General features: G+C 35.8%; 4 protein-coding genes across 4 annotated transcripts; 1 reads left to right on the plus strand and 3 right to left on the minus strand.

The window, feature by feature from the left end:
• Positions 1–2,469: 2,469 nt before the first annotated feature.
• LOC110699924 (phosphomannomutase/phosphoglucomutase-like) lies at positions 2,470–7,642 on the minus strand. The gene is made up of 7 exons (XM_021877421.1): positions 6,944–7,642; positions 5,865–6,128; positions 4,322–4,838; positions 4,031–4,230; positions 3,814–3,926; positions 2,815–2,955; positions 2,470–2,723 (listed from the first exon to the last, which is right to left on the minus strand). Exons 1-7 carry the CDS (start codon positions 7,505–7,507, stop codon positions 2,654–2,656), a joined length of 1,869 nt encoding a protein of 622 aa, XP_021733113.1. The 5' UTR covers positions 7,508–7,642; the 3' UTR covers positions 2,470–2,653.
• A 4,443-nt stretch (positions 7,643–12,085) lies between these two features.
• On the minus strand, positions 12,086–20,493 carry LOC110699925 (protein C2-DOMAIN ABA-RELATED 7-like). The gene is made up of 3 exons (XM_021877422.1): positions 20,389–20,493; positions 13,726–13,821; positions 12,086–12,753 (listed from the first exon to the last, which is right to left on the minus strand). Exons 1-3 carry the CDS (start codon positions 20,491–20,493, stop codon positions 12,463–12,465), a joined length of 492 nt encoding a protein of 163 aa, XP_021733114.1. The 3' UTR covers positions 12,086–12,462.
• A 3,295-nt stretch (positions 20,494–23,788) lies between these two features.
• LOC110699926 (protein C2-DOMAIN ABA-RELATED 7-like) lies at positions 23,789–38,708 on the minus strand. Its single transcript, XM_021877424.1, has 3 exons — positions 38,414–38,708; positions 24,817–24,912; positions 23,789–24,471 (listed from the first exon to the last, which is right to left on the minus strand). Exons 1-3 carry the CDS (start codon positions 38,522–38,524, stop codon positions 24,190–24,192), a joined length of 489 nt encoding a protein of 162 aa, XP_021733116.1. The 5' UTR covers positions 38,525–38,708; the 3' UTR covers positions 23,789–24,189.
• Positions 38,709–41,394: 2,686 nt separating this feature from the next.
• Positions 41,395–43,981, plus strand: LOC110699927 (uncharacterized protein At4g22758-like). Its single transcript, XM_021877425.1, has 2 exons — positions 41,395–42,303; positions 43,524–43,981. The coding sequence occupies exons 1-2, from the start codon at positions 42,081–42,083 to the stop codon at positions 43,712–43,714; spliced, it is 414 nt and encodes a 137-aa protein (XP_021733117.1). The 5' UTR covers positions 41,395–42,080; the 3' UTR covers positions 43,715–43,981.
• The last annotated feature ends 28,108 nt before the right edge of the window (positions 43,982–72,089 follow it).

Genomic DNA, 72,089 nt, shown 5'->3' on the forward strand with positions numbered 1-72,089 from the left:
TAATCTTGTTAATTAATTCAAGTGATCACAAATATTTTAGAATTATCTGTTGCATTAATATTCAACCGATTTAGCTTAATAATAGTTTGGAGCAAATTGAAACTTTGTTTGTATGCCTTTGAGATCGCAGGAATCACTTTTCATTATAAGAATCGAGTAGAGGCCAATACGGGCGAATGTGACTCCATATCATGACTCACTTCGTACCATCATCCCCGATCCTCCTTTCGTGGTTACGAACCATATGGAGTTAGTAATCTCATGGATTATGAATGGGGTGTAACCTTCAAGGGTCAATCGTTGTTACCTTTGTTGTCCCTTATTCGTGGTTGCCTTTTTATGACCCGTGAACGGTTTACAAGTTCCTTAAAAACTTGTTGGCGGCTCCCTACTTTATTTGTCCCTAATCATATGATGTCAATTCCCACTTCCTAAGAGTGTCAATCATATTCACCACATGTTTAACGTAGGCGCACTTCGAACGACGCCTACAGTCATGCTTCTTTTTCAGTCAGTAAAACCTTCTCCATTGAACTTATTAGTAACAAATTGCATAGAATTCATATCAGAAGGATGAATGTAGAAAGGAGAAGAAGGATCTTGTCCAATTGGAAGTGGAATTTGATTATGAGCGGCCATTGTTATACTTATCAAAAACAACTATGAGCTCAAGAAACTCATAAATCCTTAATACAAACAGTTGAGATGCACAAGAAAATTTGCACGAATTATCAAACACGTGAAGAAGAAATGTTGTAATCAAACTCAGATCTTCGATTGAACAAGAACAATCAGCAATTTGTAGAACAATTTCAGCAAAACAAAATCTGGAAAAATACATCACAAATCAATTTGATCAGGAATTTGATTGAAAGTCAACCAAAGAAGATTGCAGAAGCTTGAATGTAATCAAGATCGAGCTAATAGTGCTCTGATACCATGTTGAATTCTGCAATTTTAGCAAAATTTCTTCAACTGATTAACTTTCTAACAGAATTCTAGAGAGAAGTTTTAGAGGAATTGTGGAGAGACAAGTTTGGGAAAGAATCTTTTTTATTATTGAAATTGTAATGAAGAATTACAGCTCTAAGACTATTTACAGCTAAGTATACAAAATTAATACAAAGAATAAAATTAGCTATAATACAACAGAATTATGTTGTAACTGACTTGGCATTCTGTTGTAACAGAATGCTGAGCTGGATAGTAGATTCTGTTGTAACACAATGATGCTGAGCTGGATAGTAGCTCGTAACAACCTATAGAAGGTTCTGGAACTATCTAGGTGGATCCAGAACACTTGAGAGAAAGAGAGCAAACAAATCCTTAGCTAGTTGTTCCTTGAGTTGATGATCATTTGAGCTGAGAGCAGCAGCAGTGTGAGCATGAGTATCATAAATAAAGAACAATGGGACCGACCCACACTCTATCGAAATTCTCAATGAGGCATTCCCAGGTAGCATCAGCAGTGTAGTAGGCATAGATTGAAGAAGCAAATGGGAGGAAGAGGTCCACATGAACAAGGATATGATTGTGCAAAGGATCAGACACAAGCGGAGAAGAAACTTTAAAATTTCTCCCAGAAAAAGGAATTGGCTTTGGCAAGGGATCCCATGTGTTATTCGTGAGATCAAAAACCTTGCCGAAGCAAGCCCATTTTGCACTTCTAAAGACATACAGCTTGCTGCAAAGAGCAGCACAATTTCGGAAATTCTTATCCTCTACGAAAAGAGGACCTTTTTTCCAATCCATTTAAGGGTTGGATAAATCGAAATAAGACATGCCCTCGTGAAATTCAACTATATCATTTACTCCTTTACAATTGAAAAATAAAAAGAGTAATCTGGGTTTAGACTTCCAATTTGGGGCTTGCCGAGGTTGTAGATTACTAAACCTGTCGATAAAATTGTGCTGATTCCAGCATCCCCTACGAGAGTAAAAGGAGTTTAGACAATTTACCACTATCTACATCCAATATCTGGAATTCACTATAGGAGGAAACACAAATTAAGACTGATTTGTTTTTCTTCGCACTGTGCACCACTTGTAATAATACCTTCTTCTTTACCGAACACTTACGAACACTTTTTCACATGCTCATCACCCATTATTTCTCTTAGTAGTCTATGAGAGAGAAGGAGGAGAGAGAAACAACACAAGTGTTTTAAAAATTGAGATTAGGGCTTTTACAAAGAACGGTTCCTTAGGAATTGTATTTTTTAACCCCTTATTATAAATATATATATACGGGAGTTTATATTAGGGTAGCTAACATTGCGATGCACCATATACAACTAGTCATGTCTGGAAAACTCTTTTGATTTAGCCTTATAGGCTTATATTATAACTTTAGTTGTGGTAGGATTAATGAAAAAAAATTATATAAACAAATATTTTTAGAGGTATATAATATAAGTACACTATTTTTAATAAGGGTATATAAATAAATAAACATTTTAGAGGACATGATTGTCCAAACACTATTCATAATCATGTTAATTCAAACTTTTTTAAAGGTAACGTTTACGTTATTCCTTGTGTCAATACTACATCTTAATTAGGTTTTTATATACAATTACAATGACATAGGGTGAATGCTATATACACCAGCCATAGCTTAGGCTTCTAACTAATGTTTCTTTTGCATAAGGTTTTATCTGCTTATATAAGACTCAATTTGAGATAAATCGACATTTTTATCTAATCCGCTGTCAACAAGAAACCTGAAAGAAATAAATAAGCGAAATTAGTAAATAGCTTACAATGAGGCAAGGAGAAGTGAAAATGTTGGTCAAGCTAAGTAAGGTTTCATACTTATCCATAAAGATCTTAGTCATGGATCGGCAACCTCCAGGAATAGACGATTGCATGTTCACTGCAATGTTTGGATTATGAACACTCTGCCTCAAGTGCACCCAACCTTGTTCATTTTCCTCCTTATCCAATACCTTCACCCTGCAATGTTTATTTTGTCACTTGTTTTACAAAAGTTCACAACATAAAGGTTTGTAATAAATTATTCGCAACTGCCAAATAAGGCACTCTTCGTAATAGCAATGTATCTACTACCGCAACTTTAGAATATTTTATATCTCACAAATAATACCCCAAAGTAGCAAAAAATTTAGACCGAAGGTAGTATATAATTTTCGCTTCTATACTCAAATAGTCAAAAGAGGAACTCACTTTCCACTAACTCTTACTTTTTCATGTTTTCAAATTACTACTATGATTGGGAAGATGGAAAAAAATAAAAAAGGATTTTATGTTGCGATCCTAAGAGAAATGAAGAAGTAGGAAAGAAAGCCCCTACTCCTAAGGGAAACGACTTTATACAAATTGAGAATCATACGCACTTCACAGTAACTAAAAGTCTAAAAGAGATGAAAATGTAGAGATAATGTGACCCTTTTAACAAAATAATTCTAAGATATGAACAACCCCAATTGATTGCACCCCGACTATTTTGATATTTTTTTTTCTAATAAAAGAAAAATAATAGTTAAATAGTGGAACAATATCAGATTCTTGTAATGTCTACTCCAGCAAAAACTCAAGTTATTCTTGTAATATTGTTTCAAAAAAAAAGTTATTCTTGTAATTTCACAAGTTTGTTTATAGTTTAAATTGTAATTGTAAAATTTTTCATAACCACGACATTCTTTTCATAGTTTAGATTATAGCCTTATAAGATGCAATATGCAATAATATCCAATAAACAACATTCAATTGCAATATGTAATATCCAATTTCTCATCATACTCTTGTCACAAATTCCAAATTTAGTCTTATATGAGTACATGCTAGATATACCTGTACATATGAGCATCAATAGCTGTTGGATTTTCGTTCAAGTCTACAAGGCAACCTTCGCCTACCCAACAATCTCCACATGAATCAAGCACCCAACCCTCTATTTTATCATCCTGATTGCATATTCATATATTAAACAACAATTAGTATTGATTAAAATCATCACTAACAACAGCTTAACAAGTTAAGCATGATTTTTTAATTTGTTACTTCATACCTCCACATATTTTCGAAAAGTTTCAATGACTTCGACTGCCTTTGCCTTAGCATATCTTGGCTCTGAAAGAACATCCATCCTTAGCTCCACAGAATCTACAGGATCTTCAAGGTCTTTGATGAGGCTTCCTATTCCTTCACTTGATCCCGAAAGCCTCATACGAACCATTTCAATAATGATCTTGACAACCATATAAGCACCTAGCATACAATAACAATGTTAGTTATCATGCAAAACAATGACTAACAAATAATGCTCAAGTCATTAAGCAGTACATCAGTCAATAATTACCATCGTCGAGAAAGTAGTTCTCCTTAAGAGCACCATGCCCGGAAGTCTCCATCATTAGATGAGTCTCAATGCCGTCTTTATTCAACTGAACACCCTTATCAATAACATTCCTATACCCAACTCTATATAAACAATGCTTTCCTCCACAATTAGTGATGAACCTCGACAGCCCAATGCTTGTCCGAGCATCAGTCACAATGGTTGTTTCAGGATGCTCTTTAAGCACAATAGCAGACATTAGTGCTATCAACTTGTCACCGTTGATGGGGTTCCCTTTGTTGTCAACTAAACCACTACGATCAACATCAGTGTCGAAGACAATTCCGATGTCAGCCGAGTTTTCCAGGACTGCAGCTCTTGTGAAGGCCATGGCTATTTTGTCCTCAGGGTTAGGAATGTGGTTAGGGAACATACCATCAGGGTTAAGATGTAGTGATCCAAATGTATCTGCTCCAAGTTTGTCTAGCACATCATATGTGAAAAATCCTCCTGAACCATTTCCAGCATTTACAATGATCTGCAATATATTCAAGTGTTTTCATGTCAGTATAAATACTTATGGTTATTGATTTTGGATATTTATCCTCTTAATTCATAATTTTCGTTTATGAAAATACAAGTATGCTGTAATGTACTGTAGTATGTTTATATACTGTTCAAAATTTGATTATTTTACTTCTATACAACTATGGATTAGTGAAAATAAAATCGAAAAATTTTATGGGACTCTATTCTAGGTCGTTTCATGTGAAAAAGAATAAGTCTTTAGTCTTTTTTTTATTTCATATAGTAAAAAATTTGACTCAAATTAAGATATAAAAGTGAAATAGTCATGGAAGTAGACTTTTTTTTTTTTATTTTTTTTGTTTTTTGTTTTAATTCAAAATAGTATATAAATGTCTATTATAAATTCACTGGTTTTGCATGCAACTGGCCACACCATGTGATTGCTTGTAAGAAAATAAAGTAACCCTTAAACACTAACCGAGTAAGTTTCTATAATACAAACAAGGTAACCCCTATAATATTGACGAAATAAACTCTATAATATTGAGTGAGTAACCTTTATAATAGTGATGAAGTAACCTCCATAATAATTGGCCACACTGTTTGACCGCCGCATCTAAGACTTTGTGTTATAAATTTTTTTTCTCTTGTAGTTAGCTAGAGGAGCAAATAATTGGCTCAACATATCATACAAATTGTGTGGTCCGTATTCCTAAGCTAGTGTAGCATGTGTAGAACTTGCATTATCTACAATCGACAGTACCATGCAAATGTGCGAACCATATACATTGTCATATCCACAAACACCAAATAAATTGTCATATCCACAAACACTTGAAATAGCAAGGTGATGTATCATATTTAACTCATTTTAAAACTAGCTTAAAGGTAAGTTTTTGGTAAGGAGAAGGGCCCATCCGAGATAATAAGGGAAAATCTCCCAAGTGAATTTGACGATATTTTTAACTCTAGCTTATTAAATATTTGGAAGTTGGAGAGCTAGCTAACGAAAAATGAAAAGGTTAAAAGTACGTACCTGAAAGCCTTGAAGGGGTGTGTCGTAATGAGTAGGATGGTTGATTCTCTCCTTGATAATGTCTCGGAGATGGCTAGCATAAGCACTCATGAGATTTACTTTGATTGGAGGATTGTTTAAAGTCAAGGAAACCTTGGCTTGCCTATTAGCATACTTGCGGGCAGCTCTGTCACATAGCTCTTCCACCTCTAGAGAAGTAAGCCCTCCTCTTTTTGTGAAGAATTTTAAACCATTTCTAGTGTATGGTAAATGTGATGCTGTCATCTGCAACATAAATAGCATAATGATCACGTAATTAAAATTTATGCATGAGTCGCTTGGACATTCTAGATTATAAATGGTACCAAAAGGTAAGTCAATCTATCCCAAGTTAGCAGATAAGGCTCCTAAAAGGGAAGAGAGAAGGATAAAAGAATACACACTTTTAAATTAAAAGTGTCACTAGTGGGACTAGGAGATACATTCTTTACCTCTAAACCGGTTCATTTTTTTCAACTATGTTTAAATGTGAAATATAGTAGTTAAACCATATGAAAGATAAATGATATCACCCCAAAATATAGACAATATTATCATACTCTCAAGTTATTTTAAAATTATTTCAAATAAGATTGTCACCCCTTTCAAAATTATATATCTCTATGATGAAACTAGCTAGAACTAAGTATGAGGTTTAATTTTTAGTAGAAAAAATGAACAACAAAATTGATAAATATCACTTCAAAAAAAGAATATTGAAGCTAGCTTGTTATATTTTAAAGATTTTTTACTAAATGTATGTTTTAGAAATCAAAACCCAATTAGCTTTCTAAGGCTATATCACCAAAAGCAATTTGTATATTTTTGTCAATTAATAAAAATTGTCCATAGATAAATTTGCATATTATTATCCATAGACAATAAATTATAGATAACATGACTTAAAACTTTCTGTATATTATTATTAATTAATATTTATTAAATTAGTTATGAAGTTTTTTTTTTTTTTTTTTTTTTTACAAAAGCGTTATAAAGTATTTGAGAGTATTAATTAATGTGACAATAAATTCCGAATTGAAGATGTACGTAATTGTATTTACCATGATAGAGCCATGATAAGAAAAATCAGGCAAAACAGTGCTCATAAAACAAGCTGGTGTAGTAGCAAGACCCATATCAAAACTCAGACAACCAGCTCTAGCAAGACCAGCAAACACAGCCACACTCAACACCGCACCCGTAACTCGAGGATCTCTTCCTAGTGACACCTTAACAACATCCACACCTTCATTCTCCTCCTCACCATCTCTTAACTTTGATATCAACCACTCTCCAAAACTCTCCGCAATGGCCTCCACAGCAGGCGGCGTAAGGTCAACTGTTCGACCCTTCTCACCCTCCAATGCTACCCCTCGAATGTCCGACCCATTCTGAAGCCTCTTTATTCTTTCTATATCCTCATCATTGGTCAACACATCCGACGACAAAGAAGGAGGTGCACTTGACGAAGATCTAACAAAAATGGCATTGCTTCGAGGAGGGAAGGATGGTAAGTTAAGGTTTATTATGGTTTGCAATGGTTTGTTCCTCTCTGGTAGCCATGGAAAATGAAGTTTATTCGCGTTGCGATTTAGTGTGAAAGTTGGAGAAGATGTACAAGCCATGACTTTTGAAATAAGAAGAGATGTTGTATATTATTAAACAAGCTAAGACACCTGGAATGAAGGTAGAAGTTATGATACTAATATCTTTGAAGAAATCAAGTGAGATACTGACCAATTAAACCAGAACCTTACAATATTTGAGTTACTATCCATTAAATGTGCAAATATCTTGAAGTAAACTGACAAAAATATTCAGATTTTTTGCTCTCTTTTATATCCACGGATTTGTAATAATTTGCAAGCTTATGGCTTTGCTCTTGTTTTCCTTTTTGTTTTCTTTTGAGCAATATGACAAGCATAATTTTGACATATTATTTGAACGCATATACACAAAAGAAAGACTCGGAGAGAAAAAACGAGCATGTGCTATGTACTTGGGTAGTGTAAATAATATATATAAAAATAAAAAATAAATAAAAAATAAAAAAAAAAACACAATAATAATAATAATAACGGTCCTGCTATATGCATTAATAGTCAGAGTAAGTTCCTCTACGGAAAACATTTCTTCTTGTACAACTTGAGTACTAGTATTAGCTTGTAATGCATCTTCTTGAGTACTAGTAGTATCTTGCAATGCATCACAACACCATCGTAGAGGTAGATAGGATAAAGGGATCTTGAAACAATCTTTGTGGAACAACACCCGTAATATATGGCGATAAAGTATACCCCAAAACTCAAAATTTTTACAACTACACATGGCTGTATTTTTTCCATCCCAAAAGACTCTATGAGAGATTTTATCGTCACCTTCATAATATCTCACCGTGAACTCATGACCTTCCTACATGAATTATAGAATATAGAGTTGCCCTTGTAAGTTGATCTTGAAACTTTTTGAAAGCAAATGGCTTAAACACTCCAAAAACTTGTTCTTCCAAAGGTGACTTTGTTTTCAAAGAAGTTGGTTTAATTAAGGCATTCAAGCTCAAATGTGCATGTCCTTGAATAATTTCATCAACACCAATATCCACCTATATTATTTAGCCATAAAAAAACAAAAAAACATCATCCATAAATTGTTATAAGTAATTTTTTAAGTCCGAAATATACAATAGATACTAGGGAAAAAAAAAATTGTACAAAATGTATTTAGCAACTAGATACGAGTATAGAATATATTTGAAGAAAATGGATAGAAAATTTTCATTGAACTAATCTAATCAAATGTACAACCATATATACAAGAGCCTAACATAATTCTAGGCTATAAAATCGGCAACGATTAATGCCCTTTGACTATACAAGATAAACACAATCACTACTAGAAAACAGGCGAATTACGACGGAAAATTCCCGTTGGAAACACCTTGTTTTCCGTCGGAAAACTGGTTTTCGACGGAATTCCGTCGAAACTGTTTGTCGCAATACATGTTGTCGGAAAAAGGGCTTATTCCGACGGAATTTCCGTCAGAAACGTGTTTTCCGACGAAAATTCCGATGGAATTCTGTCCGCCGGAAGTGAATTCAAGGGTCGGGAAAGTCCGTCGGAAATCTTCGACGGAAATTCCGTCGGCAAATGCTTTTAAAAAAACAAAAAAAAAACCACCTCCCACCCCCCCACCACCCACCTAAATCGCGCCACCAGCCTACACCACCAGCCTGCACCACCACACACCTAAATCGCACCACCAGCCTGCACCACCACCCACCTAAATCGCACCACCAGCCTGCACCATCACCCACTACCCAACCACCAAAACCTGTACCAAAACCCTAACCCACCCAAATAAACCCAGATCTACAACCCTAACCACCACCCACCTAAACTACCACTGCCACCGAAACCCACCTAAAACCACAACTTCCGCCGAACTACAATCAACCACCCACCTAAAACCACCACAACCGGCACCGAAACAAGCCAACCACAACCCAAAAATTAAAAAAAAAAAATAGAATCCCGACCCAACTCCCAAAATTCGAACACCAAAAATAAAAAAAAAATCAGATAAAACAACAAAAAAAAATTAAAAAAAATTAAAAAAAAATTACACATACCTTAATTCGACATAATAAAAGCTTGAAATTGGGTTTAGGAGGCCAAATTCAACCACAAAAACTCTAGATCTAGAGTTTTCATGGTCGAATTTGGCCTAAAAACCTTTGTTTTCTTCATGAGGAGAGAGAAAGGGCGAAATTGGAGGAAATTGTTGTTGATTCGTAGTCGATGTTGGTGTTATTATTGATGTTGGTGTTATTGTTGTTGATGTCGGTGCTGGTGGTACTGGTGTGACGTTGGTTAAAGTTGGTGGTGGGAGATAAAGAGGGGAAAGAAGAGGATAAAGAAGGGGGAAGGAGAACGAAGAGAAGAAGGAGAACGGGGATGGAGAGAACGAAGAGGAAAGAGAAGAAAAGAGAAGAAGAAAGAAGAGGAGAGAGCAGCGAACGAATAGAGAAGGAGAGGAGAGAGGAGAGAGAAGGGGAAAGAGGAAAGAGGAAAGAGGAAGGGAGAAGGGGCGGAAGACTGGAAGAGGATTTAGGGATTTCTTAAGGGCGTTTTTTTTTTTAAAAAAAAAATATATATTATTATATTCCGCCGGAAATCCATCGGAAATTTCCGACGGACTAATTATCCGTCGGAAAATGTAATTTCCTACGGAAAAATCCGTCGGAAATGTAAAAATTTCCGACGGATTTTTATTCCGTCGGAAATTTCCGACGGATTTCCGACGGAATTATTGACTTCGTCGGAAATATCCGACGGAATAAAAATCCGTCAAAAAATTTCACTTTTCCGTCGGAATAAAGTGTCCGTCGCTATTTCCCTGTTTTCTTGTAGTGAATATACTTAACAAATATGATACCTAACAAATATTATCAGACTTATATTTAACAAATAATCAAATATGATACCAAACAAATATCACTATCAGAATATATTTAGTTGTTGAGATAAAAAATAAAAATACAAACCTGCTTAACAAATTCAGTTAGACTTATATGAGATGAAACGAACCGCTTGATAAACGCGTTGACATAAAAGATCTTGTCTAATAGTTCTACCATGTTTAGTATCCGAACGATCTTTGCGAGCTACAAAACCCTGTCGTTTTGCATAATTATTATAAAAGACAAATGCCTCTTCTTGACTTGAAAAGGTTTGTCCAATAAAAGGATCATCATAATCCCTCTGATCTTTCTCATTTAAAGGTTCATTCAAATCAAAATCAAGCATCACTAAAATCTGTTTAACAATTCAACCATACCTTTCTTAGATAAAATTAAAATGCACACAAATACTAGGATAAAAAAATTAGAAATATGAGAAAAGATAAGAAATATTTTTTTTTTTTTTGTAGGGAAGATAAAGAAACATGCTTAACGTTTCATATTTAGATTATGAGAAATTAAAAACATGAGAAAAGATAAAAAGGGGGAGAAAAAGAATTAATTTAGTCAAAAGTGATAAAAAAAAATATATATACATACCAGTGGGTTCTTGATGTGCCTTTTGCCCCAAATTAACAGTAACTTTGATAGGATTTATTTGACAGAAGAAATTTTGATGGAATGTTGATTGATATCCATTAATGGAATTTTATGTTTGACAAGACCATATAATGGAAACTAAAGGGATGCAAATTTTAATAGAATATGGCGCCAAATTTCCCCCCTTTTTATTAGCTAAAACTTAGTGTTGTTAAATATTTTATTTGGAATCATAAAATTAATTAATTGAGATTTGTATTTATATTATTGGAAATATAAGGGAATCTTATATCTAATTAATGCTTATATGAAGCCCTTAGGGCTGCATATAGCATGCCTAATAATAATAAATTTATAACATGATTTTATTTTTAAAAAATAATAAAAGATAGAAAATTATAACATGTTTTAAAAATAAAAAAAAAAGTTATGCTCGATTTAATAATTGCATGAAGGTTAATTTGTGCCCAGATTCAGGTGATTAGTTGTTATTTCATCTACTAAATCTAATATATATAAATAAAGTAGGAATTTTTGGAGAGTATTGGGAGCACCACATAAGAAAAGGTATATTTTTTACCAATTAAAAATTAGATTTTTATTTTATTTTAGAATTTAAAAAAATCACTCGCCACCTAAACAAAAGTGACGAATGAAATTTAAAATTTTTGCCACGTAGGTAAAAACGACGAATAGTAATTTATTAGGATTTTTATTTTTTAAGAACACTAAATTTTATCCTTTTTATTTTGTTACAAAACTAAAACTAATCTTTAGATATTAGGATTTATATTATTTAAAAAACTTAAAATTATATTTTGATATTTAAAAAATATAAATTATCATTCGATGTTAATGGTTTTATGTAAATATCTGATGATATAATCCACCAAAAAAATATTTATATACAAAATGTATGTAAAAATTCGTGCATCGCACGCCACATAAGAAAAAGTAATATTTTGACCAATGAAAAATTAGATTTATATATTAATTTAGAATTTTAATTTTCAGTCTCCATTTAAGATATTAACAAATGAAATTTGAGAATTGAAAACAAAAAATAATAATTTAAGATTTAAATTATGAAAAAAAAACAAAAATTATCTTTTACATTAGGATTTATATCATTTTAACAAATAATTAGAAATTAAAAAATATATTTTGATTTAATGATTTTATCTAACTATCCGATGAATGAGATAATATTTATTTCAATTTATAAATTCAAGTTCTATAATTTAGAACTTAACCAAATATTTTACCTTAAATTAATGTTAAAATAATATAATAGAAAATAAAAACAAACAATATATACAAGTTTGAGATGTTCCCTTGTTCACATAACATAGTTGTGAGTATGATACAATCATAACACTTTATACAATAGCAATACCGAATTATATTTTTCAAATAACTACTGTAGAATTTTCATTATACAATAGCAATATCAAAACATCGAATAAAAATTCCTCAAAATTCTTGTCACACTTTAGAGTAGCACGCATACATCAAGAATGTCATCCTTTATTACCTGGAAGATCAAGCCACTCAAGCTGAATTTGTAACTTTCCCCTCTCTACATGTTGAAGCTTAAGAATCATGTCCTGAACCATTTTACCATTACCTGTCCAAACGATCTTACTTTCATCGGCGAGACAATTATTCTCATTAGGCTGCAACTTTTTTGCAGCAGTTCCAATGGGAAGTTCTCCTAATCCCATTTGCATACACTCAATATATGGTCTAATATCAATTGTAGCATCACCCATTCTATCATGTTTAGTGAACGTATCATGGTCATAAACAGCCTGCAACAAACTGAAGTGCATTACCAACCATCACCTTCGAAAATTGGGAAATGTCATCAAACATTCTCAAAGATTGGGAAAATTGTCCAAAAGGTACTTATATGTTCAACTTTTTTGTAAAAAAGGACCGTATACGTTCAAAGTAGTGAAAAAAGTCTAAGAGACCTTGACATTAAAATATGACCGCTGACTTCACTTTTTCGGTGTTGACTATCATGTGAATTGCATGTGATGTTTAAAAAATGTATTTTCCTTCTTTTTTTCCCACGTTAATCAGTAATTTTAAATAGAAATATAATAGAAAATCAGTAAAAAAAGTTATACAATTATATAATAGAGAATAAGTAAAAATTATACATCAGTAAAATTACTTCCATTTCAGCAAACATAAAGTGATCTGAAGTGAACATGACCTTACACGCAAATGAAATAGTCTATTTTTCAAAAGTTTTTCAACATTCCTAATAAAGTATTCACCAAAAATCTATACTAATATATTAAAAGGCGTTTCTAAAATTGTTAACATATTAAAAGGCATTTCTAAAAACGTCTATACACTACGTAGACCCCCTTACTACGCCACATCACTCACTCAACTCTTTATTATGCTACCTCAATACGCCACATCATCTGCACTACCAACAACATCATTCTTGAAGAAATGTTATTGTTAACTATCTGAGCAAATAGTCGATTATACTTTAATGTTGCACAATAAATAATGTTGTACTATAAAAGTGTGGAATATACATACTACATACGCACTATTAAATGTTTTTAAAAATTAACACTTGCACAACTATATAAGTAGTATTCCGGGGTAACGCCCAGGACACTCACTAGTGATTGGTGGTTAAAACAATGAACCACAAGTATCATTGTATCAGAACATACTAGTCCAAAAGAAACATGTATTTAAGTCATTAAAAACATAGAGTTATGAATGGTTCATCAAAAGAAGGAATTACTTACTAGCTTGATGGGTATATTTGGATTAGTCACTGAAAGTGTAAGAACATCATTCCACTCTGGGTTACAATTCTTTTTTATCACTTGAGTCTTTACACTCTACACAAACCAAACAAAGGAAACTGAGATGTGATTATTTTTTGGAGCATCCTAGTGATAACATACAAAGGTATTTAATCCATTGAATACAGTAAGTTAGTATTTCATTCCTTGCACTCAAAAACAAATTATCTAAATATCTAATGCATGATTGATAAATTTCTCCCTTCGTTTTATAATGTTAATCTCATATTCTATTTAGGCATTTCAAAAAGATATACCCATATTGAACATGTTCCATTTTTTTAATTTTTTTGGAATTAATTGGTTAAAATTTGACGACATGACTCTAAATAAAGAAATCTCTACCTTGAATTTTGTAATTATGACTTACGCTTTAAAAAAAAAAAAATCAAAAAACTTAATCACAAGTAAGATAAACTAATTATGAATTATTTTGTAATTTAATGTTAGATTTCAAATATTCTTCTTTATTTATTTTATGTGATTGATTTCATATAGGACTAACATTATAACTTTATAAAATTACAATATACGCAATATACAAAGTATATAGTAGGTGGCGTAGATGCCGTAACCCTATGGGTGTAGACATAGAAATTTTCTCACTTTGTAGAGGAATATGCTGGCTATCTTTATAACATAATTAACTTATTTAAATTATTTGAGAAAATAAATCTGATGAATTTCTCAACATTCCTAACCCAAAAATAAGTTAATGGAAAAGCAGGTTTTAATTTCAAAAAAAATTAAGGGCAAGACATATCTTAACATCAATATTAAGCTTGTAGAATGCTAATTTGTCAGTGGACTAACTCAACCAAAAGTTTAAGCTGCACCCGTACCTATACTTTAAAGAAGGGGCGGATGAAATTCGAACCCATAATGTTTGTGTCACGCTGACTCTAATACCATGTTAGTGGACCAATTCAACCAAAAGTTTAAGGTGATGGTTATACTCTGTCATAATTGCTAAATAAATTATAATAAACAATAATAATAGTAAAGGATTAAGGTTTTGAATTTTGAATATCATCCGACTTCGGAATCAAGGATTTAATTGATTGAATGATTCGTACATATCATCAAATTGACATTGTAAATTAGAAAAAAAAAAAGTTACAGACCTGCGAACCCATGGTAATGACTAGAGCTGTCAATTCGGGTAAACGGGTAGGGTTTGGATTGGGTTAGTGTGGGTCGGGTCAACTCGGGTCGGTTAATTTTGGGTTAATGTCATAATCTTTACGGGTCGGGTTCGGGTTGGGTCATGCTTGAGTCGGGTAACGTCGGGTCATACATCTTTTCGGGTTTGGGTCGGGTTTAGGTCGGGTTAATAACAGGTCGGGTTACATTCGGGTCGGGTGAATAATAGGTCGGGTTTAATTCGGGTTTTCACGGGTTAAAACGGGTTAGGGTCATTTTCGGGTTCGAGTCGGGTTCGGTTCAAGTCAATAATTTGCGGGTTATAACCAGGTCGGGTCAATCTCGGGTTTGAGTCGGGTTCGGTTCAAGTCATATAATTTGCGGGTTATAATCAGGTCGGGTCATTCCCGGGTTCAAGTTGGGTTCGGTTCAAGTTGATTATTTGCGGGTTACAATCAGGTCGGGTCATGTTCGGGTACAAGTCGGGTTCAGTTCAAGTCGATTATTTGCGGGTTACAATCAGGTCGGGTCATTTACAAGTCGGGTCATGTTCGGGTTCGGATCTCAAATATTGGGTTAATCTGGGTATCGGGTTGATTTCAGGTCTAGTCATATCAGGTTTGGGTACATTTTCTGGGTCGGTTTGTTAACAGCGTATGTAATGACATTCACGTTGACTCATTATCAATTACTTCGCTTATTATAAGAGAAATAATTTCAGATAAGTTAAATTCTAATAAAACTAGATAAGATAAGGTTTAATTTAGATTTTTAGAAGATAAGTTCAAACCCTATTCTAATCTATTCACATTGTTTCCACTCATTGTAGGGATAACAATTTCAGATAAGTTCATATCCGAGATGACTTGTTTTGATAAAATACAATAAGTTCATATAAATTCGGATAAAATAAGTTTAGTTTAGATAAATTAAAATACAACAATTTTTTTTCTAAACTTATTTTATTTGAAATTATCTAAACCTATTTATTTTTTATAAGTTCATATCCGAGTTCACGTTTTTTTTAATGGCATTTTTTTTAAATAAGATTAAATAGGCAAATGAATAATAAAATTAGAAAAATAAAAGATCAATAAAAGCCTTTTAACAACTCTTGTTTGAGTCACCACTTTCTCGAGTACAAACAAGTCAAGTCATGATCGGGTACAGGTAAATTATGTGGGTCAGATTATCATCTTATTCAATCATTATCACATTCAATTCAATCATTATTCGAAATTATTATTTTTTTTTTAACTTTTTTTTTGATTTTTTTTTATATATAAAATATAGGATAAAACAAACAAGCCTAAGGTCAAATTGTATTTGTAAACCGTAATTGACTACATTAATGCACATGCGCCTATATAGTAGTAGTGTTCGTACACCATAATTGTTTAATTGAAATATATAATGAACTTGCATATAAAAAGTAGTAGTATTCGTAAATCGTAATTACTAGAGAATTGTAATACAAATAATAGAGAATTTTATTGAAAATATTTGAATAAGCTTAAATAGGAAAATAACTCATATAATTAGGGGAAAAAATATGACATAATATTATTTGGAGAAAAATGTGATAGTTTACGACTTAATTAGGTAACAAAATAAAAAAAATATATAAAAAGGAAAAAGAGTGATTAGAGCGTTCAATTCAATCATCAGTAATTCACTCTCAAACTTCAAATTATCACCTTCATTAGAGCGTAGAACTCCTAATATACTAAAATTCTCAGCGCAAATCTCGCCATTTCCGCCATTACAATCTAGCTTTCCTAATATACTAAAATTCAGAGATCCACTCATGGCTATAATTCACCACTGTTCGGCCTCTCTTAGACTCACACAATTCCACTCTCAATCTCAAATCTCACTCCCGTATTCTACCTTCAACAAGGAGTCAAGGAGTGGTAATCAGTCCAATTTTACATTTTAATATTATGCTTAGCATTTTGATTTTAAATAATTTGTTAATTTTACATTTTAATATTATGCTTAGCATTTTGATTTTAAATATATTTAGGGATTAAAACGTTTAGGGCAAATTTTTAGATTTAGATGTTCTTGATAATTTTTAGGGGTTTAATTTGTTAATATGTTATGGTGTTAAAGGGGTCAAACTATCATGGCGGAGGATGGATTTGATTACGCAGCTGAAAGAGGTATGGTTCATTCTAATTAAATTTTGCAGATTCCATTTATATGCTTCAGTTAAGGAGATAGTGATTCAGAAACAATAAAACGTGAAATTTAATGTATCAATCTTATACTATATGCCATTGTAAAGTAATTGGCAAAAATTAATTGATTTGCATGTATATAGAATCGCCAGATTAGATCAAAAAAAAAAGAAAAAAAAAAAGAATCGCCAGATTTATAAGTTTCTGGTTTTGCTGTCACAGTTGCTCGATTATAGGTGTTGTGTGTCTCTTTTACTAAGTACTATGTATGAATTAAGAGTAGAACAAAATATTGGCAATCATATGTCTTACTATTACAAAATATATTTCAAAATTCTCTTTATTACAAAGTAGTATAATAAATTATGCATTTTTATTGATCTAACTCCTAATCTTTGCCTGATTGTTTGGTGTAGTGGGTGATTTCGAGTTTGAGCAAGCATCAAATACATGCATGAGTGTTGGAAATGCTACCCCAACACCTGAACCCCATCAATCAATATCTCCTTTTCAAGGAAAGCGATCTCCTATTTGGCAGAATTTTGAGATTAATGGTGAACATGCTGCATGCAAGTTTTGCAAAAGACTAGTCCAGAAACATAGTGGTTCAACTGGTACGTCTAATCTAAAGAGACACCTTGATAAGTGCCCACTATATAAAGATTCAGATAAGTCTGATAAGTCTAATGCATCTTAATTTGACCAAAAAGAATACTGTAAGTTATTTGCTAGAGCTATATTGAAGCATGGTTATTCTTTAAGTATTGTTGAACATGAGGGGTTTAGGGAATTGCATACATATTTGAATTCCAAGGTTAGAACTATTTCTAGAAACACAATATTGAAATGGTGCATGACAGAGCATGATGTGTTAAAGCAATATGTTCGTAATACGTTTAAGGCCTTAACAAGTAAATTGTCCTTGACTTGTGATGTATGGACAGCTTGTACTACTCGTGGTTATTTGAGTTTTTGAAAATGAATGTAATGTTTTTTTAATCACTATAACACTATTATGTCTCTTACTCTCTTATTTGTTTGCTTATCTTTTTGCAGGTGGATGTCACTCGCCCTCATTTGCTCACTGGTTTAAAACCTCAAATTAATAAAGCATGCTGCCTGCTTGAGCCTTATTGTCTTTTTCAGCATTTTAGTTTAAACTCTTTACTTAGTTTATGTACTTGTTCAATTGTAACCACCTTGTTTTGGTGATGAAGAATTGCTATCATTTGAGCTTTTTTTTGCTTCACTTACTCTTTTTACAATCAAAGATCATGAAAAAAATGGCTATATTTTTCTAGTCTCTTGCTTCTTATCTATGGCATATTATGAATTTCTTGCTGATATTTTGTACATTGAATATTGCAACAGTAAAGTTTTGTGGAAGAACAACAAGTGCTGAATTTCTGGTCTGCTTTGGTTGTTTCTGTCTTCTTATTATTTCTGACAGCTGATGTTTCTTGCTAGTGCTCTGCTAAAGTCTGATCCTTGCTGGGTTGGTTCTTGCTGGTTCTGTTTGTGCTGTGGTTGTCATGCTGGAAGTGTTGTTGCTGCTTGCTTGCTGCCTGGTTTATCAATGGTCGTTTTTGTGTGCTTTTTGTTGTTGCAAGCTTGCTGGTGTGGTGTCTAGAGGTGCTAGTTGTTGTATGTTGGTTCAGGCCGCTGGTGTGTTCTGTGTTGTGTGCTTCTTGCTTGTTTGCTTTATGCCTGTCTTTACTGCTGCCTGTAGTGTGTTGCAAGGTGTACTGGTTGATGTTTTTGTCTTCTGCCTTGTTGTTGATGTGATGTGTCGCTGTTTGCTGCTGTAGCTGCTTGTTGGCTTCTGTCTTCCTGTTTGTGGGGCTGCTGGCTCTTGCTGTTGGCTGCCCTGTTAGGAAGTGGTATGTGTGTTTCGCAGGCTGTTTATCTGCTGTTGACAGCTCTAGCTGTGCCTTCTGTTCTGGGTTTCTTGCTGGCTGTCCTCTCTTCTGCTGCCTGCGTGTGTGTGTCAGCTGCTGCTGGCTTTTGGTTTGAGTTGGTGTGGTGTCTCTTTGCTGCTGGTGGTCTATTGGAAGTTGGAATTGGTCTGGTGGTCTGCTGGTTTACACAATACTCTACCTTTTTGGTGTAGTAAGTGTAGTGTGGCAGAGACTAGTGGTTCTCCACCTTCAACCCCCTGCTTACAAGTTATTACCCACTAAAACTATTCACTGATCAAGCCACAAGATTGAGGATTTATGACACGAAATCAATGAAATCGGCAACAACAATTGATTTAATTAAATAGGATAGTTAGAATTACAATGTATTTGTATTACAAAGCAATTCAAAAGATGTATTTGCTGATCAAGTCTGGTACGAATGTTGGTAGCCAATCATTTTTGAATAAACTGTAGATGATAACCCCATTGTTGAAGATGCGCATGTCATATATAATTTTATTTTTTTTAGTTATTGGTTGATTCTTTCCTAAAATATGCATTCATTATTTTTTTTACTTAATCTTATTTGCCTATTATATTGTTTACATTTCAATGATTGTTCATTAAACTAAAAGAATTGAAAGGCTTGGTAAAAACTATTACTTTGTTTAAATATAAGATACATTATTGTTTCGAACAAAAATCTGAAGTATATATAGTCATCAGATGACAAAGTTTCGACAAAACGAGTAGCTTAGAATATATATAGCATATATCTTTATTCAGTATCCGATCTACAATAATAAAGATGTATAAAATAACAAGTTGAGTTGATTTCAGGTCAGGTCAATAACAAATCGGGTTGAAGTCCGGGTTTAGTAATAGGTCGGGTTAAATTCGGGTCGGGTTAGTAATAGGTCGGGTTAAAGTTCGGATCGAGTTAGTAATATGTCGGGTTAAAGTTCGTATCGAGTTAGTAATATGTCGGGTTAAATTCGGGTCGGGTTAGTAATAGGTCGGGTTAAATTTGGGTCGGGTTAGGAATTGGTTGGGTTGAATTCGGGTCGGGTTAGGAATAGGTCGGGTTGAATTCAGGTCGGGTTAAATTCGGGTTTTGACGGGTTTAATCGGGTTTGGGTCAATTTCGGTTAAGGTCGGGTTCGGTTCAAGTCAATATTTTACGGGTTATATTTGGGTCGGGTCATCTCCAGGTCGGTTCATGTTCAGGTTCGGGTCTCAAATAATCGGGTTAATTCGTGTTTAGGGTTGGTTTCAGGTCGGGTCAAGTCGGGTTCGGGTCATCATTTTTACGGGTTTAAACGGGTCGGTTAATAATCGGGTCCGGGTCGGTATTTCGGGTCGGGTCAGCTTTTGACAGCTCTAGTAATGACGACATAAGGGTCGCTGCTAAAAGTGTCGCGAATAGCGAGGTTGACCCCTCGACGAACTTTGATTCTTAAGAGCCCTTTAATGCCGTCCATTTTAATTTGGGGGATTATTCTCTCCTAAAAAAAATAACAGTAATTGAATTGAAAATTGAGGAGAGAAGATTTGAAATGCGAAAGAAAGGAGAAAAAAAAATGGAAATGTAATTAAGCATTTTTGGAAGAGATAGCAAAAATTTCGGATTACAACAATGGGATATTTGGAGGATAGTTATCACATCATCATCATATGCTTTTTATTAGGAAGACTATGGCCATGTTTGGTAATTACCGGTTAGCAGATTGGTAAGCGCTAATTGCATTAGCTGTTTTGACTAACTGGTTGCATTAGTTGTTTTGACTAGCTGATTTATAAGAGGTTTTTTGTAGAGTTGTTTGGTAATATTAGCTTATTATTTGTAGTTGTTTGTTAGTTGAATATATAAAATGACAATTTAGGACATTGATAATTTTTTTTACTCGTACTTGACTAGGGTAAGAAATTGGGAGGGCAATAATGTGAATTAGAGTAACTTTTAGGATAAAATTATCTTTTGACATCCATTACTCAATAAGCTAATCTAAAAAACTCTATTTTTTAGCGTTTTACAAATTAGCTTATTTGCCTCAATTGGCTCATTTAAAAAGCTCTTTTACCAAACAACCAAATTAGATGATTTATGTAGTAAAACCTCTAACTTGGTCAAATAAGCTCATTTTTTTGTCAAAACTCTAATTACCAAACATGGCCTATAAGAGGAGAAACTATGGGGATGTTGGTATGTTTTGCAACATGTATATAGAAGCTAACTAGGATGCTAATCATCAAAAGAGTGAACAAATTAAAGGTCATTCTCTACACTTTGTAACCATCATTTTCTTCATTTCTAACCCAAATCCATTTGCACAGTAACCGTCTTTCTATTATCATTCCTCATGCATATAAATCTCAACCTAAGCTTCCACAAACACATACCTTTAAGACTTCAATTCATCAACATTTCATCTTTTCAATGTCTGATTCTTCTAAAACCTCTCCAAAAGCATCCAAAATTATGAAAACTATCTAAAATATTAAGAAAATACAAACGGAGCGGAATACGGAGTAGAACACAAAATAGACAACTTAGGGTTCGTTTGGCATTGTTGTGGTTTTCTTTTTTTAAAAGTATGTCATATATGTCCCATAATTAATCATTATATAAACTTATTAAAATCATGATAATTTTGTAAACTGACAAAAGAAAAGTGAAAACACCCTTTTCTTGTTTTCTATTTTTGGTTTTTGATTTTCAAAAAAAAAATAGGAAACTGAAAATTAAAAAAATGATCTCAAACAAACCCTTATAAAAATGCTACACAAAAAGTGACTAAAGACTTATAGTGCAATTATAATAGTAGCATAAATGTGTCTATAATAGTAGCAGAAATATGATTCATCAAAATACAAATCTACAGAAGAGTATATATTAGTAATACTCCCTCCGTCCCCATTTAATTGTCACTTTTGATAGAAAAATCATAGGAATTAAGGAGAAATTAAGAAAGTACATGGGAGCTAACAGGGTGGTTGGTTCACTTAATTAAGGTATAAAGTATGGGTTTAGAATGATTTAAACTCATATCTTGTGTTTGTTTTATGATTTTAAGAGTTTCAAACTCATACCTCAAACCCCCAAGGTATGGGGTTTAGAAACCTTGAGAGGGAGGTGAGTTTGGCTCATTCCCAAACTTTTAGGTATCAAACTATAGAAAAAAATTGCATTTCATAATCATACCAAACATATGGTATTAAAAATTGAGTTCCAAACCCATACCACTATGGTTTTGTTCCTGATTCCAACTCCATACCGGTTAGCGAACCAAACGCCGCCTAAAACCCAATCATTTAAAAAAAATAAGAGCGAGAAAGTAATCTATGTGGTCAATGAAAATTAAGGACCACTTAAGGTAATCCATGTGATTTATTTTTAATCAATAACATTACAAGAAATAATTACATCATCCAATAGAATTATACTACACATACTGATGACTAAACTAAAAATTCCAAAATGTTTGATGGAGAGAAAGTAATAGTTACAAATTCCAAAGGGGACCAACAAATAAAGAGGGTAAAAATATGAGGGTAAAATAAAATCTCTCATAATAAGGACAAAAAAAATGTGAGGTTAATATTGTAATTTAATGTGTATTATTTAATGAAAAAATGTGAAATGTTACAAATATTTAAGAGCACCCAAAATGATAAAAGAGAAAATCAAATGGAGACAGAGGTCGGAGGGAGTATTACACAACTAAAGCTTGGTTCATGCAGGCGTATGCACGATCTGCAAGGTGCATCCGCTCCAAAATACAAAAAGGCGGAATGTACATGCACGTGTATACTAATGTACATGGGCATATAAAAGAACATAGTGTTTAATTATAATGTACATGGACTTATACATAAAACAACATAGTGTTCATTTATAATGTACATTAGATTTTTATTGTGCAACAATTTATATATATTTTTATTGAAAGAAATTTTGTATAATGAAATAGATAAATAGTACTATAATTATTTTTTTTACTATACATTAATTACAAATCATTTCATTTTTTTTTTACCAAAAGTTCACTCTCTCTCTCTCCAAACAAAACTTCAAACTCATTTAAATTCCTCAAACCACAAGCAAAATTTTAAATTTCAAGAATTTCGAAATTTTGAGCCCAAAATTGTTCAAGATGACATATAAAAATGAAAGGTAAGATCAAATTCGACACTCATACTTGTTTATTTGCCATTCATACTTGTTTGAGTGTTTGTTCTTTATAAATTTGATTGAAAATTAAAATATTTGATTTTATTGGGAATAAATTGCGATTTTGATGTAATTTTGTTGTTGCAATAAGAAATAAAATAAAGTTTTTGAAGAAGATCGACCGATTAATACATTTTGGAAGACGAAAGCAAGCAAATAGACAAATTTAGAAAAAGTTGTAGATCAAAATAATGCAATGTACATTAAAATACAGTAAAATGTTCTTTTTTCATATGCATGATCCAAATAATACAATGTACATTAAACATGTGACCAACATTATAACATATATGTTCATTAAGAAATAATACAGTGTACATTATAATACAGTAAAATGTACTTTTCATATACATACATGATAATACAGTAAAAAGTACATACATGATAATTTATACCAAATGTACATTTACTATATGAATAATGTTCTTTAATATTATCATGTTCTTTACTAATATTACAAATGTTTTTTAGATTTACAAAAAAACATATAAAACTGGATGTTCTTTATAAAATAGCTATATGTTTATAAAATAGCATGATGCATCCGCCTCCACAGAAAAAATTTCATTACACAACATAATAAACTAGCATTGTTAATAACATGTCTACAGACAAGGAAGCCGGGCCAAAACACTTTATTATATAAGACCTTAGATATGGGAGCACAGCGCAAAGCATGTGCAATGTTATGCATTTATGATCAATACTGAAGTTGCACACAAGAGTAAAAAGTCCTGCGCTTATTCAACTAGCTAACTAAAAGTTGCACTTGCACACAAGAGTAAAAAGTCCGTCTAATTTACAAACTTAACACATAAGAAAAAAGAAAAGGGAGAGACAGAAAGAGAGAAGCACAAACAAGTTACAAACTGAGCATTCAAAACCAAGCTGTAACTCCACTCCAAAGTCGGAAACAGATGTATAACCTTCTCAAATCCTCAAGATTTTAAGATTTTGCAACATCCACCCACTCGATTTGGATTTCTACCTCACCAGTTGCTGTATTTTTAAGCCTGAGAATCATGTCCTGCACTAACTTTCCATCCATCCAAATAATTTGGCTCACATCAGCTATCGAATTTTCCCTGCTCGGAAGGATCTTATCAACAACGGTTCCATCTGGGAGATCACTTAATCTTGCCTTCAGACATTCTACATACGGTTTTATGTCTATCTGAGCCTCACCCATTAGGTCGTCGCTAGTAAATGTGTCTTTGTCATACACTGTCTGTATAAAAAAAAGATCAATCAGATAACTGCACATTGAAGCATTAGCATAATAAGGCACTGAATCTACATTGAGGTTTTTAAGTGTATAGTAATTATCAGTAAGATTACTGATCTGGAAATAGAAATGTAAGAAAATTTAACATTTTTAAAATGGTTAAATAAATAGAAACAGGTATTCAATCAAGATTATGAATTTTTGAGAATGGATAAATAATTTCAACTGTAATCTGCAAGCATGACTAAACGACACAATGAAGTTCCTACAGAGAGCTGACGCATATAATGCAACAACAGAATGGGGGGTGGGGGGAGGGGGGGATTCAAAGGATACAAAGATACTCACTAAGTTGATTGGATCGTTAAGATCATAAATTGCAAGAGTCAGTTCGTCATTCCATTCAGGATTGCAGTCATTTTTCACATGTCGTGTCTTCAATTTCTGCAGTAAGTCACAATGATGTTAATAAAAGCTACAAATGCATCTGCATAGCATATAAGCATACAACGAAATCATGCAGTCCCAAAATAAGCTAAAATTCTGCTAACTACAGGAAACATATCTGACATATTATGCTGCACAGGAAGTCTTTGATTCTTTGAATAAATCTGAAGCAGTATTTGAATGAAAAAAAGTTGGGAAATAAATGCAAAAGTTACAATAGGAGTCCAAGAACTTGAAGAACCAATTCAAATGTTCAAAGGCAAATCACTAAGCGGCAGGATAAACATGATAATTTTTTATATCTTTGATACATGAAATTGGCACAGAATTTGTGAGGAAAGAGAAATAGAGAAGCTTATCATGCATATTAAAACACTCACTATTACTATAAAACTTTAAAATTAGAAATTGGGCCGTAAAAACGCACGGAGTGTAATGGGAAAAGGAGGGGAAGAAAAAGGTGGAAAGAAAGAGAAAGCTGAAGGGAGAGAGAGAGTGACCAACATTTTCCTTACAAATCTCTCTAACAATGGAGGAATTTGTTTTATTAAAGAGGAAGGAAAATAGATCCGACCATTTCCTTTCCCTTCCCTATGTCTTACCCAAATAAGGGACATTATATTCGTCACTTTTCCTTCCCTCACTTTTCCTCCAAAATTTCCTATCCAAACATAGTGTAAAGCTCGAAATCCAAATTATATACAGAGCACAATATAATTTTTCAAACATAGTCAGTTGTTCATGCACTAAGGGGTTGCTTCCTTCGGAGTGTTTTCAAAGTGAAATCAAAATCAGGAGTATAAAAAAAGGCAGTTGAAGAGAGAGAAATATTTGCAGCAGCAGCAACAGCAAAAGAAAAGGCAAGCTGCTGCGGCATACAAACAGAATGCACAGCGTTACAACTCCTAGAAACCCAACTCTGTCCTAGTATGTACTCTAAGCATATGGATTACAGGGAAATCGACAATTTAAGGGGAACCATAAATTAATACGAAGTAGAATATTATTGGAAAAATACTTAGTTAAAGGGTGACACCATAACCTAATCAATACACCAAAGAAAATGGAGGCTTTTGTGTGTTGCTATGCAAAATGGTGTCTCAAACTTACTGCAAATCTGACAAATGATGGGTGAATTCTGAAATGAAACTTGTCATAAAGCCTCCCTAACTTTGCATACAGTATAATGTTAAGATTTATGAGTTCTCGTAATATATGACCATTAGAGTGTTACTCGGAGGAGTCAAAATTTGTTTAGTAATAGGATATTATTGAGACACTACATTACTCCGTACTACTTAGTGATATTTCAGTATCTAACCAAGAGATATATAAAACAAAACAGCTAGATTAAATAACCCGAGTATTTTGGGTTGTAACAGTAGTAAAACTAACTCAATCAACCTCCTTAAATGTATTTTGTTAAGGGAATTAGGAACCTAAGATGATGATGTTAAAGAACTTACTTGTTGATTCCTATCATGAGAAGATTACATTACATTTGTAACTATATTTATGTTGGAACTTCACTTACTTTCTAGCTGCCACTATCACACTAAACTCATTCTCATACTATGATGCACGGAAACTCTATTTGGGGTCAATGTTTACCTTTCCAACACCTCCAAAACGGGGAAACTTATCCAAAACTTAATCAAAACTAATCCCTTAAAGACCTGGTTTGTTAACTGCAAAACGTTTTCGCAAAAATAATACACTCATTCAAACAATTAATCTCCTAAATATAGCCTTAAGTTACAATGTTTTTTCGCTCACTCCTTGTTTCTTTGTTACATTAAGCAAGTTTGCCCTCAATATTGCTTCTTTGAAGTGGATTTATATATTGCTTTTTGTTATCCTATATTTCCTCGAAAATTTGCATTCATGGGTTCCATGCTTCTATGATTTATAATGACAAAACTATGATCTACTACCCAAAAGGGAAGATCATCTCCACCAGTTTCAGCACCATGAATAATAGTCAATCTAATCAAATTAAAATGATTGTTTTGAACAAGTATATATATATATATATATATATATATATATATATATATATATATATATATATATATATATATATATATATATATATATATATATATATATATATATATATATATATATATATGTTTCCATTACATATCTGATATCTCACTTTGTACAGTACCTCCTTATTTGCCTTCCTACAAACTCAAATCACTTTTACATAATCAATAAAAAGTTCTTTAACATTGTTGGAAAAACGGATAGACCAAAGCATAACTAAAATTAGCCATTGGATATCAACCTCAAATAACACAAAAAACAGAACTTGGAATAATAAGAAACAATTGCTAAAGTGCCTCAACCCTTATCAAGAATATCAACAACTACGGAATATATACTGCAATTTCACCAGATATCCTATCACTTTTCCAATTTTTTAAATTCTTTTTGTAGGAATACAGTGTATCAAGAGTATAATTACATAGGAAATCGAGGAATGATGTAGACGAGATTTTATTCAAATGGGTACCGCCACAAGACTTTTACCGACTAATCTAGTTGACATCTACTCAAATAACAAAAATGAAGACAAAATATCCATCTTGCTAAAAAAAACAATCTGCGAAATCAAGAAAGTGGGAAGGATTAAATACCTGTTGTTTGGGTACTAAAATGGTCATACTCATTTTAGTCTTGGGTAACTCTACCCATATAAGCCCAAAGGGCATAAAAAAGGTAGGCCCCAAATAAGTCAAATACATGAATATGGCTTTCAACGGCCCACATATGAAGTTTTAGGGCTCATAAACCCACTTATGTACTCATATAAATACCCCTCAAAGGGCATAAGTTAAAAGAAGGTCACTCTTATCATCTAAGATGACCATACTCCTCCACTCTCTCCCCTAAACTCCTCTCAAAATATGCATTGTTTGGCAACTAACTTGGGCATCGGAGGCTCCGCCCCGGGTTCAACCCCCGGGGCTCGGAGTTCATTTTGCAGGTCCATTCAAGGCCCAAATTCGAGGTTCTCAGACACCCCTCCAAGGCCCGGTTAGCTCATTTTTTGCCGAAACAATTTGGCGCCGTCTGTGGGGAGACGAGTACTACTACCCATGAAAATCCACTAATTCATGGCTACTGTGTTCTATCACGAAAAAGGGTCAAAATTTCTAGCAAATTTAACCCAAAATTATTACTCCTGTCAAAAGGGGTAATCATTCTTGCAAATGGTGGAGATGATAGATAAACATTTTGATTTGTCGCCAATCTAACCACTACTAACAAGGTACTTCGTGCCTTTACAAAAAAATTGGGAAATATTCCATGAATATGGTCAAATCTTAATTAAGAAGAATAAAAGCTAGATCTACGTGGCTCTAATGGAAATCTCACAAAAGCAAGCCTTTCATTCACACCACCAAGTTGAAGAGGCAGCAGGTGGCATGAAACATACAAAAAAAATCAATCAAGTTTATGTAAATTCAATGCTTGCCGAAGGAAATTGCCATTGTCTTCATCACAAGCTTCAAGGCTCACAACTCCACCACTAGAACGACTCACCATTTCATCCTAGGCAACACATGCCGAGGTCAATGGGGGTCAAGGCTAGTATTGTGAAGTGAGCCAAATCTCTTCACATCACATCTAAAGTAGTAGCCGAAGAAGATCTGAGGTTGTCTACCATTGTTGAAGCTTAAAAAAGCTCAAACTATCACCAATCTAAAAATCCGAAGCAAATAGCTCGGATAAGCAAAAGGAATCCGAAGCTCATCGAGCCGAGGCTATCCGAAGGTGTTTCAGCCCAAGCCGAAGGTGTTCTGGGCAAGCCAGCCGAGCCGAGACCGGTGTTTCAGCCAAGCCTAAGGCTTTTCAGCCGAGACCGAAGGAGTTTCAGCCCAAGCCGAAGGCGTTCTGGGCGAGTCGAAGGTGATTCAGCAGAAACCAAGGGTGGTACAGTTTACCGCTCCCAAGTTAAGGTCGGTAACCATTGCCGAGCCGAAGCTCACCTCTTATCTCCTGGCCGAGGCTAGCCATAGCCGAAGCCGAGCCCAGCCGAGGTTTACCTTCGCCGAGATTTGAGCTCCCAGCCGAAACTCACAACCATATGAGCCGAGGGTGCTGCCGAAGATGGTTTGTCTGAACCGAAGAAGGTTCATCCAAGCCGAAGCTCATACGAGCTAATGCTAGAGCAACCAAAGCAATTAGCTTCGGCAGTCAAGTGCAATTGGCTCAAATTGTACCCGACCTCAACCTACATCAAATCTGATAATAACAAGTCAGAAGAAAAATTTACCTTTTGACCATTTTCAAAGAGCTATAAGCCATAAAAAAAAACTACCTTTGTCAGGGTAGATGGCCAGAAGCTTTCTTACCTGCGGCTACTACTTTTATCAAGTAAATGGCTTCGGGCCCACTTTCATCAAAGATCAAATTGCTTCAGCAAAGAAAAATGGCTCTTAATTTTTCGAGTCAATATTTTCCTCAAAAAAAAAAATATCATTAACTATCCTCACGATGACGATGATAAAATTAATCATCAATCTTCCTCACGATGATGATGATTAAAAAAAAACAACTCTTTCTATCCTCGGATCAAGAGTAAAACTCTTTCTATCCTCGGATCAAGGGTAAACTCTTTCTATCCTCGGATCAAGAGTAAAACTCTTTCTATCCCCGGATCAAGAGTAATAAACTCTTTTTATCCTCGGATTAAGAGTAAAACTCTTTCTATCTTCGGATCAAGAGTAATAAACTCTTTTTATCCTCGGATTAAGAGTAAAACTCTTTCTATCTTCGGATCAAGAGTAAACTCTTTCTGTTCTCGGATCAAGAGTAATAAACTCTTTTTATCCTCGGATCAAGAGTAAACTCTTTCTGTCCTCGGGTCAAGAGTAATAAATTCTTTTTATCCTCGGATCAAGAGTAAACTCTTTCTATCCCCGGATTAAGAGTAATAAACTCTTTCTATCCTCGGATTAAGGGTAAACTATTTTTATCCTAGGATCAAGAGTAAACTCTTTCTATCCCCGGATCAAGAGTAATAAACTCTTTCTATCCTCGGATTAAGGGTAAACTCTTTCTATCCTCGGATCAAGAGTAATAAACTCTTTCTATCCTCGGATCAAGAGTAACCTCTTTCTATCCCCGGATCAAGAGTAATAAACTCTTTCTATCCTCGGATTAAGGGTAAACTCTTTCTATCCTCGGATCAAGAGTAATAAACTCTTTCTATCCTCGGATCAAGAGTAATAAACTCTTTCTATCCTCGGATCAAGAGTATTAAACTCTTTCTATCCTCGGATCAAGAGTAATTAACTCTTACAATCCTCGGATCAAGAGTGTTGCCTCAGAATAAACTCTTACAATCCTCGGATCAAGAGTGTTGCCTCGTATGAACTCTTTCATTCCTCGGATCAAGAGTAATTAGCTCTTTCAATCCTTGGATCAAGAGTGTTGCCTCAGATAAACTTTTTCAGTCCTCAAATCAAGAGTAATTAACTCTTTCAATCCTTGGATCAAGAGTGTTGCCTCGGATGAACTCTTTCAGTCCTCGGATCAAAGCTTGGATCAAGAGTGTTGCCTCGTATGAACTCTTTCATTCCTCGGATCAAGAGTAATTAGCTCTTTCAATCCTTGGATCAAGAGTGTTGCCTCGGATGAACTCTTTCAGTCCTCGGATCAAACCTTGGATCAAGAGTGTTGCCTCGGATGAACTATTTCTATCCTTGGATCAAGAGTAATTAACTCTTACAATCCTCGGATCAAGAGTATTAAACTCTTTCAGTCCTCGGATTAAGAGTAATTAACTCTTTCAATCCTTGGATCAAGAGTGTTGCCTCAGATGAACTCTTTCAGTCCTCGGATCAAGAGTAATTAACTCTTTCAATCCTTGGATCAAGAGAGTGTTGCCTCAGATAAACTCTTACAATCCTCGGATCAAGAGTGTTGCCTCGTATGAACTCTTTCATTCCTCGGATCAAGAGTAATTAGCTCTTTCAATCCTTGGATCAAGAGTGTTGCCTCAGATAAACTCTTTCAGTCCTCGGATCAAGAGTAATTAACTCTTTCAATCCTTGGATCAAGAGTGTTGCCTCGGATGAACTCTTTCAGTCCTCGGATCAAACCTTGGATCAAGAGTGTTGCCTCAGATGAACTCTTTCAGTCCTCGGATCAAGAGTAATTAACTCTTTCAATCCTTGGATCCAGAGTGTGTTGCCTCGGATGAACTCTTTCTATCCCCGGATCAAGAGTAATAAACTCTTTCTATCCTCGGATTAAGGGTAAACTATTTTTATCCTAGGATCAAGAGTAAACTCTTTCTATCCCCGGATCAAGAGTAATAAACTCTTTCTATCCTCGGATTAAGGGTAAACTCTTTCTATCCTCGGATCAAGAGTAATAAATTCTTTTTCTCCTCGGATCAAGAGTAAACTCTTTCTATCCCCGGATCAAGAGTAATAAACTCTTTCTATCCTCGGATTAAGGGTAAACTATTTTTATCCTAGGATAAAGAGTAAACTCTTTCTATCCCAGGATCAAGAGTAATAAAATCTTTCTATCCTCGGATTAAGGGTAAACTCTTTCTATCCTCGGATCAAGAGTAATAAACACTTTCTATCCTCGGATCAAGAGTAACCTCTTTCTATCCTCGGATCAAGAGTAATAAACTCTTTCTATCCTCGGATTAAAGGTAAACTCTTTCTATCCTCGGATCAAGAGTAATAAACTCTTTCTATCCTCGGATCAAGAGTAACCTCTTTCTATCCCCGGATCAAGAGTAATAAACTCTTTCTATCCTCGGATTAAGGGTAAACTCTTTCTATCCTCGGATCAAGAGTATTAAACTCTTTCTATCCTCGGATCAAGAGTAATTAACTCTTACAATCCTCGGATCAAGAGTGTTGCCTCAGATAAACTCTTTCTATCCTTGGATCAAGAGTAATTAACTCTTACAATCCTCGGATCAAGAGTGTTGCCTCAGAATAAACTCTTACAATCCTCGGATCAAGAGTGTTGCCTCGTATGAACTCTTTCATTCCTCGGATCAAGAGTAATTAGTTCTTTCAATCCTTGCATCAAGAGTGTTGCCTCGGATGAACTCTTTCAATCCTCGGATCAAGAGTAATTAACTCTTTCAATCCTTGCATCAAGAGTGTTGCCTCGGATGAACACTTTCAGTCCTCGGATCAAGAGTAATAACTCTTACAATCCTCGGATCAAGAGTGTTGCCTTGCATAAACCTGAACAAATAAAGTCCTTCGACTCAATTTCTATGAACGAATTATTTGGGAAATTAAAACAAAACCCAACTCATTTTTTCAAATAGAATTGGGTCTCAGGGGCTAATTGTTTGGGTACTAAAATGGTCATACCCATTTTAGTCTTGGGTAACTCTACCCATATAAGCCCAAAGGGCATAAAAAAGGTATAAAAGGCCCCAAATAAGTCAAATACATGAATATGGCCTTCAACGGCCCACATATGAAATTTTAGGGCTCATAAACCCACTTATGTACTCATATAAATACCCCTCAAAGGGCATAAGGTAAAAGAAGGTCATTCTTATCATCTAAGATGACCATACTTCTACACTCTCTCCCCTAAACTCCTCTCAAAATATGCATTGTTTGGCAACTAACTTGGGCGTCGGAGGCTCCGCCCCGGGTTCAACCCCCGGGGCTCGGAATTCATTTTGCAGGTCCATTCAAGGCCCAAATTCGAGGTTCTCAGACACCCCTCCAAGGCCCGGTTAGCTCATTTTTTGCCGAAACACCTGTGAACCCATAGTGATGATAAGATAAGGATCGCTACTGGATGAATCCTTGATTACAAGATTTGTACCTTTAATCACTCTAATCTTGAGAAGACCGGTTATATTCGCCATTATTATTAATTGTTGTTATCTTCAACCTAAAAGGCTCGTGTTCAACCGTCACTATGTTTTTTTGTGGTTATTAAAAAAAAAAGAACTGTGTGCTCATAGAAATGGGAATATTTCAGTTTTGATGGCACTTTGGAAACTTTAAAGTTTGTACTGGTGTGATTGACTTTTTCTTTTTTTCTTTAAGGACAAAGCATAGCTTCATTAATTTGATGATAAAAGGTCAAATTTGACAATGATTCTCCCAAACTTTCTACACACCAAACGGAATTATTTTAGCTAAATGATGCGCTACAAATTTACCTTCCCGCTTGACATGGGACCCAAAAATGAAGCTATGAAAAAGAAAAAAAATTGCAAATTACAGTAATTTAAAGTTAGTATTTTGCAAATTGCAACTATTTAAAAAGAAATTGCAAATTGCAGCCCAAAAGTTCTTATACATTATAAATTACAATTTAATTCAATTTTTCACCGGTTTGCGTGTTGAAAAATGTTCAATTAAAGTTTTAGCGGTCATTTTAGTCCTTAAAGATCCAAATTGAGCTCGAAATTGGCAAAAAGTTAATATAAGTGCCTCGTTTTTACAATAAAAAATAATTGCCCACAAATCGATACATTTTTATTACGCAAAACGAGGCACTTATATTATTTTTTTTACTAATTTCGTGCTCAATTCGGACCTTTTATGCTTAAATTGGCCCCTAACACCTTAATTGAATATTTTTCGACACGCAAACCAATGAAAAAGTTGAATTGAGTTGCAATTTACAATTTATAATAACTTTTGGGCTGCAATTTGCAATTTTTTAATTTAAATAGCTGCAATTTACAACATATAAATTTTAAATGGCTGCGATTGACTAATTTTCCAACTAAGAACTTAAATCCATCACATCATCAAGAATGTTATCTAAATCAATGAAATATGTTAGAGGCCTTTTCGAGACGATCCCTGACGACCTTGCAATCGAACTCAATTACCACATTCGTGAGACTTTTTATTTTATTTTATTTTCTTTTAAAAAAATCTAATTTTTTTTTTTGAAAATGTTATGAAGAACTATTCAAAGATACACTATTTTGTTAACAAATACTTGTTAATATATATATATATATATATATATATATATATATATATATATTTGTGAAGAACTACCCATAAGATGACAAACTTTTGTAATTTGTCTAGCATTACCCATTAACGGGTTCCATCTAATTGTGTTGTTTGTGGGGCCCCACTCCTACGATTTCTCTCCCAATTAACTCACCAATAATCCTAAAGTCATCCAAAAATCCAAGGAAAAACATTTTGATCAATTCAACTTAATTTCTTACTAAAGTAGGTAATATTTAAGCTATTGTTTTAATTTTTGGTCTCTTTGATTGGTTTAGGGGTTTTAACTTACTTCAACTAACATAATTAGAGATTCAATTTAGGGTTTAGGGTTTCAATTCAATTTGGAGATATTAATTTCTAGGGCTTAGGGTTTGAATTGAATCAGGGGTTTTGCTTGTTTAAGGTTATTAGAGTTTGAATTCAATTGCATTTTAATTAATAAATAGCTACTTCTATTTCATATTTATTGGAAGGATGTATAATTCTTCATACCACTCTGCTTTGCAATATCAGAGCAACACTCTACAACAATTTTTGTAGGAAAGAGAGAGATACATATGAGTGGAAAGAAAATGGGTTTTAAGCCTTGTCAATTTATTAAAAAGTGATGAGGAACACAAAGATTCGCTTAAGCTAGAGATTAAAATGGTGAAAGGTGCAAGGACTAAAAAGAGAAGTAAAAATGGAGGAGGAGAGAGTATGTACTTGGGGGTTCGGGAGGGAGTTAATTAGGGGGGATCATATGAGTGGGCTCCACAAATAGCACAATAGGAAGGAATTCATTAATAGGTAGTGCTAGACAAATGTTTGACATCTTATAGGTAGTTTATTCACAAATTAAAAAAAAATATGTAGTTATTCACAAAATAGCCTATCTTTAGGGTACTTCTTCACAAAATTTCTTTTTTTTAAAAAAAAAAAAGATGAAATAGTTTATGCAAAAGTATACTATTCCCTCAATTCACTAACTTAGACGGAGTATATATGCAGCAAACATCATGGATTCAGTTTGTGTTATAGGGGTTACTCTATTACAGTTAGAGGGGTAAGTTAGTGATACTGGGGTACAGTTAGAGGGGTAAGTTAGTGATACTAGGGTAACTCAATACAGAGTAAGTTTAATAAGGATTATTGTATAAGTATAATAAGGGATACTATGTCAATATTATATGAATTACCAGAAAGAAAACACACTATTTTTTTTTAAATTGCAATCCTTTTATAATAAACCTTTTTTTAATTGAAAATACTACTCACTATTTAATTGTATCTTTTTCCTCTAATAGTCCTCACTTGTTTCGGGGTTTTTGTCCCTCGGGAGAGTTACAACACTGAAACTGGATTCAACTGAGGACGCTTGTACCTGCAAAGCAAATGGACCTCCGGATGGTTGGGGGTCCGCCTCCGAAGATTAAGTCAGCAAACGTTCGGAAATAAAACGTGCGGAAGTAAAGTTATCTGCTTGGATTCCAAGCTCAGGTAAAGTGAGATAAGTGACGTATTGTCTCGTATTGCGTGTAAAAAATTCTCCCTCTGTCATAAATGACATAATGTCCCTATTTATAGGGTCCTTTTGAAAAGTGTGCCTTCCTAGGATCTGGTGACCTAGTAATTAGGTCACGCCGTTTTGCGGCGCCTCGGGATTTGGGCCTTAGAAGGCCGCCATCCCAGGGCCAATGCTTGAGTGACACGTGTCACTGTGCCCAAAGGATTTTGAAGCACTTTTTGTGTGACACGTGTCGCCACCTAAATGGTCCCTGCTGGACCTTCAGTCCACGTAGGACGGAGAAGAGTCCACCCTCCACGTGTCATCATTCATAGGTCCAAATGGCACCTATACGGAGGACACGTGGCACTTTATGATTGGGCCACCTGGCCGGGTATAAAATACCCAAATCATCACTCATACCACATTTGTACTTTTTTATACTACCTCCCGTTTTTATTTAGTTGATACGATTTGACTTTAGCACTATTCACACACCTCCCTTTGACCGTGTTTTGTGCTTTATACGTAATGAAAAATATAGTCATGTGGAATCTTGTTAGATTCGTCATGTTATATACTTTCAAAATATCAACTTTTCATAAATTTTGCTTATCGATAATTAAAGATATTAATGATTGAATAAGTGCATTGACAAACGTGACTAAAGAAACGTGTCAATTAAAAAGAAACGGGGGAAGTACTTCTTACATTTTTATTTACACATGACATGCATTTTGAAAAGAGACTAGATAATATAAACGAAGTTTTCTCTATTATTGGCGTTAAAATTATTTTGATAAAGTCACTCGTTACCTACCACATTCAACTCCTAAAAGAACGTGCCCATGAATGCGTTGCAAATAAAAGAAATATGAGGAAATATTTCTTTTTTCTCGCAACCCATATTTTTTTCATAACTTATTCACACACTATCACTTCTTTTATCATCATTTATTTCAAGGAAGCCCCAATTTATATCCTTGATAAACAAAATTCGTTTATCAAATGGAAAAATAGTAAATAAATCAACAATTTTACTTATTCATCATGGCATGAATAAATCAATTGTTATGGGGTCCATAATCTAGTCATGATGACATATTTGTAAATAATTTAACTAATGTGGGGTCCATTTTTATTAAAATATGTGATTTATTTACAATTTTGTCATTTAATAAACATATTTTGTTTATCAAGGATATAAACTTGTTGTTTCACCTTGTCAAGTGCAACTGTTTTTTTTTTTAATATTATATAACACTTCCTTTCTTGGCAAACTTTCCCATTTTAATATAATATATCTTTCTTCCCACGTTCCCCACTTAAACCCACTATTAGGTTTTTTTTATTTTTATTTTTAATTTCCTCATATGTTTTGCTATTTAATAAAATATTTACCCCACTATTTTTATTATGTAGTATTGAGTATAATTTTTAATACCCCAATTAGCTCACTTACAACTTTTTATATTAAATCCAATTAATTTACCTTAAATAGGTGGTATAAAAATAAAATAAAAAAAATCTTATTAATGGATTTTTTCCAAAAAAAAAAAAAAAAAAAAAAATTAATTGTTGCTTAAGGCCGTAATTAAGTAAAAATTCCAAGCGGGCTAGGAGGTTCAACTTTGGGCCAGATTTTTGTGCCCAAAGCCCACTTAACAAACCTAACCACTTAGAATTCTCCTTTGACCAATTACATAGAATAATACTTAACAAACCAAATCAATTACACAGAATATAAATATTCAACAAACCTAACCAATTAGATCCTTTGACTAATTAAATAATTAAAGAAATCTATTACAATATCAAGTGATGGGTATAGACATGGCTCAAAAAGAGAACTCGAAATACAAGAAAATTTATGCTAAAATACGTACCCAAGCTTGTGACAACTACATATGTACAACTATTTCATTGGATATCATATTTACTGGATATATCATATCAATTGGATAACATATCATTTCACAATCTTTGTAATTTCAATTCCAATTTTAGAATCATTTTGTAATAATTAAAGTTATCTCTAATTATACTTGCAAGCCAAGAATTGAGATAACTGTGTCTATTTAAATTAAAAGACCTTAATACCACAATCAATATTGAAAAAAGATATAAAATTTATTAAAGGACGATGGCCACTAACATTTTGACACTAATTTTGTATAATTAACATGTCAATAGTTATTTCCTCTATAAGGGGGTGTTTGGTTCGCAGAGAGGTATGAGTTTGGAATTAGGAATGAGGTTAAGGTGGTATTAAGTTAGACATTGATACTTAATAATATGTGTTGGGTTTAATTCTAGAATGAAATCTCTCACAATTTTTTTTTTTTTTTGATACATAAGGAAATGGAATGGGTCAAACCCACCTTCTCTCTAAGGTTTTTCAACCTCATACATCATAAGTTTGAGGTATGAGTTTAAAATTAATACTTCTAACTACCTAACATACAATATGGGTTTTAGTCATTCTAAACTCATATCTCATGCCTCATGAGTTTAAGGTATGAGTTTAAAATTTACACTTCTAACCACCAAACATACGATATGAGTTTTAGGCCCTGTTTGATTCACCTTAATTTTGCTGAACTGAATTTATTTTTACTGAATTGAACTTATTTTTACTGAACTGAAATTATTTTTACTGAACTTAAACTAATTTTACTGAACTGAAATTATTTTTACTGATTTTCTATTATAATTCTTCTTTAAGAAAACTGAATTATACTGAACTGAAATTAATTTTACTAAACTGAACTTATTTTTACTGAACTGAACTTATTTTTACTTAATATTATTTTTTTAAGGTGAATCAAACGGGACCTTAGTCAATCTAAAATTCATATACCTCCTATATCTCATACCTATATTCCACAAACAAAAACACCTCTTAATTAATATCTACTCTAACAACCAAGTATCAAACTCAAAGGCTAAGATTAAGAATCAATCACGACACAATTAAAAGTCAAACTGCAATATGAAGAAAGTGGAAAGGATTAAATACCTGTAAACCCATAGTGATGATAACATAAGGATCGCTACTGGAAAAATCCATGACTACCAGATTGATACCTTTTATCACTCTAATCTTCAATAGACCAATCATATTCGCCATTTTATTAATTCTTCTTTTCTCCAATCTTAATTTCTTAACCTTTCATGTTCAACTGTCACTATGTTTTTGTGGTTCTGAGAGAAAATGTGTGCCTGCGGAAATGAGGATTATTCAATTTTGAAAACTTAGAATTTATGGTGGCCACATTTTTTTTTTTTTTTTGAAAAATGCTATACATAGCCATTAGAGCTACATATAAACATTAAATTTACATTTGAAAACCCTAAAAAAAATCATCAATTTATAAACACTAATTACACTAATTTACGCGTGTTTTTGTAAATTCCTAATTTTATATAGTTTTTAAGAATCTCATTAATACTTTTATATATATATATATATATATATATATATATATATATATATATATATATATATATATATATATAGCATTACCTTTTTTTTTTGGTTAATTTCTGGATATTTTTTTTTTGAAGGCCTCAAGGCACTCAACTGATATTTAAGTATCTATCATTTTATTCATCTACAGACTAAAATGTTTACTAGTTATTTTGTTTTTTTAATCCCTTAAAGATTTGTAACATTTTGATATGATATGACGACAACAACAATTAACAACCACAAACCCTTAATCCAAGTACAATTTGTCCGTTCAGAAACAAAAAAAAAAAGTATGATTTGTAGTCGACTAATATCTAAAATAATCTGTATAAAACAACAACAACAACAAAGCTTAGAGCATCTCCAATGGCAGGCTACAATGGTTTGTAGCTTGCTTTTCCACATTAATTTCTAAGCTACAACACTTTTTAAGCAACAAATTGTTCCAATGGTAAGTCACAACATATTGTAGTTTGCAAAAAATAAAATTTTAAAAAATAATAGATAATTATACACATGTTACAATATGAGTGGAGATTATTTGTCTCTTTTTCAATCAAGCATGTAGCTTAGTTGGGCTACAGTTGCTTGTATGTTGCTCAATTTTTTGGTTTTCCAATAGTAAGCATATAGCTAGGAACTTTATTTAAATTGCAAGCAAGTCTTTATAATTGAACCATTGGATATGCTATTAGTCCCAAAATGATTTGGGATCGGTTAACATAAATCGTCTAAAGGAACCGTAGCACAATATAAAGAAAGGGACTGTATGGTATGGAGTTAAAAAAACATAAAAGTTTGAGAAAAGTTTAGTGAAGGAAATCAGTATAATTCATAACCATTAGTGGGATAAAAATATAAAATTAAATACGAAAATAAATTAAAAAATTATATATATAATCACTTCTTGGGTCATTAACATGAATTTTCTCCCTCCACACCGCCCTATCCAACACCATATACTCCTCAATCTACAAAGCACTCATGTCACTCTCAATCACCCTCTTCCAAGTTTTCTTAGCTTAGGTATTTCCCTACCTTTCCCGATCCCAATACTTAACAATTCTTCAAGCCACTACTGACTTAGTCTTCTTCTTACATGGTTAAACCATGTTAAGCGATTCTCCCTCATCTAATACGCAATCGATGTAACCTCTGTCTTTTCCGAATTATCACATTCCTCAACCAATCTTTTCTTGCATGGCCACACATCCATCACAACATAGGCATCTTCGCCACACTCATTTTATGCACGTGGCAATGCTGTACACCCCAACATTCTATAAAATATACAAAGCAAGCCTTGACTTATTATCGTTCAGTAGAATCTCCCCTTTAATCTACAGGGACACACCTGCACCGAGATCACATAATAATAAATCCATCGCACTCTTCCACTTCAACCAACCTACTTTGACCCTGTAAACTACACCATCCAATTCTCCATCCTTTTGGTTAAAAGATCCCAGATATCAAAGTTACCTCAGAACCTTGGACAATCTTCCCATCCAAGGTGATCATCACCCCTGCCTTACTACTTCTTAAACCGCTAAACTGACATTTCAAATACTTCGTCTTACTTCTACTCACCTTCAAGCCACATGACTCCAAAATTTGTCTCCACAATTCCAACTTACTTTCCACACCTTTTTGTGTCATCAATCAACACATACACATTGTCAGCAAACATCATACACCATGGGATATCATCTTGAATCGAACTCGTCAATTCGTCCATGACTATATAAAATCAAAAGGACTAAATGTAGAATCTTGATGAACTCTAATTATATGTGGGAACACTTCAAGTTTTCCAACAATGGTCTGCACACTTGTGCTAACCTAGCTTCCTCATACATGTCCTTAATTATATTAATATATTTCTGCAAAACGTGTTTCCTCGTTAAAGCCCACCAAAGAATCTCCTTCAGAACCTTATCATAAGCCTTCTTCAAATCAATAAAAATCATATGGTAAATCCTTCTTCTAACCCTCATAGGAATCCAATAGTTGTCTCATAAGATGAATTGTCTTTACAATTGATATTCTAAGCGTAAATCCATGCATGGTAAAAAAAGTATATTATATTTTTTTTAAATATAAAAAAAAAAATCATTTAGCAGCACTTAAAATAGAACAAGGATAGATCAATTGAAGACAGATGGAGTATTTTGAATAAATTAATTTACTACCTACGTTACATATTATTTACAACGGTTAGACATTTTTCCTCTCTACTTTATGTCAAATTGTTACAAATAATATGTAACGCAGGTAGTAATTTAAACAACAAAATTCATGTAGTAAACAGTCAAAACTTTTCTAGTAGAATCCTGACTTATTGAAAGCAAAAAGATGAGTATATTTTTTTATTTTAGAAAGTTCCCAAAATTTCCAAATAACTTGGCTCCCACAAATATAAAATTGAAAAGAAATAGGCAAGATGAGAAATTAACGATAGAAATTATATACCGGCTGCTAATAAACGCATATGCTTCGCTTAGAAATTACGAGAAACGGCGTGCTACGTGTGTTATTAGATCTCCTCTCTTCTTTAGTCGGCGTATTCTTTCCTAATTTCTTCCTTCTTATTTTTTTTATTTAAATAACACAATTTCAGACCATCATAAATAAATTGTTAATTTTACCCTCAAATTTCCCCCCTTTTCCAAACCCTAGCCCTCAATTGTTCTTCCTATATAAATTCCGCCTTCTCCAATTTTCTCATCTACTCCCACTTTCTCTCTCCTCTATCCCAACAATCCTTTGTTTCCGCCATTGTTGGGTGTTTTTGCTTCAATTTGAGCAATAAAAACCCAGAAGAATAGCTAGATTTCTGCAAAAAAACCAACAGTTGTAAGATTAAATTGGTTGTGAATGGTGGAAATCTTAAGTAAAAATTACATGCGATCTTCCCCCTTCCTCTTTACAAGGGGGATCTTCGTTCATTCATTGTCATCTTCTTCCGCTTTCGCTTTCGGTTCTTGCATGGAAGGCTGGTACTACCGCTGCCTCGGCCTTGACCCTTAAATATTCTACTTTCTTTCAATTTTCCAGAATAATTTTCTGGGTTTATAATTTTTACCATTCTATCATTCGATCTGGAAATTTTGAATTATTGTTTTTGATTTTCGGGAGTGTTTTTTTGGGTTACAAATCAATTCTTCGATCTGAGAATTTTGAATTATTATTTGGAAAAAAAAAATCGGAAAAAATGTTGCTAAGCAAGCAAAAAAAGGCAAAGGGAAATCGGGTGTTGATTACGGTGAATGTTCTGGGAAGTGCTGGACCTTTAAGATTTTTCGTGAATGAAGGGGAGCTTGTTGCTGCTGTTATTGATACGGCGTTGAAATCATACGCTCGTGAAGGTCGTCTTCCTGTTCTTGGTTCTAATCTTAATGATTTCCTCCTTCATTGCCCTTCTGCTGGATCTGATGGTATTAATTTCCTTCCTTTTCTTCAATTTAATTTGATTAATTCTAATATTATTAATGTTTTTTTTTTGTTGATTAATATAATTTTGTGATTTAGAATTTTGTATTTTTGTGATTAGGTTAGGTGAAATTTGGTGTTTGTAAGTTAAGTTAGGTGAAATTTAGTTTTTGTTGACTTTTTAGGTGAACTTGGAAAATTTGGGTTTTTGTTTATCAAGTATAAGCAATTGGAATAAGAAATGGGGTGTTTGCTTATCATAATTACATTGGAAAATTATGGAATGGTTTCCACTATGCATCATGTTGATTGATTCCTGAATTCTTAAATTTGGCTTTAGTTTTCTGTGTAATTATGCGTTTTTCTAGGTTTGGCGAATTCACAAATTTTAGATGGGTGAGATTAACAATGGCTTAGTGTTTCAATTATTTGAAGAATCAAGTGTTTGTATAATTTGTGTTATTTTTCTGTGGTTTTACCTTGTGGATTGGCCTATTTTCGAAGTTGTATAGGGGAGAATGACTTAACTGCTATTTTTAGAGACTGGTAATTGTAAAACGAAAGTATGAGCTTAGCATTATGGAGAGCCTATTATGTACACCCGGGGTCATTTGCTCAAAAAATATTATTTGCTCTTTTGTTGATTAAAACTTCCGGGTGTATCATTATGTGATCTTTGAAGCATCTCTTTTAATCGCAATAATTCTGGTGTCTTCTGAACATTGAAGTTTTAGTAAGAACTAAGAAGAAGCCAATTTTGTAATGTTGACTAGCTCATCATTGCCTTACTGTCGGCATTTTCTTACCATAATATCTACAACTTCTATACCTTTGCGCGCGTTCAGCAGTATCTAAATTAGCTACTATATAGCTCAACTTTTTAAATCACCTGCATTATGGAAGGTTTGGAACACTGATTAGTCTACATTGCATGTCAAATACTAGGCCATGTGGATCTTGTTCTATGTTTTTAGATTCTTTTCTAATTCATATACATGACTTGAGGTTTGTGAACATTCTATCTTCCATAAATCCGTACTTGTCTAAATTTTGCTTTCTTTTGTCCGCATGATCTGATTGTTTAACTTTTTCTTGCTCTGTAACGAAATTTATCTTCAATTTGATTGTCCTGCACTCCTGCAACTAAACTTGTTGATTCACCGATGCATTAATGATTTACTTGTATCAATTTTCTGATTGTTCTTTATGTTTCTGGTTTTTGCAGCTTTAAGTCCACTTGAGACAATTGGAGCTCATGGTGCCCGGAATTTTCTTCTGTGCAAGAAGCCACAGCCCGAGAAAGCTGCAAATGTTGAGGTCGGTGATGAGTCTGCTGTTAATATAACAAGAAGGGGAAACGGAAGCTGGAAGTCATGGATCAATAAGACCATTATTCTTAAAATTGCATCGCATTGAAGATGGAATTATACTTCTCTGAGATTACCTCTGTGCTCAGAGATTTAATTATCCCCATTGCTTATGATTATCAAACCCTTTTCATAAGTTGAATTGCAAGGGAAACAATTTATACACTTGTTTACTTGAAAAGCTATAGATTGGTTTCATGTTTTTTTTTCTTTTTCTTTTTTACATGTCATGAACTTATAGAGTTTCTCCTGTCCCTATTGTGGATATTTGAGAATTCAATAAAGTTGTTTCCTATACGGTTTCTCTTTTGTTTTTTTTGACAAATCTATACGGTTTCTCTTACTCCGTAATTTATATGCGTAATTGGAATTTCATTGATTTATGCATTCATTTTAAACGTTTAAAAGATTTTTTTTTTCTAATTTTTTTTTTAGTTGTTGTGAGATTGGAGTAATTTCATGCAGTAACATCAATATCATCTGGACATTGGAAGTTTTTCGTTGTACAAAACTTGCGTGACTTGGTTCACAATAAATTATTGTGGATCCCGAGGTCTATAAATGTGTAACTGATACGGAGTATTATATTGAATATAGTGATCCTAAATTTAAACACAGTAACCTTAATTTTAATATAGTAATCTTTATTAAAATTTGTGTGACCTTTAATATTATACGAACTCAAAGTACTACTCCGTATGTTATGTTGAACATAGCTACTCGTTTTAACATAATAACCTTTATTATTCATACAAAAACTTTTGTATACATCCGCTTTAAACTAATATTAGTGTACATCGAGCAGTATAGGGGTAACTTTAAGCCAATTTAGGGTAACTTTTTGCCTTTTTTTTGGGTAACTTGAACATAATTTTATTTTTTTTAAAAAATCGAACAAGAAAAGTTTTATAAGGGTGATAAAATTACTTTCAATCACTAATAATTGAATTTTAGTCATTTAAAATGTGATTCTTTACCAATAAAACGTAGATTATTTTTATTTGTATTGGGTTACTTTTATACATATTAGCGTAACTTTTATTCATTTTAGGGGTAACTTTTGATCACTTCAAGAGATATTTAAATGGATGTACAATAATTATTGTACACCCTATTTTTTAAAAAGTTTGTGTTATCCATATTGATTAGTACATTATAAAATTTGTCATAAAAAAAAAATTTTATGACCTTTATAATAATACAATGACTTTTTATTTTAACATAATAATATTTTATTTTAATATAGCGACTTTTTTGTATTGATAAAACGATCATATAATATCCGAATATTAGTGGTTCACAACTGGATCTATTTAAAAGTCTGTACAGTTGATATTGATCTTTTTTTTGAAAACAGTTGATATTGATCTTGCTCTAAGTCAATCGTTTGTTTTTTTTTGACGATAAAATTTAAAGGTTTTATTTTTAAAAGGAAGGTATTGGTCATGGTTTTAGGGAAATAATTAGCTGTTAATTGTTATTACTCATCTAATGTATCCTTTCTTCCAAAAAAAATAAAAATAAATAAATTATATATCTAATGTAGGTGGGTAGCATTATCAAGCTTACTTGACATGATGAGTGATTGAGTATCAAGTAGTGTTGTATTTGCGCGTCAAATGGAGTTGAATTGGATAAAAAGCCCTTTCCCTTATTGGGAAAACACGCAAAGCCAATCTTTTTTTAATTCCCACCGTATCATTCATGTCACCTAAGGAAAATAAACCTTTATTTTTTTTTGGGGTCCAGCAACAAACCGCTACTTCAAGTAGCGGCTTTAATTTCATACACCGCTACTTGAAGAGATGGTTTTTCTCAAAATACCGCTACTTGAAGTAGCGGTTTATAAAATAGACACCACAAGTAGCGGTTTTGGCTGTAATTTTTTTTTTTTTAAAATCAAAATATTAGTAAATCAGCCAAAAAATAAACTTGCATGTGTACCTGTAAAACCTTAAAACCTACTATTTTGCAGCCTACAAAGTCCATATACCATATTTTCAGCACAACCACCACAAATAACAAGTTAATGAATGTAAACATTCTAATCATAAGAGCAATGTTTTATAAGAGCAATGTTAAATACTTATCAAATAATAATATATAAACAAAGTCTCAAATACTAATCATTTGCAAAATAGCATATGTCAATGGTACCAAAATATACAACTAGCTCGTACGTTGCTTCTTCCGATGAAGTGATGATGAAGGTTATGTAGCTGTCTCGTCCTCTGGATAGATGTAGGCCAACTCCAACTCCAAGCTGAGACTTACTATTGCCACGCCATCGAACTCTTTGATACTGGCGTTGCACTAGTGGAGGAGATGTGACGATAATATGTTGAGGAGTAACAAGTAGAGTTTGACGAGGAGGGGGAGGAGGAGGAGGAGGAAGAGGAGGAGGGGGTAGGGGAGGCGGAAAAAGTGGAGCAGAAGTAACAACTAGATGACGGAGAAGGAGCATGCATGTAAGGGAGAGGGGGAAGGAGCATGTAAGGGAGAGTGAGTGGGAGCATGTGAAGGAAAGCGAATGGGAGTCGGTGGATGAAAGGCACGTGATGAATGACCACCACAATGAGGTGGTGGTCTAATTGGCCGAGTGTGCACAATAGAAGTACAAGAAGATGGCGAAGTCGAGGATGCTCAATAATGTGTGAATGCCCCACCCTAGACAAGGTCTTCCCACAAAATGATGCAAGACTCTAGATCATTTGTATGACAAATGGCAGAGCCTTGCTTGGTGAGAAATCAGAGATGGTCTCAGTAGCTCCGGATAGCTTCGCGTGCAAACCAACAACTGCATGTGCCTACATTGAAGTTAGTTTTAATGTTAGTACAACGAATTCAAAAATGAAATAACAACTAGGGCTGCAAACGATCCGGGACGAGCCGAGTTTTAGTCTGTTCGAGCCAAGCTTGATAATAACTATTCGTGTTCGAACTATCTCGAGCTTGAACAAGCTTTTAAAAATCTTGTTCGAGCTGGGCTCGTTAAGAATTTGGCTTGTTCGAGCTTTGTTCATGAACGTACTCGTTTGCATTTAAAGTTTAAGTTCGAGCTTGAACGGGTCTAAATCGGGCTTGATTAAATAAACAAGCCTTAAATTATCATTGAAAAATGTTTTCTTTCAAATTTTAACACATCCATTTAATTTTATACTCCCTCTGTCCCTGAAAGAACGACCCATTTGGCCTAATTTTAGTCCTAAAAAGAATGACCCATTTGTTTTTCCCAACATCTATTCATTTCCCTACGTTTTGAAAGTACTAGATTGGCAATCTTGTGTATTTTAATTATATTGGTTGTTGTAAAACAATACTTTAATCTTATTGGCTAATAAAGCATCACATGGATTAGTGCATTATTACATCATGTTTATTAGGCATAGGATAAAAATAAAAACTTACATCTAGGACTTTCTCTCTCTAGATATTAATTGCAAATTATTGCTAACTTGTGTTTTCCCATACATTTGTACTCGCAATAAGTTTCCTAATGCCTGCGAAATCAACCCAAATGGGTCGTTCTTTCGGGGACGGAGGGAGTATACGATATTTATATTCTTTCTATAGAAAAAGGTAATGGCAGAGTTTTTATGATTTTACATAATGAAATAATTAGTACTTTTTACAAATATGAATGAATAAAAAATATATTAATTATTGAAATTCTAATAAGGCGTGAAAAAACTTATAAATTGACTTAAACGAGTTGTTTATAAACATTACCGAGTCGAACATGATGTTGTTCGAGCTTTGTTCATGTATTTGACGAGCTTAAGATTTTTGTTCAAGCTTGTTTGTTAGCTTAACAAACAAGTTTTGACTGAGCTTATTCACAAGTAGTTCACGAACGTATCGGCTCATTTACACCCCTAATAACTACATTATATTTGAAATGAAATGAAGTTCATACAAGTAATAGGTCAGATCTAGATGGCTAGTAATGACTCGGGGGGCATGGTTGCGAAGGTGGAGTAATGATCAGTCTCGTAATGCGATGGTACCAAGCCATGTACACTGTCATGACTAGTGAAGAAGTCCTAGGGAACGGGTTACCCTGAACTACTAATGCCTCTCGTCGACCCTACTCATGTACATGCTCCGAATGTCGAATCTCTCGGTTACGTTGTCCCCTTCGATCCTTCTTGTGTGGAGCAACGTCCGTGTCAAGTGCCTCTGGGATCGACTGCTTTAACCCGAACTGGTGCATGACTCGGTCTGGGAGGGGAAACTCAACAACGTCAAAGAAAATAAGAGGGGCGCGTGTACGTTAAATGTGAATGTCAGAGCGACAAATCTATGGAAGTCGCTCCATCACCGCCTCGGTATATGGCTGCCAAATCATCTAATTCCCAAAATAGGTAAGTTATTTGTATAAGTTAATATAACTATTTGTAGGCGTTGTTTGAAATGCGCCTACGTTAATAGCATGTTGTGAATATGCTTGACACTCATAGGAAGTGGGAATTGACATTACGATTAGGGACAACGATTAGGGACAAAGAAAAGTAGGGAGCCGCCAACAAGTTTGTAAGGAACTTGTAAACCGTTCACGGATCATAGGAAGGCAACCACGATAAGGGACAACGAAAGGCAACAACGATTGACCCGTGAAGGTTACACCCCATTCATAATCCATGAGATTACTAACTCCATATGGTTTGGAACCACGAAAGGAGGATCGAGGATGATGGTACGAAGTGATTCATGGAGTCACAACATGCTTGGCACTCATAGGAAGTGGGAATTGACATATACGATTAAGGACAAGGAAAGTAGGGAGCCGCCAACAAGTTTTTAAGGAACTTGTAAACCGTTCACGGATCATTTAAGGCAACCACGAATAAAGGGACAAGGAAGGCAACAACGATTGACCTGTGAAGGTTACACCCCATTCATAATCCATGAGATTACTGACAGGGTAAAGTCGTATCCCCTAATAAAAAATAATTACCTAAATCACTAACTAAGGTAGATAGGGAAGTAGGGTCGATCTTCATAGGGAAACTAGTCTTTTTACTCCTAATTTATTATTATAGTCCAAACTATTTAAGTAACCAATATTTATAGTTGAATATGAAACTAAACTAAAAAGAGTAGGAATAGGGAGAAAATAATATATAAAGGATCTAGGGCATAGGTTCACCAATAAATGATACTCCGGGGTAAATTAGGGTAATCAATCATTGACATTGCATAAATAACATGATTAACAGGCTCTCGCAATTTATTAACCAATATAGATCTAACAGGCTCTCGCAATTTACTAGATCTAAGTTCTTATTGAAAATAGCCTTTAATATCAAATTAACATCTGCTCGATTCATTAATTTAATATTGGTATACTTTTACAAGCCGCAATTGTAAAACATTAAAACAATCCAATAAGAAATTATCATGTAATACCAATAATCAATAATAGCCAATCATCAATGCATCAACTAACCAGATTGTAAAGGGCTCTCGCTACAATCACACAATTAATTTATCGGTATTAAATCTCATCTCTCGAATCTTGACTTAACCATTTATAAATTAACTTGCCTATTGAAACTAGACATAAAAATTAATTCTCATCTCTCGATTCTTGAATCAATATTGTCAAACTCATGCATAAAAGATAGGCCTAATCTAGTCACAGAGCATTAATCCAATCAATAGGAAATTAATCTAGCATTGATAATCAACAACAATAATTTACCCCTTCATATTATTTATTAGATCCCCATAAACCCTAGAAATTAAACTACTCACACATATTAAAAACTAAACCAATCAAAGCAATAAAATAAGTCATGGTGAAAGGAATAAAATAAATAACTAAGATTAAAGGAAGATAAATCATTACCAAAATAATCTGGAATTAATCAAAGAAATAAAAACAAAGGTTTTGAGAGAGAGTTTAGAGAGAGAAGTCTAAGTAGAGAGAGAAAGACTAAGGAAGAAGAAGTAGAAGTAGTCTCTAATTAATCCGTACAAAAACGTATTTAAACAAAACTAAAAACAACTCCTAATTAGAAACTAATTGCTCGTCAAAAACACTTCTCTAGAAACACGCGCCCGATCGGGCTAGAGGCCGCCCGATCGGGCGCGCCTTTTTGTCGCACAGGTCTTCTTAGATGTCGTGCCCGATCGGGCTAGCAGCTCACCCGATCGGGCACGCCTTCCCTTGATGGCACTCCCACGCGCATCCGCCCGATCGGGCGATTGCTTGCCCGATCGGGCGATTGCTTGCCCGATCGGGCCCGGTCTTTATCTTCAAGGCTTTGGACTTCGATTGGGCAAGATTTCTCGGCCCAATCCATATTTCCTCCCGGGTCTCGAATACATGGTCCAATTGCCTCGTGATCCAAATAACCGAGCCCTTAATCACCGGCTCGATGGCTCTAACCGGCCTTGGGCTCCATAAGTGGTCGTGTTCTTCCAATGCTCATAGTTGCTTCATAAAAATCTCGGGAAAATGCTCCAAAGGTGCGATTCCCTGCAAAAATCAACCAAAACTACGAAAACACTAGAAAACACATATTAGTAATAAAAGTGGCCCGAAAGAGCCAAAAACACTACTAATAATGACCACGGGACGGGGGTAAAACACTATATAAAACAGACATATCAATTACTAACTCCATATGGTTCGGAACCACGAAAGGAGGATCGGGGATGATGGTACGAAGTGAGTCATGGAGTCACATTCGCCCGTATTGGCCTCTACTCGATTCTTATAGTGAAAAATGATTCCTGTGATCTCAAAGGCATGCAAACAAAATATTCAATTTGCTCCAAACTATTATTAAGCTAAATTGGTTTAATATTAATGCAACAGATAATTCTAAAATATAGTGATCACTTGAATCACATAACAAGATTAAAAAGGAACCTAAACCGGTTGTCCAAATTATCTTATTAGGCGTGATGTTCAATTATATATTCCCTTTAAACATGCAATATGGTGATCATAACAATAATAGAATTAACATTAATATTGGAAGCAATTTAACAATAATTCCAACAATATGAAATTGTTAGAAAAATAATAGAAATAAAAGGAACATAGTTCTTACTTTGATTCTGTTTGCTTGCAACTATAAAATAATAAACGAGTTAGTAACTTTAAGGAAATAATAATAAAATAATAATTAAATTAAATTAAATTAAATAGAGTTGATTTGGGGCCAAACCCTCAAACAGTTCTACCTTTCACGCCTTGGCTTAAGGATAGAACCACGAGTTAAGTATGGACTCCTTGGAGTGCTTGAAGAAGGAATTTTGAAAGAAGAAGGGTAGGCTAGTGTTTAGGCTAGAGCATAGAAGAAAGAAAAAATATAGAATTAATTCATGCCCCGTACATCAGAAATGAGGGGGTATTTATAGAAAAAATGTGCTGAGGGAATACACGGAACCCTAAAAAGATAAAAACCCTAAAAAAGTATACCGCGACACGGCAAAGTGCACCGTGACACGGGAAATCCCACCGTCAGACGGGGAATATTCCCGTGACACGGTGTACTGCCGTGTGACGTGGATATATTTAGTGAACAGGGGACAACACGCGTTAAGGGTTTACGCGGAAAGGACACGGAAACCCCCCGTGTCACAGCAGGTGCCCCGTGTCACGAGGAATCCCACCGTCAGACGGGATAGTTTCCCGTGACACGGTGGACAAATGCCGTGACAAAGTCTGTGGTCCGTTTTTCTGTCTAAATTCATTTTTAACCCTAATTTCGTTCAGCATTTTAAGTGTCGATTGATAATTTCGGGCCATTTCTGATTTATTATTATTATTTGGGCTTAAAAAAAGAAAATAAGTAAATAAAATAAATAAAAGGTTTGGTCCAAAATAAATAATAAAACAATAAAATAAAAAGGGTTTGGGCTGAAATTAAAAACTATGCTTTGACTAAACATCAAGACTGATCCATGGACTATTAAAAAATTGAATTTGATTAAATACGATTTTTTAAGCACTCTCGGGATTAAATACTGAACCGGACCAATAGTGGCGGTGAAAGGTTGTTCATCATCGGGTTTGGTTTTGGGGAGACATTTTTAGGTGTCTACAGAAGCCCCCACTTTGACTGAGTTTGTAGAAACGTTAGTTTCGAAAACGATAGTCAAAGTAGCCAATAGGGACGGAGAGTGATTTAAGACGTTATGCGATCCTAAATCACTCATTATACGTAGATACTTGCAGAAAAATGTTAATTCCACAGATAAAAGAGTAAAAGGATAGATTACGTATCTGGCACCAGTGTATCGGTGACAAATGAGTTTGGCAACTTCCTATGCTTGAAGGAATCCACCGGATGACGTTCGTTGAAACGCTTTCCATGCCTGAGGAAATTGATGAATTTGGTAGCTTTCTAAGCCTGAAGAAACCTACCGGATGATACTTTCCATGCCTGAGGAAATTCGACGGATGAACTTGGTGTCATTCTATGCTTGAAGAAGTCCACCGATAATGCCTTCCATGCTTGAGGAAATCCGACTTGGCGATTTTCCATACTTGAAGAAAAATCCACCGATAACGCTTTCCAAGGTTGAGGAAAGCCGACTTAGCGGTTTTCTATACTTGAAGAAAAATCCACCGATAATGTTTTCCATACTTAAGGAAAACCGACAACTGATATAATCGCTGAACTTTGCAAGTGTATGATGGTTCGATTATCCCCGAACGTGGGACGCAGATGATTCACACCTTCAAGTCGACTATCCGGCCATATTAGGTGTTTAAAATGTCGACAAATTGACTCTGAAGCTTGCTAGGGGTAAAACGGTAATTTTGATACCCTTTAAATGCCAGTTAGACATTTCCGCGTAATTTTAATGAGAAACTAACTGTCCAATTTGCGCGGAAAACCGTGCAATTTTTGTCAAAATGCCAGGAATATTCGCCGACAGCTTCAAAGAGCGTGCAGGACAGCAAAATGGTCCCCGCGCCACGTGGAAATGTCCCGCGACACGGTGGACCAATCCCGTTAGACGGTGCATTTCCCATGTCGCGGGATTTTTTTTTCCTCACTATGCCCACGCGCCACGTGAAAAACTCCACGCCACGGTAACGGAAAACGTGGAACAGAAAGGAGTCGCGTAACGGTCACTTTTTGTCTTTAAATTCGAGCTGCTCTTCACCATTTTCGCCATTTTCTTTCTTCTTCTCCATTTTTTTTATTTTAAATTGCTTAGGTTACCGAGCCACGGCAGGGCTGCACCGGCGCACGGCCATCTTCACCGTGCCACGATTTCTATCACCGTGACACGACGGTCCTGCTGCTGTTTTTTTTTTAGTTTATTTGTCCTGCTGCTGTTTTTTTTTTGTTTATTTTTCTCTGCTACTGCTCGCCGTTGCTGTCTGTGGGTCATCGCTGCTAACCGGAGTGTCGTTGCTGCTGTTGGGGGTCACCGTGACACGGGAGACATTACCGTGCCGCGGGGTTTAGCCACCGTGCCGCGGTGGTTGTGGTGGTTGCACTACACAAATTCAGCAGTCTTTCGGGCTTTTGGAGCTCAATTCTCCACCAAATTCTCTCAAATTTCTTGCTATCTTACTTATTTTTGAATTCCTACGATGATCCATGTAAGTTTTCTTGCTTTTTGTCTCGAATTTTGCTTCAATGGAGTAATTTCATATAAAAACCCTTGAAAAATCAATTTGGGGATTTTTTATTTTGAGGTTTTATGTTGAAATTCTTGCCATGAATTAGCTTGTATATGTATGTATGTGTGTTTTTGAGCGGTTTGAGACAAAATTTGCCTGATTTGGTGAAGAATTGAGCAAATCACCATTTTTTTTGGTACTACTTGTGTGAAATGGTGTTCTTGTTGTTCTTTTGCACTTGAGATGATGATATATTGGTTGTAGATTTTGTAAAATATGCCATGATGTGCCAATTTATCATTCTCGTGCAATTTTGAGACATGTTTTGTTTTATGTATGTACTACATTGTTAGGGAGAACATAGTATCATGCAATTAGGAGAACATAGTAATAGTTCGTCATGGAGAAACTAAATACTAGAAAGAATTCCATTATTTTGCTAATTTTGAGGTAAAAATTCAGCGTATAATAGAAAATGCAACTTGATATAACCGTTAAGCTGTTTAGAATAAATAACTAAATAACTTAGGAAATGATGCTAAGCATTTAGATTTTATTTTTGTAATAGCATGCCTAGACAACGGGATCGCGATCTTTCCACTCGTGGCCGACGTCAGGCTTTTCGGGAGGACACTTCCACAGTTCCTGAGGGCATGGACGACGATGCCCTAGAGACCGAGCCTCGTCCTTCTTCGAGTAGGGGCCGGTGGGTTCCACCTCCGTGGTCGTCAGATGAGTTGGTTTTCTGCAGTGAGAACCACGTTTCTCACCGTCCACTTGCTGGCATAGTCGATGGTACGCTTCGCCATCACGGTTCCGGAGCTGGAGATTTGATTCCTAGACTTCATGGGATTATCACGAGGGATCCTGTTACGAACGCCTTGTGGGAATCTGCTAGTTTAGTAGATTTTTATTCAGCAATCGTAGGGTTTTGCAGCCCCCGGGGTTGTGGGGATACTACCAACACTTTTCACTTTGCTTGGGAGGAGATGACAGTGACCCCTCTGGATTTTAGCATGATCAGTGGTCTACGCTTCACCGACTGGGTCGTACAACAGATGTCTGATCTTTCTTGGGGGGCGGCTGAGGCATCCGATTTGTTAGGTGCGATCGTTCAGCACATCAGGACTCAGCCGGTGGTTCGAGGTGGTCCTAGGAGCGGGCGATCAGAGTTGGCTTCTATTCTGGCCCGTGGTTTTGACATGGATGAGACATCACCTGAGCAGCGAGTGCGAATCTTCATTTTTATTCTCATTTCCATGACTCTTTCTCTTGATAGGAGTTCACGTGCGCTCGTTTGCTATCTTCCTTCTTTGCTCAGGATAGTGAGATAGGATTCTTTAGATGGGCCAGCCTTGGATATTCCGATCTTCTTTTGTCGTCACTATCTAGGGTTTATGGAGAGTCGTAGAGGTGACGATCTTTACTTTCCTTTCTTGTTTTATTTTAGTTTGTTCGAATCATGTGCTCAAATATTACTTTTCATTGCAGATATGGTTCTATGAGTACTTTCCGGTATTGGCCCCTCGACGGCGTCGTGGAGCGGTCCATGACTTCCCTGTCGGAGCCAGCTAGCGTGACCGAGGCGAGTCACGAGTGGAGTCTGTCCCTGCACTACGCGGGCTTTTACGCCGAGGCACCTCTTCTGTTGGTGTAAGAATTACCTTTGTAGTCCGTTATTTTTTTACCTTGACGTTATTTTCGACGTTTCATTGCAACTTTTTTATGGTTTTCAGGTTGCTATTGATATCCAGTATCGGCCTTGGGCTGGGATGACTAATCTTCCCGAGGCCTTGCAGCTTTTGGTGTACCGCACTGTTTTTGTTGGTACTGGACGCTTTTTCTGGTATATGGGGGAGCATGTCGTTCGTCAGTATAGTGGTGATCGCTTTGTGGTGCCCTTGTCTCCACCGGAGTCGATGAAGCACTCACGCTTGCTTAGGGAGTTGATAAACAGGGGAGAGCGCTACACTTTTCCTTGGCAGGAGCTTGTGCGTATGGAGGGCGATTATGCGCAGGACTTGCTTCCCTCCTTGGCTCCTCCACCCCGTCTTCCTGAGGTATGATTTCTTTTGAGAATTTTGTTGCTAGTCTCTGTTTAAACTGTCGAATAACCTGATTATTCGATCATATTTTCAGACGACTGTTCGCCGTGTGGGGAAGATTGAGATTCCGCCTCAATCCGTCCGCTACCCAGGGCCGATTGGTATTACTGAGGACCATATTGCTGACGCGCCAGAGGGTTTCAGATAGGCGCAAGAGTCTTTGCCTGATGTTTTTGAGCCGGTAAGCTTTTTGATACATTATTCATCCCTTTTAATACCGCTTGTTACTGATTTTTTTCTTTGCTTTGTTCTCAGCCTACTCACCCGGAGATGATGGGCTTCATGAAGCTGGTTGGCGCTTTCAAGTACTACATCATCAAGCTTCGGCGTGGTGCGAGTTGTCGAGGCGGTTCTGGCGATGTTCTTGAGGTACGTTCACTTTTTTTCATTTTTACCATTTGTTCTATCTTTCGCCATTGACATCTTTTGATTTTGTGTCTTTCAGGAGCGATGGAGGTCCCGCTCGCTGTCGAGGCATAGAGGCTCGGGTGAGGGGGAGCATAGTCATGGAAGATGATCTTCTGAGGTTCGTCGGCAATCTCAGTCTTAGCGGGAGGCTCAGTCTTCCCAGTCGTTCCAGCACTTTCAGGGTCAGTGGCAGTGACAGTCGTTTTCACAGTCTTCACAGTATGAGTTCAGGCCAGTTATCACTCTTGTGGATCATGGCCTACACTCAGCTCCATCGTCTGGGGCGCTTCCTCGACCGATGCCAGGCTTGTTTTCAGTTCCAGTGTATGGGACGATGCCTCCACCGACGCTTCCCACCTCTTGGAGTCAGTCTACGCCGTTTGCCAGTTGGACGGGTCCTGCTTTGAGTTTGACTACTACTGGAGTTACAGGGACTAGTAGGGGTACTACTCCTCATACCCGGATGATGGTGGGACTCTTTTGCTCACCGCTCCCGTATTCACAGGCTGGAGATGACACTGATCCTCACTCTTCTAGTTCTACAGATTTTTGACCGAGGGTCTTTATTTGTACTTTAGTTGGTGACACTTGGCGCTGCTTATGCATCATGACTCATTTTGTACATTATTCCCAGTTTATGTATTTATTAGTGTGTATTAGTGTGTGCTTGAGACTCATTGTGTGTGATTGTGTATTTATTAATGACGCGAAAAAAAACGTAAGTGTGTAAGTGGAGGTTACCGACCTTCCCCAATAGAAAAAAGAAATAAAAAGAAAAGAAAAAAGGGATAAGTTTTACAACTCCTCCAAAATAAATAAGTATGGAAATGGGACAATGTTTACAACTTCCCCAAAGAAAGAAAAAAAATAAAATAATAATAATAGAAATAAGAGTAAATAATAAAATAAAATAATAAAGATGAATAGAAATAAGAATAAAGTAATTAAAAATAATAAAATAAAATAATAAAGATAAAAATAACATAATAATAATAATAAAAATAATAAAAAAATTGAGAATTTTATTAGGAATGAAACTCTCGAAAAACAGAATTACAAGATAAACGGTGAAGATAAAACAATAAAAATCCGGATAAACATAAAAAAAAGAAAACGCGTGGGAACCGCAACACGACACTTTATACCGTGTCACGGTGCGCGTATTCTGCAACGGTGTGGTTTACGCGTATAGAAAGATAGATTCTGAGTATATCCGAGCGTTTTTGCTATAAAATAGGACCAGTATATTTGTGATATGCATAATTACGAAACATAAAATAATTCGAATTTCATATTTCAATAATAATATCTCAGAATTTTGATAATACATTGCGCGACTGGTCTTATTCTTTGACCAATGCTGACAAAAGAGAGTTGGAATTGTTTCATGTCAAGGGTTTATTAGCCCTTAGACATGTAGCGATTGAACACGATTTTCTTAGGGCAACATTAGACCATTGGAGTCCAGAAACACATTGTTTTAAATTTGATTACGATGAAATCTCCCCCCTGCCGGAGGAATTCGGTGCCATCTTTGGGTTTCTTGCCAGAAATCTTATTTCCATGCCTACCCTACGTGAGTATTATTACCAAGACTTTGAACACCATCTAAATCTGACAGATCCAGTTTTAATTAGAATTGTGTGTGGTAATGAGGTAGACTTAGAAAAACTTGCAAATTTATATTTTAATCGCCCTGTCTCTGAGTCTTATCATGTATACCGTAGAAGGGCTTATATTTTTTGCGTGTTTAGAAAGCTTTTATTTGCAAACGGTAGGGTAGGACATGCTTGTCTAGCATCTGTGCTTGAACATGTTGAATCTGGGAGATCTCCTATGCCTACGTGCCTTGGAGAAACTTTGCGCGTCCTTGACGAAGCAAAAGCTGACCGGAAAGCTGTCAGGAAGGGCTCTCTAGTACTGCTGCAGGTAAAAACGCGCTTTGAGTATCCCCCGTGACATAAAACAGGTACCGTGGATTTTTTTTAGTTTTTTATTTATTTTTTTTTATTTTTTTTGCGACTGATTTTTTTTTTTTTTTTTTTTTTTTTTTTTTTTTTTTGCAGATTTTGTTGATGGAGCGTTTAGAACTTTTTGAAGCCCCCGACGATATTGAAAAATATGGTCCTAACGATCTAGTCCGCAGGAAGAAGAATTACTCTGTGAACATGTCGTATGAAGATTGGAAGAATTTCTTTGCAAAGAGAGAATTTTCCATTCGTTGGGTGGTGCCTTGGTGGAGGCTTACTAGGATGGTTGGTACGAATGATACTCCGTATTGTCGTGTTCCTAGTATTTCAAGGCTGACTTTTTATTGTCCTTCTCGGTTTATGCGACAATATGGACTTGAACAAGTAGTTCCACGCTATAACGATAGTCTTCGTGAAGTATCGTTGCATGAAAGTAACGTTCACAAGTACGAGGCTTATTGGATTGGAAGACCTTTGTGGACCGTTTCTGCAAGTAACCAAGCTCCCCCTTCCTTATCTAGTACATACAAGGCATGGTTGAATCCTAGAAGTAGAAGGGATCGAGTCGGATCACGCAACTTTGATGTGAAGGGCCGTCTTGGAAGTAAGAAAGCGCCTCCTAAAGATCGTCTAGGTCCGAGAACACAAGGGATTGAGTTTAAGACTCCTATAATGCCTAAAAGGAAGAATTATGTGAAAGGAAAGGGTAAGGAGAAGATGGTGTATAGAGAGAAGCAACCAAAGAATTCTAAGAAAGGTGAAAAGGGTGAAAGTTCGGCTAGGGGTGTGACGGTTTGGGCTACAAAAGACGCATTAATGGTGAAGGCCGACCTAGTTGAAAAAGAGAAGGAGGTTCCTATAGTGAAGAAGGATTAGATCAATATTGCTTTGCTTATATGATTTATTATTTTTATTTTTTAAAATAAGGCGCATGATGCCAATAATTGTAGTCACATTTATTTCAATAATAATAGCATATTTATTTTTGCCTTAAATAAAAATTTCAATGACTTTATATATATATATATATATATATATATATATATATATATATATATCCGAGTCAAGAAGTCGGACGCAATGGAAGAATAAAAAAAAACGTCGAACAAATAACAAAATTCGCAAAGTCTGCGTCACTAAAAGAAATCGGAAAGTCTGAGATTCCACCGTGCCACGGTGGAAACTGCCGCAACACAGTGGAATACCCCGTGGCGCGACAATCTTCTTCTTCTTCTTTTTTTTTTTTTTTTTTTTTTTTTGTGCTAGAATTCCACCGTGCCACGGTGGAGATTCCCGTGGTGCGGTAATTTTTTTTTCTGCTGCAGTTCCACCGTGCCACGGTGGTAGCTGCCGTGACACGGTGGAAATTCCCTTGCCACGGTGGACTCTGGATGCTGAACCAAATCTTTTTTTGATTTTAGCTCCGCAAGCTGAACTAACGCGTGTACTTGATCGACAGAGGAAGGATTTTATTTTTTTTAAGTGGCCGGGCCCCCTTGAGGGGTTGTCTACGTATCCTTAAAAAGGAATCAGGCCAAACGTAGCTCTATTGGGTCATGAACCCATGCAACTAGGCATAGAATTTCTTGAGTTGATCCAAGTTGGTTAAGTTTTGGAAACGTTGCCGTCCATGTCTACCAATTGTGCCGCTCCGGACGACAACATGGATTTAACAATGTACGGACCTGACCAATTTGGTCTGAATTTTCCTCTTGGATCCAACACATTTTTGCGAAGTGCCTTAAGCACCAGGTCACCTTCTTTGATGTTCCTAGTCTTGAATTTTTTATTGAAATGTCGCGCCATACACTGTTGGTAGGTGTGGACATGATGCAAAGCTGCCAAGCGTTTTTCGTCAAGTAAGACTAGTTCATCATATCTTGCTCTAATCCAGTCGACTTCATCTAGTTGGCTTTCCAACGCGATTCGGAGAGAAGGGATTTCGATCTCTATTGGTTTTACAACTTCAACTCCATAGACCAAAGAGAAAGGGGTAGCCCCCGTTGATGTACGAACAGAGGTTCGATAACCCCAAAGGGCGAAATGTAGCTTACTTGGCCAATCTTTGTAATTTTTCGTCATCTTTTCGATGATGGTTTTCACATTTTTGTTGGCCGATTCGACCGCACCATTTGTTTGTGGTATGTAGGGTGATGATATGTGATGCTTGATATGATATTTCTGTAATAGTTCCGCGCATTCGGCTTGGAAATGCGTTCCATTATCACTGATCATCTCATGAGGTACCCCATAGCGGCATATGATATTTTTCTCAATGAATTGAGCTACATGTTTTGCCGTTAACTTAGCATATGAGGCAGCTTCGACCCATTTGGTGAAATAGTCGATTACTACGAGGATGAATTCATGCCCCCCTTGTCCTGGTGGTGTTATCTTTCCAATGATGTCGATACCCCAAGTAGAGAAAGGCCATGGAGAGGTATATGTGTAGAGAAGCGAAGGTGGAACGTGCTGTAAATTTGCATAGACTTGACATTTCATACATTTCTTGACGTATTCGTGACAATCTCTCTCCATGGTAGTCCAATAATAACCTTGTCGTTGAATCTTCTGGACTAATATCTTAGCATTCATATGCGTTCTACATATGCCGGCATGAAGATTTTCCATGGTTTTGTGTGCTTCTTTCTTGGCTATGCATAAGAGATTTCTTCCTAGTGTAGTCCTTTTGTGGAGTTCTCCTCTGATGAGCACATACTGTGAGGCCAGGAGCCTCAAAGCACAACGTGCCTTTTTTATTAGTATTAGGAGGGTATTCTCGTTTTGTCACGTAGTTAAGGATATCTGTATACCATGGCTCTTCATCTTCTTCTTGTGATTCTTGTTCATCATCAAGTGCGTGAACATAAGCTGGTTCATATCTTCATTCTATGGTCAACGACATTCTTATTGTGTCCGTTGGAATTCGAACCATTGATGCTAATTTAGCCAATGCGTCGGCAAACTGGTTTTCTTCTCTAGGCAAGTACGTATATTCCACTTCATCTAGTTGCTCCGTGAGAGTTTCCAGATGCGCTTGATACGTAGCGAGACTTTCACTTCTCACCTCCCATCTCTTGGAGATCTGGTTAATGATTAGTGATGAATCACCGTAGATTCTGAGCTTCTTAATTCCCAAGGCCACAACCGTTTCTAATCCTAATATGCATGCCTCGTACTCTGCGGCATTGTTGGTGACATCGAAGTCGAGCTTCATGGAAATTGGGATATGCTCTTCATTGGGTGATAAAAGCAAGACTCCTTCACCACAACCTTATTGGTTTGAATCTCCGTCAAAATAGAGCGTCCAGCTATCATCTTCAGTCATGAGTAAATCTTCATCAGGGAAATCGTACTCATATTCTTCTTTCTCAACTTCTTCTAGCGGAAAATTTGCTAAGAAGTCAGAAACCGCAGAACCTTTGATGGCTTTTTGTGGTACAAATTTCAAGTCAAACTGAGCAAGGTTGACTATCCACCTTGATAATCTGCTATTGAGTGTTGCTTTTACGAACAAGTACTTGAGAGGATCCATCTTGGACACGACATGCACTGTATGAGTGAGCATGCAATGTCTTAGTTTCTGTGCGGCCCACACAAGTGCGAGATACAACTTTTCAAGCGGTGTGTATTGTGTCTCATATCCTTTAAGCTTCTTGATCAAATAGTAAATTTCATTCTCCTTACTTTCGATCTCTTGTGCTAGCATTGCCCCCATCGTTTCTCTTGTGACCGTAAGGTAGAGTCGAAGAGGAAAGTCAGGCATTGCTGGCGCTAGCACAGGTGGGTTTGCCAGGTACTCTTTGATTTTGTCGAAAGCTTCTTGACAATCATCATCCCATGTGACTGGCACATTTTTCTTAAGCTTCTTGAATATAGGTTCACATATCGCCGTGAGTTTTGATATGAACCTACTTATATATTGCAGCCTTCCAATGAAGCCTCGAATTTCTTTCTCATTCTTGGGCGGTGGCATGGCCATGATCGCTTTGACTTTTGTGGGATCAATTTCAATCCCTCGAGAACTGATCACATATCCAAGTAGTTTGCCTGACGTGACTCCAAATGCACACTTTGCTGGAATTAATCTCATGTTATACTTGCGGAATCTTTCAAAGAACTTGCGAAGTGCAATGATGTGGCCTGGGCGATCTTTTGACTTGACGATCATATCGTCAACATAGACCTCCACCTCTTTGTGCATCATATCATGTAACAATGCCGTGGCTGCTCTTTGGTAGGTGGCACCCGTGCTTTTCAACCCGAATGGCATTACCGTAAGCAATATGTACCCCATTGTGTGATTGTAGACACCCATTTGTGTCTCCCCAAAACCAAACCCGGTGATGAGTACCTTTCACGTCGAATCAAAATCAAATGAAGTGAAAGTGTGGAAAGTTTAGTGTTGCGGATAGTTTTAATTTCTTTTCTCTTCTCTCTATTTTTGAAAACTTATTTTAAGAAAACAGCCAATCCAGTTTGGTTGGTCCATTATAAGGGTCCAATAGTAGTGTAGTTGGATGGGGTTTGACAAGAGCTTTCCAACGATATATTATAAGCCCAATTCCGATGAATATTGAGGAAGTTATGGCCAAATTACTGAACTGGGCCCGGTTTGAGCCTTATATGCGGCCCAATGATCTAGGGGAGGGCCTAATATGGATTTATCATTCCTAATGCAATAAGGAATGGTTTTAGTCTTTTAGATTCTTCTAGAAGGTTCTTTTCATTCCTAATTAAATTAGCATTGATAAATTGACTTTTGTTGACTTTTCAGAGTTTTAATTAAGATCAAAGAGCATTTTTTAGGAATAATATGATTTTATCCTCCTGTACGGCAATTTTTATCTGATTTTAAGAAAACGCGTGAATTTCTGAATTAACGCCAAACGCCAGCTATAGTGCCAGGCGCTACGCTTGGCGCCTGGCGCTAGCATTGGCGCCTGGCGCTAATGTTGGCGTCTTGCGCCAACAGTCAGCGTTGGCACTAATCAGATTTTATCTGCGTCAGAACTCTGTTTTTGATATTTTATCTTTTTGGCTGATTTTTCTATAAATAACGTCGTAAAAACTCCGTTTTCATTCACCCACAATCATCTACAATCTACCATTACTCTCTCTTTCTCTCTTTTCCTAAATTAGCTTCTTTCAAATACAAAATTCCGCATTCATTAGCACTAGAGATACCTAGCCATATTTGAAGTTGGCTTCGCCCTAGACGTGAAAGGTTTAATTTCTGAGGGTTTGGTCCCAAATCTTTTTTTTTTAATTATTTAATTTGCTTATTATTTTCCTTGAAGTTAATAATGCGTGTATTTTGTTATTAGAAAGAGATACGAGGCATCCAAGTAAGTAATTTAATGGTTTTTATTAATATTATGATGTAGGAATCATGTTTAGCTTATTATGATATTCCTAGTATCATGTCTAGGGTAACTTTAATATTAAATATGATTGTTATGATGCCTTTTATTTTCTTTCCTAATATTTATGATTGTTAGTATCATGTTAGGGTTAAAGCTTTGATTTTTGATGTTTAGTGACATGCTAGGGTTTGTTATTAATCTTGTTAGTACCATGCCTAGGATCTTGCTATTATTATGCTTTAACGTGATCATGATTATTTTTATAATTGTTATTTTTAATATGATTATAATTCAAGTGATCGCCAATAGTAGTTTATTTGTGCATTAATATTCAACCAACATAGATAAAGAGGTTTAGGGTTAACCTATTGATTGCATGTTAGTTAGAAAGCGCACATGAATACGATCAGAATAAAGTAGAGGCCTATGAGGGCAGGTTCAATCACTTTTAGGTTGGATTTGTACCTTCATCCCCGAACCCTATTTGGTTCAAGACCTTATGGAGTTGACGATCTCTTGGATTGTTAAGGGGTGTAACCTTCACCCTGTGAACAGTTTACAAGTTCCTAAAACTTGTTGGCGACTCTTTTTCTCTATCTTCTTTCCCTTTGGACACCACCGTACTTTAGTGTATGATCAAGTGGGGTTCAAGCTAGGGGATTAACGCTTGAAATATTCCCTACAGTTTTTGGCGACTCCGCTGGGGAGGATTTCTATTTTAATTCCTGAATTTGTTTCGGCAATGATTTAGAATGAGTGGATGAGACTCGAAACGTTCTAAGTATTTCATGTGCGTAATTTTGATTAACATTATTGTCATATGAATAAAAAATATCTCATTGGAAAGACCATCCGTAATGAGTTAAAACATAGGATTTTACACGTAGGAAATTTGAGAAATATCTTTCATAACTAGGACCGAAATAACACTGCGCGAAACTGGAAAATTTATCGAGCACAGAAAGCTGCTGAGGCATGTAGGAATTAGCGTCAGCGAGCAGAATTTGGCGCCAGACATTTAACCGTAGCGCCAGACGACAGGCTTGTTGCCAGGCGCTACAGCTAAAACCCGGTGCCAACCTCTGTTTGCTGGCGCCAAATTCTTCCAATATCGAGCCAGAAATATGCGTTCTAATTTCGACCAGTTTTTCGTATTGTTTGCTCGATCCTACTTCCTGATTGAGTTTTTCTCACTTTTCTGAAACCCATATGTGTTCTACATATGCACATAACCCTCTGGGAATTCATGCTCCATCTACCTGATTGAATGCTCTGAGCAACAAAGGGTACCTCCGAGAATGTTGAATTCACCAAACCATGGAAGCGAATCTTTTCTAAAACTCGCGGTGTCCCATCCACTCGCGCCAACCCTTCACGATTAGGCTTCCGCGCAGTGCATCCGGACAATTAACCATGGACCCTCTATTGACTAAACCATATCTTGAACTTTAGAGAACTAGAGCCATGGTTAGGTTGCAAACTCATTGCATCATATTGTGCCTACTTGACTAATTGTGCATTATTTGTTGTGCATATATATGTTTTCTTAGCCGTTTGTTTGACTTGAGTTGAAATTTAATAAAGTAATGACTTAAAGAACTTTTCCTAATTAATTAATTGATTAATTAATTCGAGTAAATAAAGTCTAATACTTTAACCAGAACGGACCTAGAACGACTTTAGGCATACCCCTGTTGATTAATAACACCGAAAACAGTCTCAGATTGAAATTCCAGCATTGACGCCAAAATATGAGCTGTAGTGCCACTTTGTGGAGTGTGGCGCCTGGCGACAGCTCTGTCGTATGGCGCTACACTACACAGTGCGACGCCAGTCCTGTCGTTTTAACGACAGTTCGGATTATTGATTGAGTCATCATCTAGTGTCTAATTAACCAGTTTGCTAAATAATTCGGTTAATTTTTACTGTCAATCATACCTTGTTAGGTCATTAATTGAGTCTAGTCACATAGTCTAGCCACATGGTCATGACACGAGTCTCAACATGTCACCTACACTCACTAGTCTTAGCACACACTTTGAGTATATGTCACCATGACCATGTCTTAGGTTCATGCATGTGTTGGTCTTTTCCGTCATTTGAGTTGGGGGTACATTCTATTCCTAATTCTTCATATCCCTCCATCTACATCATTTTTCTTCACATTCTATTCCAATCTTTCTTCACTTCCTCCATCCATTGCATGTTGAATAATGTTTGAGTCAAATAATTAACAATGAATATCCCCAAATTCCTTTTCCACAGTATTTGGTCGAGGAGAGAAGGACGATTAATCAAGGACAACACTTTTGTTCAGGTTTCGCTTTTTGATAAACCGATTCGTCAAAAGAGGAAGGCTAAAAAGATAATGGCAAGTAAAGAAGAGGTCAATGAACTTAGGAATCAATTGAATGACGTAACTGAGGTGTTAAAGGCTTTAACCCTCAAAATTGATGACCTTGTGAAGAAACAACAAATGAACCTCATGCAAGATAGTTTTAGAAAGCTATCTAGTGACTATAAATTTCAGTGCATGAGTTCACAAGGGGTCTCGCTGGACAAGGAACTTCTTCCGCATAAGTTCAATGCCACTGACATCCCTAAATTCAAGGCAACATATAACCCTTACTTCCATCTAAGAGCTTTCGAAACTATAATGAACATTAAGGGTATCGATAAGAAGGCTTTCCCCTCTCTGTTCTCACTATCTCTTGAGACCATTTGCCAGCAATGGTTCTTTTCTCTCAAGAAAGAGAAAACCTCTTCTTGGGAGTCGATAACAAACGCTTTCATAGAAAGATATAAGTGCAACATCCAAGACGAAACAGACCATAGACAACTCGAGATCTTAAAACAAAAAGAAAACGAAGGATTCACTTCTTTCTTCAACAAATGGAAGGAAACTTCCGCTAATATGGTTAAGGCTCCTATCGAAAAGGTATCTGTGAGGATTTTTATCAAGAATCTCCAAGGGAAGTATTCAAAGCACTTAAAGTACCAACACAACTTGAATACTTTCAAGGTTGTGTATAACATAGGCATTGACATTGAAGATGACCTTCTGAAGGATAATAGTGCGAGAGCAAAGAAGAACGACCATCCTTCTTCTTCCTCTCCCATTAATGAGGTACATGCCACGAGCGCCTCTAAATTGCGAATCCAAAGGTCTAAAAGAGTGTTCACCCCACTTGGTATGAGTTATGAAACGACTTTCGAGAAGCTACACCATCAAGGACTAGTCATGCCCATAGGGCCTATCAAAGATCCAATTCCAAAAGCCAGGCCACCTAAGTGGGACCCTAATAAGCACTGCAAATATCACCAAGGAAAGGGTCACGACACTGAGGAGTGTTGGAAACTCAAAGAAGCTATTCAGGATCTGATCGATAACAGTGGAACTTCCGAGATTCTAGCCATCGAAGAAGATCAAGAATCCTTCGATCCATCATTTCTTATCACACCTATAGGAGAACCCATGATCGAGACAGCTTATATAACCTCTCTCGATGAAGTGGCCATGATTGAGGAGGATGAAAGTCTTTTCTTAGATAATGCCAGGGAAGACTCGTCAAGTCTAAAAGAGGACGTCCGAAAGCTGCAAGATGTCATTGCCATTCTCTTGAATGTGGTAGAAGGACTAGCAAATCGGGTGATGGTCATCGAACAAAATTCTCGCCAAGGGTTTAATGAAGAACTCAATGCTCCTAAGCCACGGGCAAAACGGACTATTGAAGAATACACACCAATAGGAATTATTTACAATGAAGCTTTTGACTGTCTTCACGATCAAGGTTATATTCACTCCATTGGTCCCAGTCAAGACCCTCCATCTGAAAAACTTTTTCCCAATTGGGATCCAAATTCCTATTGTCGATACCATAGAGGTTGCGGTCACACTACCGAAAAGTGTCTCGCCCTCAAGAATCGTGTTCAAGACTTCATTGATTCAAATTTCCTTCATGTTCCTCCGCGCGACAAGAAGGCCAAGATTAGTAACGATAGTAACAATGGCTATAAAGGGAAGAAGAACGACTATCCTTCTTCTTCCGAAAACACCTACTCTAGTAACAGTGTTGATACTTTCAACCTTAATGAGATCTTAGCCATGGATAATCGAGGATTTAGAAAGCAACAAAAAAGGGATTTTACCCCTATTGAAATTATCTATGATGATGCTTTTGATCGAACCCATGCCAAGGGAATCATTACTCCTATTGGACCTCTTCAAGATCCCCCACTTGAGAAGAGAGTGCCTAGTTGGAATCCAAATGTGCGCTGCAAGTACCATCAAGGTAGGGGTCATGCTACTGAGAGATGTTGGAAGCTATCCAACATTTGATTGATAATAACAAGCTTCCCATACCTCCTGTTAACAAGAAGATCGAGTGATGTTAAAGAAAACAACACAAGACAAGAGGCGAGCTTCAAACGACGAGATTTCATGACATCTTTTTTCCTTTTCTTTATTTATCCTTTCCCCAATAAGTCTAGCATAGGCACCTTTATTTTCTCTTAAATTAATTTTGTAGATTCTTTCTTTTCCCCTTTTAATAAAAATGAGCATTTATTCTCTTACATATGATCATCACATTGTGTTAAAAAAAAATCCATGTCAAACTAAGCACGAGGTATACCAATGATTTGAGGCACCCCTTGTAGCCACATCATATTACCTTTCACCTTTCTAATTTACAATCCTTTCTTCATAAACCACTTTGGGCCTCGTCTATAGACCTTTCATTTTTTCAACCCATATCTACCTAACTTTGGGATGGGATGGTGTGCAACTTATGCAATTCTAAAAAGCTTGAGTGATTTCAAAAGAAAGCAATAGCAAAAAATAAGCAAAAAATAAATAAAAGTGTACAAAAGGGCAAGTATTCCAATGTCTTTGACATGAACATGTCTTTGATATGAATACGTCTCATATTGCGTCTCTTATCGAGTGCTCGGTACCGTGCCTGAGAAACATGAATGCCAAGTGAGTGATAGACCGCATGATCGATATTGCCCACACTTATAAAAATAAAATAGATGCTAAAGCAAAAGAGAAAAGAGAGCTAAAAAAGAGTTAAAATCCTCAAGCATAAAAATATAAATATTCCAAAAGCAAAGTTGCACACCTTCGGGGATTGTTGAGGGTCCTGAGCCTTTATCCCCTTCTTCTATAACCTTTAGCCTAACCACGTTACAACCCTTACAAAGACCTTTTTGAGGTATACACATACTTGTGCAAGGTTTGGCTAGAGCTACGTTCGGCCTGATTCCTAACGGATATGTAGGCAACCTCACATTGAGGTGCGGCCGTAATAAAAATGCACTCATATTCTTACACCATGTTCATATCAAGGGATCTCCTATGCTCATCCCTATCCATGTAGAGCTAGACTTGGGGGCTTGATCCTTACATCATTATCTTACCTAGCCTAAGAGTCACCACCATTTGACTCTTTTAAAAAATAATATCTTTCCACACACTTAGCCTTTGCGGCCTAACTTTAGTGTCACTATCACACACATCACACATACATGACAAAATATACTTCCCTTAGGAACCCTTTGTCATGAAATCTTAACATAACGCTGAAGCATGCCTTGTCATATAAAAATCACTCATCAATCATAATCATTTTTGCATCACGAAGTACGAAGTACTTAGCCTCCGTGTCTAAGTTACCCAAATGCTTTCATCATGGAGTCAACAGTTGAGATAGCCTAGGATGGGTTAATCCTTGAACCTTGAGAGATAGTATCAAACAACATTTGACTAAGCTCATTCAACATGCACCTTTAAAAACTTCGCTTCTTTCTTTTTTCACGTCTTTCTTTTCGGGAGAAAGTCGGTACCCTCCACAAAAATGAGCCTCCACAAAAATGACGGAAAATTTTTGCTTTTTTGCATTTTTGAGTCGCACGATCACATTACAATGCATTCACTCACATACCTTTGCGCCATACACAAAGCTTGTTTCAGAGCGTACGAAAGGAGGATCCTTTTGCCTTCATTCCGTTGAAACAAGAAAAGACCGTCTTCGTTGGTACCGTACCGATATGACTTCCGATCGATAGGCAGCTAGGAGTTAGGAGTTCTAATTGCTGAAGTGGGTCTTTGATGGCGATTTTGCTTTATCTGAAACTCTCTGTCGTACCCTGGTTCGTCTATCGAATGGTTTTTGCACACACGAGTCATGTTCACATTGAGTCATGTTGTGTTATCACATTGAGTAAACACTATGCACACATGTGACAAACACTTTGAGTCGAGTCAACCTCGAATCGATCACAGCGAGTCAAGTTTATACCTTGAGTCATGTCAAGTCAATGAGTTAAACCTTAGGTCAACCCTAAGATGATTAAAGAGATTAGCAAAATTCTGTAGTCAAAAACAAATACAGGTGCAGCAGAATAGGGAAGACCCTACCCCAGCGCCAGACGAAAACATCTAGCGTTTGACAATAGCTATTAGCGCCTGGCGCTAGATCCCAATGTCTGGCGCCAGAGTCAATTCTTGGCGCCAGAGATATTTCAGCAGCGATAGAGCTAGCCTCTCAAAAAGGTGAATTCGACCTCATACAGCAATTTCGGGTTCCTTGGTACGCCAATTAGCCCCTATAAGCAATTTGACATGATTAAGTAGTCGGTTTGATTACAGTCACAATAAGTGATCGACCTGATGAAAGATCGTCTCACTTAGCTTAAAGCGCCTAAGCGTTGGCTTATCACGAACATAATGGTTCACAAGCAGCAAACCGCCGACGTATTGGCATAGCGGAAGCAAAGTTCAAGCGAGCTTTAGAGATCAGCATGCGTTGGTCTTCGAAAATTTTTCTTCAGAATATTATTGCAACAAACGTTCAGGTATCAAAGCTCCTATTGTTCAGAGACGCGTGGACATTTCTTTCAAGCTCTTTTGCTCAGAGACGCGTGGGCATCCAATCATCAAGCTCTATTGTTCAGAGACGCGTGGACATGTCATCAAGCTCTATTGTTCAGAGACGCGTGGACATATCATCAAGCTTTATTGTTCAGAGACGCGTGGAAATATCTTCAAGCTCTTTTGTTCAGAGACGCGTGGACATATCATCAAGCTCTTTCGCTCCAGAGACGCGTGGACATATCATCAAAAGCTTTATTGTTCAGAGACGCGTGGACATATCATTCAAAAGTTTTTGTTCAGAGACGCGTGGACACTGATAGGACGTCGTCAACCTATTAAGAAATAAGACCTAACTCGATCCTACTAAACTAATAGCAAGGGCAAGAAAGGGTCGAACCCATGAGAGGCGTTGAATCAACCACCAAATGTTATTGTTTAAACAAGCTAGATTAAGTCGGGGGTTTTAAGTTGGTATTACGTCACACTATTCTAATTCAAATCAACTAATTCTAAGAGGTGATTAACAATATTAAGAAGGCCTAGGGAATGAGTTACACCACTCAACTTCATCACGGACCACAAGTAGCATGCATAGAAATGGTGATTTAGGGGATAAATTAGGGGAAGTTATCAAATGCACCCAACTACTCTCTCAAGCTAGAGGGATTACTTGACATCAAAACCATAACCTACTCTCGTGATTATGGGCAAGAAACAAGTGTTAAAACATCCTCACGATAACATGCAAATTCCCTTGACTAGAAATTCCTATTCTCATGGCAAATCAAGTCAATCAAGCATAAGGGAGCTTCCTCAAGTTCATCTCTCGATCCTTCGTTGAGGAAGCTAGATAAATAATTCAAGCAATGGCCAATTACAAGAATTAACAATGAAACCTCTTAAACTCAACTAATTAACACCCCACAATTAACAAATTAGTACATGCAACAAGTGTTGGTGATTACATTGAGGGTTCACCCAAACCCTAGAAATTAGACTACTCACAATCCATGGAAGTTAAAGCAATTAAAGATTTCAAGGAATTCATGAACAAATTAAAACTAAGAATTAAGTAGAATCTAACAATTAAACATGCAAAGAACAACCAAACAATTAATAAAAAGCAAGAATTAAAGATAGAAGAGAGAAAGAAAGAGTAAGAAAAATTACTAGAAACTTCAATAATTGACTAACAATGGTGGAACTTGTCTTCTACAATGATTGGATTGAAAACCTTCAAAACAAGAACTAAAATCTATGCTAATTTGAGGATTTTTGTGTTTCAAACTAAGAGGAGTATGAAAATCTGGAAAAAAATTGGGAACCCCTCTAAAATGGTCCAAAGGGGCTATTTATACTACCCCCTAAAATAAGAGGACGGAGAAAACAAGAAACGGGTAAATTGTAGGTCTGCACGGACGTGCTGAAGTTGGCACGTCCGTGCAGACCAAGGCAGAAGCTCAGTTTAAGACGACCTGCTGCAGCACGGGCGTGCACCTTTGGCACGTCCGTGCTGCATCATCTGCACGGACGTGCAATATTTGGCACGTCCGTGCTGCCTCATAATCACGGAAGCACGTCCGTGCTGCATCATCTGCACGGACGTGCAATATTTGGCACGTCCGTGCAGGCCTTGGCAGAAAGATGGGTTCAGGTCTGCACTCCTGCACGGACGTGCAACATCTTGCACGGCCGTGCAGGGTCTTCTGGGCCCTTTTCTTCGTGTTTTCTTCTACGATGCTCTTGTACTTGGATTCTTTCCATCATTTCCTTGCTTCTAACCTCGGTTTGGTAACCATGGGCTTCATTTGGTCGTCTTTGGACCTAAAATCTCAACAAAAACACTAACAACCCGTGAAGCATAGGATACACAAAAATTGCATAATAATAGGGTAAAAGTGAACCAAAACAAAAATTTGTTCAGGTAAACTAGGTTCAAATACGCCCTAAAACCGCATAAAATAGCAAGTTATCAAATCCCCCAAGCTAAGCTTTTGCTCGTCCTCGAGCAAACTAGTCATGACAAAACAAATAGAGGGAACTAACTTGTTATAGAAGGTTGAAGCAAAAGTTAAACCAAGAAAGGGTAGGCATACACAA

This window comes from Chenopodium quinoa, unplaced genomic scaffold (assembly GCF_001683475.1).
Source record: "Chenopodium quinoa cultivar QQ74 unplaced genomic scaffold, ASM168347v1, whole genome shotgun sequence".
Classification (NCBI taxonomy): domain Eukaryota; kingdom Viridiplantae; phylum Streptophyta; class Magnoliopsida; order Caryophyllales; family Amaranthaceae; genus Chenopodium; species Chenopodium quinoa.

Coding starts and splice junctions, on each gene's coding strand:
- LOC110699924 (XM_021877421.1), bottom strand. CDS start 7,507: ATGGCTTGTACATCTTCTCCAACTTTCACACTAAATCGCAACGCGAAT. Junction 6,129..6,943: donor CTTATCATGGCTCTATCATG/GTAAATACAATT, acceptor TTTATGTTGCAG/ATGACAGCATCACATTTACC. Junction 2,956..3,813: donor ATTGATGCTCATATGTACAG/GTATATCTAGCA, acceptor TAAACATTGCAG/GGTGAAGGTATTGGATAAGG.
- LOC110699925 (XM_021877422.1), bottom strand. CDS start 20,493: ATGGACGGCATTAAAGGGCTCTTAAGAATCAAAGTTCGTCGAGGGGTC. Junction 13,822..20,388: donor ATGTCGTCATTACTAGAGCT/GTCAAAAGCTGA, acceptor TGGTTTGTGTAG/AGTGTAAAGACTCAAGTGAT. Junction 12,754..13,725: donor CAAATATACCCATCAAGCTA/GTAAGTAATTCC, acceptor AGTTTGTTGCAG/GCTGTTTATGACCATGATAC.
- LOC110699926 (XM_021877424.1), bottom strand. CDS start 38,524: ATGGCGAATATGATTGGTCTATTGAAGATTAGAGTGATAAAAGGTATC. Junction 24,913..38,413: donor TCATCACTATGGGTTTACAG/GTATTTAATCCT, acceptor GACTTACTGCAG/AAATTGAAGACACGACATGT. Junction 24,472..24,816: donor TTAACGATCCAATCAACTTA/GTGAGTATCTTT, acceptor TTTTTTATACAG/ACAGTGTATGACAAAGACAC.
- LOC110699927 (XM_021877425.1), top strand. CDS start 42,081: ATGTTGCTAAGCAAGCAAAAAAAGGCAAAGGGAAATCGGGTGTTGATT. Junction 42,304..43,523: donor CCCTTCTGCTGGATCTGATG/GTATTAATTTCC, acceptor TGGTTTTTGCAG/CTTTAAGTCCACTTGAGACA.